At 37.6% G+C, this 72,089-nt stretch overlaps 1 protein-coding gene across 1 annotated transcript; it reads left to right on the top strand.

The window, feature by feature from the left end:
- Nucleotides 1-35,604: 35,604 nt before the first annotated feature.
- On the top strand, nucleotides 35,605-55,546 carry LOC110271474 (uncharacterized). The gene is made up of 3 exons (XM_021122404.2): nucleotides 35,605-36,301; nucleotides 55,271-55,311; nucleotides 55,457-55,546. Exons 1-3 carry the CDS (start codon nucleotides 35,605-35,607, stop codon nucleotides 55,544-55,546), a joined length of 828 nt encoding a protein of 275 aa, XP_020978063.2.
- The last annotated feature ends 16,543 nt before the right edge of the window (nucleotides 55,547-72,089 follow it).

Genomic DNA, 72,089 nt, shown 5'->3' with positions numbered 1-72,089 from the left:
CATGTAAATTGGAATTTGGTGCAGTAAAGTCACCAAGCATCCTCCTTGCATTATTGTTGTTGGGTTCGGCTGCCATCTCCTTTACTTGTTCGAAATTTTCAATAAAGTTGTCTCTGGATTGTTGTAATTTAGCTTCTCTTAGTTTCCTCTTCAGAGTCCTTTCAGGTTCTGGATCAGCTTCAACAAGAATACCTTTTTCCTTGTTCCTGCTCATAAGAAAGAGAAGAGAACAAGAAAAGAAGAGGAATTATCTATGTCACAGTAAAGAGATTCCTTATTGTTAGTAGAAAAAGAAAAGGAATAGGGGTGAAGAGAAATGAAGAATCCAAACACAAGGGTAAGGATAGGAGCAGTTATGTGAGATGAAGAGAAGTGTTAGTAAATAAATAAATAAAATAGAAGGAGATGAGAGAGAAAGAGGATTTTCGAAAATGATTTTTGAAAAAGAGTTAGTGATTTTCGAAAATTTTAAAATCAAAAATTAAAATAATTAGTTAATTAAAAAGAAATTTTGAAAAAGAGGGAGGTATTTTCGAAAATTAGAGAGAGAGAGAGAAAGAGAGAGTTAGTTAGGTGGTTTTGAAAAAGATAATAAACAAACAAAAAGTTAGTTAGTTGAAACAAATTTTGAAAAGATAAGAAGTTAGGAAGTTAGAAAAGATATTTTGAAATCAACTTTTTGAAAAAGATAAGATAAGAAGATATTTTTGAAAAGATATGATTTAAATTAGTTTTTGAAAAATATTTGATTTTTAAAATCACAATTAATGACTTGATTCACAAGAAATCACAAGATATGATTCTAGAACTTAAAGTTTGAATCTTTCTTAACAAGTAAGTAACAAATTTGAAATTTTTGAATCAAAACATTAATTGATGATGTTATTTTCGAAAATTATGAGATAAAATTAAGAAAAAGATTTTTGAAAAATATTTTTAAAATTTTCGAAAATAACTAAAAAAAATGAAAAAGATTTGATTTTTGAAAAAGATAAGATTTTTAAATTGAAAAGTTGATTTGACTCATAAAAACAACTAGATTTTAAAAATTTTTGAAAAAGTCAAATCTAATTTTCAAAATTTTAAGAGAGAAAAAGGGAAAGATATTTTTTTGATTTTTTTGAATTTTTATGATGAGAGAGAAAAACACTAAAAATGCTCAATGCATGAAAATTTTAGATCAAAACAATGAATGCATGCAAGAATACTATGAATGTCAAGATGAACACCAAGAACACTTTGAAGATCAAGATGAACATCAAGAACTTATTTTTGAAAATTTGTATATGCAAAAAAAACATGTAAGACACCAAACTTAGAAATATTTCATGTTTAGACTCTATGGATGCAAGAATGCATATGAAAATAAGAAAAGATGCAAAACAAGAAAACATCAAGATCAAACAAGAAGACATACTAAGAACAACTTGAAGATCATGAAGAACACTATGAATGCATGAATTTTCGAAAAATGCAAGATGAATATGCAATTGACACCAAACTTATAACATGACACATGACTCAAACAAGAAACATGAAAAAATATTTTTGATTTTTTTGATTTTATGATTTTTTTTTTGTATTTTCTTTTAATTTTTTTGAAAATCATTTTGAAAAAGAAAAATAAGGATTCCAAAATTTTTAATTTGAATTCCAGGAATTTTATGCTCTTTAGTCTAAAGCTCCAATCAAAGGGTCAGGCATGGCTTAATAGCCAGCCAAGCTTTAGTATGTAACTCAGACATGACAAGCCTGACATACCCTATCCAAAGGAATTAGGCATGGCTTTACAGCCAGCCAGGCTTCAACATGCTTCATGAAACACTAGAATTCATTCTTAAAAATTCTGAAGAAAAATATATTTTTGAAAACATTTTTATTTTAAAATTTTTCGAAAACAAAGGAGAAAATTTTTGAAAGATTTTTTTTTTTTTGAAAAATTTTTGAAAACTTTTTGAAAAGAAAACGAAATGAAAGTTACCCAATCTGAGCAACAAGATGAACCGTCAGTTGTCCAAACTCGAACAATCCCCGGCAACGGCGCCAAAAACTTGGTGCACGAAATTGTGATCTCTGGTAATGGCTCCAAAAACTTGGTGCTCTAGTCTCAATTCATAATTTGTCATAACTTCGATACAACTAACCAGCAAGTGCACTGGGTCGTCCAAGTAATAAACCTTACGTGAGTAAGGGTCGATCCCACGGAGATTGTTTGTATGAAGCAAGCTATGGTCACCTTGTAAATCTCAGTCAGGCGGATATAAAATAGTTATGGAGTTTTCGAAAATAAATACTAAAATAAGGATAGGAACACTTATGTATATCATTGGTGAGATTTCAGATAAGCGTATAGAGATGCTTTCGTTCCTCTGAACCTCTGCTTTCTTGCTGTCTTCATCCAATCAATCATACTCCTTTCCATGGCTGGCTTTATGCAAGGGCATCACCGTTGTCAATGGTTACTTCCCCTCCTCTTGTGAAAATGGTCCAAATGCTCTGTCACAGCACGGCTAATCATCTGAGGTTCTCGATCATGCTGGAATAGGATTCACCCTCCTTTTGCGTCTGTCACTACGCCCAGCACTCACGAGTTTGAAGCTCGTCACAGTCATTCAATCCCTGAATCCTACTCGGAATACCACAGACAAGGTTTAGACTTTCCAGATTCTCATGAATGCCACCATCAATCTAGCTTACACCACGAAGATTCTGATTAAGAGATCTAAGAGATAATTATTCAATCGAAGGTAGAACGGAAGTGGTTGTCAGGCACGCGTTCATGGGAATGATGATGATTGTCACATTCATCACATTCAGGTTGAAGTGCGAATGAATATCTTAGAAGCAGAATAAGTTGAGTTGAATAGAAAAACAGTAGTACTTTGCATTAATCTTTGAGGAACAGTAGAGCTCCACACCTTAATCTTTGGAGTGTAGAAACTCTACCGTTGAAAATACATAAGTGATAATGGAGTTCATTGGCCTCGGCCCCAGAGGGGAACCGGAGTAACCAAGACTTCTATGATTCGAAGATAAAACTCAGGATGTCTAATACAATAGTAGAAAGTCCTATTTATACTAAACTAGTCACTAGGGTTTACAAAAGTAAGTAATTGATGCATAAATCCACTTTCGGGGCCCACTTGGTGTGTGCTTGGGCTGAGCTTGAAGTCTACACGTGGAGAGGTAATTCTTGGAGTTGAACGCCAACTTTTGTGCCATTTTGGGCGTTGAACTCCACTTTGCAACTTGTTTCTGGCGATGGACGCCAGAATTGGGCAGAGAGCTGGCGTTGAACGCCAGTTTGCGTCATCTAAACTTGGGCAAAGTATAGACTATTATATATTTCTGGAAAGCCCTGGATTTCTACTTTCCAACGCAATTAGAAGCACGCCATTTTGAGTTTTGTAGCTCCAGAAAATCCACTTTGAGTGCAGGGAGGTCAGAATCCAACAGCATCAGCAGTCCTTCTTCAACCTCTGAATCTGATTTTTGCTCAAGTCCCTCAATTTCAGTAAGAAAATACCTGAAATCATAGAAAAACACACAAACTCATAGTAAAGTCCAGAAATGTGAATTTAACATAAAAACTAATGAAAACATCCCTAAAAGTAACCAGATTCTACTAAAAACATACTAAAAACAATGACAAAAAGCGTATAAATTATCCGCTCATCAATATTGTCCTTATTTTCTTGGTCACCATCCTCTTTTTAGTGCTTTTGTTGATTGCCTTCACCACCTTGATTTCAGGATTTGGGTATTGTATGATGGTTGGAGCATCCTCTTCATCAAGAGCTTCTTGAATTGGTGGTTCAATGAACTCACCCTCTATGCAACTCTTTGTTTCATTGGAGTGTGGGCTCCCTTGATTAACTTCCTCCCTTTTTCTTGACCTTTGAATGAACTCCTCTGTTTCTGAAGAGAGTGGAGTGGTCTCTCTTTGTGATCTCAGCTCTTCAATAAATTATTCTTTAGAATAGAGTTGTGCATTCTGTCTCAATTTTTCTTCATGGTCCCTTTTTGCTATTTTCTCCTCTTCGTTTGTCTTTATCATTTTTTCAAGGAGGAGTTCTATCCTAGCAAGTCTATCTTCTTCTCTACTTTTTTTGAGTTCTTCCATGATGATTTCCATCCTAGAAAGTCTATCTAAAGGAGGTTGGGTAGGTTGTAATGGTTGGTCGGGGTTGGCTTGTGAATGGAATTGGTTGTTTTGTTGTTGTGTGTTCTGAAAGTGGTATGACTCTTGTGGGTAGTGGATTGAGTTTTGTGGATGGTGAAATGAATTATATAGATTTGGGACAGAATTTTGTGCTGAGGTATACTCAAGTGATGAAGAATTTAGGCATGTAAAACTTGGAGGTGAGGTTGGATAATTGAGAGGTGATGGCTCTTGATGAATGGGGTATGAATGAGTGAAATCTCTTTGATTTTGATCTTTCCAGCCATAACTTGAGTAGTGATCAATTTCACCAAAACATGGACCATTTTGTGGCTTTGGAAAGTACCCCATTTCATGTTCTTGATACTCCCACCCACCATGAGCATAGTAAAGTGAATCATTCTGTGGTGGTGGAGAGTTTCCCATGAAATTTGATTGACTAAAATATGATGGATGCTCCTTTCTTTCCTGCAAAAAGCTCTGTCTCAAACAATAATCACCAAAAGAAATTGGAAACTCCATTGTAATAAATGAGGGATTCTTAGTGAGGCAATATCACAAACAGTTAGTTAGCAAAAGAAAATAAAGAAACAAAAGAAAACAAAGACAAAAGAAAAGTGTCTAATCTAGTAAATCAATCAACCGGTAGTTTGTTAATCACAATTAATCCCCGGCAACGGCGCCATAAACTTGATGCACGGAAACTTGTCTCTCAACAAATTTCCCTTCAACAACTATACCGAATTGTCGTCAAGTAATAACTCACAAAAGAGTGAGATCGAATCCCACAGAGATTAACGGATTAAGCAATCAATACTCAATTAATTATCCTAGTCAGACGAACCAGATTGAAGTGATAAGCAGCAGGAATTGTAAATTGACAGAAAAGAAAATAAAAGCAATAAAGTGCAGAAAAGTAAAATGGCGAGAAAAGTAAATGTAAGAACTAAAAATAAAATGAACATTGGAATCAAGAGATATTGCAATCCTCCAGATCAAGTTCATTCTCATCTCTTCCTCAATCAATGCATTCATTAATCTCCTTGGTAATCTTAAGTGATTGGATCCCAATTCCTTGGCAATCCAATCTCTCTAAGCTTGAATAATTTCCCAATTCCTTGATTTAATTGCTCATGGGAAGAGATGAAGTTTGGTCACTGATTATACCACACACATTCATAGATCAAAGTATTGGTAGGATTAAATGTCACAATATCCATCCAACCCCCAACCTAATCCAATGTGAGAGAACATTTCTAGCATGATTTCCTCATTCCTCTTCCAAGGTTCAGAGGAAATCCAAGTATGAGCAATTTCTCTTCCGAGACAATTACCCAATTGGATGAAGATCGAAAGCTCTCTAGTAAAATCAAGAGAAAAGAAAGAAGAAGAAGAATAAGAACTACAATTGATCCATTGAATCACAATAGAGCTCTCTAACCCAATGAAAAGAGTTAGTTGTTCATTGCTCTACCAAAATAGAATAGAAAGAAAGTGCATAAAAATAAAGATGAAGATTAAAACTGAAATTGAAACTTCAAAGTTCATAAATGAAAAGTACAAACTAAAATGAAACTACTCCTCAGGAAGAAAAGAAGAGAAAAGGAAGAAGAGTGTAGGAGGGGAGGGGTCCGAAGACCCACTCCCCTTGGAGTATGCCAATTCACAGAAGTTCGAATTGGTCTTCACTCTCTCCCCCTTCCTTCTATTTCCCCCTTTTCCAGAATTATTTCAAAGTAAAAATTAAGGCCTTTATATAGGCTCTCCTAAATTACAAAATGAAATGAAATTAAAAGCAAATTACAATTAAATGAAAATTCCTATTCTAGATGCTTTTTGTGGCCTTGATTGGTTGACACTTGTGGGCTTGCTTGCTTGAGGTTGGGTGGTCCATGAAAGAGAAGTGAATCAAGTTGAGGTCCAGGTGCTAATGTTAGTGCTACCGTTAGCCACACTAACACTACAAGTGTGGCGTTAGTGCTGAAGTTAGTGTGGCTAACGTCACAATTGCTACCCAGTTGGTGTTTTTGGGGCTTAAAAGATGCCTCTTGTTTGTACTTCAATTTCATGCCCACTATAGAGTATTATATATCGTTGGAAAGCTCTGAATGTCATCTTTCTAACGCAACTAGAATTATCTCAATTAGACCTCTGTAACTCAAGTTATGCTCCTTTGAGGTGGACAAGGTCGCTGGCATAGTTGCTGGCGTTATTGGCAAAAGTGAGTGTCAATAACGTCCGCGTTCAGGGGATTAGTATTGCCAGATTCTGGAGCTCAAACTTAATGTCCACCCCATACTATTATATAATGTTGGAAATCCCTGGATGTCTTCTTTCCAACGCTTTTGGAAGCATATTATTTGAAGCTCTACAGCTCGAGTTACACTTCTTGGAAGGTGAAGAGGTCAGCTGGCCTTACTACAGGTTGATACCAAGTTCATCTTTGCACTTTCGGGGCAGGTTTTCTCTCTCAAATTTAGTGTTCACCATGTAGTGCTATATATGCTTGGAAAGCTCTGGATTCCGACTTTCCAATGCCACTAGAATCACCTCATTTGGAGTTTTGTGGCTCAAGTTATTCTTGTTTGAAGAAGGCATGGTCAGGCTGCCGGGTGAGATTTCGTCCACGTTAGTGGCACTAACGTGGCCTTCTTTGCTTCACAAACGTTTGTGGCGTTCACTTTTTCCACTAACTTTCACAGCTGTCTCCTTTGTTCCACATTAATGCCCACGTTAATGGCACTAACGTGGCCACTAACGTGGGTGTTCTTGGCTTCGCAAACGTTAGTGGCGTTCACTTTTTCCACTAACTTTCATAGCTGCCTCCTTTCTTCTACGTTAATACCATTAACTTTCTCACTAACGTTGAGGCTTCTCCCCTTCTTCCACGTTAGTGCCCACGTTAGTGGCGCTAACGGGGCAACTAACGTGGGCTGAGATGACCTTCGAATACATTAGTGGTGTTAACTTTACCACTAGCGTTGCAAACTTTCCTTCCTTCCACGTTAATGGCCACGTTAGTGCCACTAACGTAGCCACTAACGTGGCTCTTCTCTGCTTCTTGTTACCTGAAATCAATCAAACAAAGTGCATCAAAGTCTTGCTCTTACTCATGAGATCATGCATCATCCATTTTATCATTCAATTCATGCATAATTCTCATGAAATCATTCAAAATTCACAATGCTTGCTTGAATCATGGTATGAATGCATTTTTAACCAAATACTTTCTTATTTCCTAAGAAAATGCATGAAACCAACCTAAAGCATACAAAAAATGGCTAGTAAAACTAGCCAAGATGCCCTGGCATCAAAACCCTCTGCAAGAAGATGGATGGACATTTAGAGCAGGCAAGGAAAAACAAAGAATCGCTAAGCAAGGAAGATGAAGACCAATTGGTGGATGTGAATGAGGAAGTAGAAGAACAAGATGAAGAGGCTTCCTTACCAAATGAAACCTCAATGGAGGAGGAGGTTGTGGAGGCATATGAGCTAAAGATTTCATATCCACAGAGGCCACTTGAGATGATAAAGGAACATGAATACTCACAACCCCCACAAATTTCTCTGAACCAAAGACTCTCAACACATGAGTCCATGATTGAAAGATATGAAGAGGAGATGAAGAAATCTTGGGAAGAACAACAAACCTCTTCCATAGAAGTGCTTTTAAATCAAATGTTGAGTGTAAAGGAAGAAGTGGAAGAGCAAGATGAAGAGGCCCCTATGTCAAGTGAAATTTCAGTGGAGTATGAGGGAATTGAGGTATTTGAACCTGTAAATTCATATCCACATGAGGTGACAGAAGAATTCAATGAGGGAAGTCCACATTCAAGTGAAGCAGAAAGTTGCATAGAGGAAGGGCTAAGTGAACCACCAATTCAAGAGGCTTTTGATGAAGAGAACACTCTAACCAACAAGAGCACCGAAGAGAGGATTGTGACCAAGCTACCATTGATCATACCCATGAAGAAGAAATGGTTAACCATAAGCAATCTAACCCCTGAACCACCAGCAAGAAAGCTCAATCAAGCAATTAACAAAAGGAAGCTTGCTGGAAAGAGGCCAAGAAAGGGGGCACTGACTGGCTCTTCTTTACCCTTGAGGTCATTCCTCTTAACAAACTGGAAGAAGAGGAAGAAAGTCATCAGCTACATGTCAGTAGTTTTCCTTTCCTAGTTATTTTAATAAAGGAGTAAGTAGATTTTTCTGTATTGCAAAGAGCTAAGTCTTGTGTTGCATACCAAAGTAATTAAGGGGTGAATGTTGGATGCTAAGTTTGGTGTTCCACCAAAAATTTTATTAAGAACACATTGCACCCTCAGCATGACTAGTATCGGCTCCAAACAATCAGAGAAACTACTTAATAATTGTTAAGTTTATTTTCTAGTTCTTTCCTTAGTTTTCTAGTTCATAGTTTATTCTCTTAATAAAAAGTACTTGATGTTTCATGCATGTATTTATTCTACTGCATATAGAAGTAGGCAAGGAACTAAGTTTGGTGTTCCCACACCAGTTCAGAGAACTACAAGCATACATGCATGCTAACTGTTTCTCAAGTGCTTGGGGAACAAGCAACTTTCAATATCTCTTGTAGAAAGTCATTCAATCTCTTGGAGGGAAAGATACATCATCATGTGGATGGACAAAGGAAGGACATAAAACCCAACAATGATGATGACACAGAGGAAACAAATGTACTCCAAGAGGTTCTATTATTATTTGACTAACTTTAGCTTAAATGTGCTAATGGAAAGTGCAAGTGTCCCCTGTTGATTAGTGTCTTATTAGATTTATTTACTGTCTGTTAGTTTGTTTGTTTTCATGCTGTTGTGGCTTGCTAGTCTAGATGATTTTATCATCTCATCTTGCTTGAATCATATGCTTTGTTCCTCATGCTTAAATAAAAGAAAAGAAAAAAATTTATTGTGAAACAGAGAAAGAGTAAAAGTCTGGTTTGATATGAGACAGAATAAGATTATGTGGTTGTATGTGCTGATTTATTAGTTGATTCATGAATAAGGCTGAATGTTGGCATGACTGTGTGATATGAACTTGAGTTACATTTTATGAGACTTGACAATTGAAAGAAGTCCAGAGTAAAAGAAAGAAAATGCAAGAAAAAGAAACAAAAAGAAATAAACAAGGCTGGGCACCAATGGCTTTAGATTTGGATATATGCCTGTGATGCTTTTGTACAAAGATAAGCTTGGATAACTAGGTTCTGAGGGGTGCTTCATCACCCGGCAACTTGGGTTAACTAACCTGGTATTGCCAACTGAAAGTCCACCATCAAGAGCTACTTTGAGACAAAGTATTTAGTGATCCAAAGAGGTGTTGGGCATCAATTTCCAAAGAACAAATAGAGATGAACAAAACAAGCTAAATTTCTGTGATGTGTGTGTCCTAAGGAGAGGCTTGAGCAAGTAAGCCCATAGGGGTATTTCAACACCTAGCATCTTAAACCAACTGGGGCAGGAATGCTGGCTGAAAGCTTACTCTAAAAAGCTGCCTTACCACATAGCATTAAGCCTTAGCAAACAATAAATCTCAGCCAAAAAAGAGAACAAGAAAAACTAAGGACCAAGCAATAACAAGTCTCATTTTTTGTGTAATTCAAGAGAGGCTCCAAAGGATTGTCTATACTTCAGCCACAAATAAAAATCACTAAGACACCATGCATGAAAACCCCATTAACCAGAATTGAGAATTCTCTAAATAAAGGCTTATACCTCTCTCTGTTTCCATCCATTTTCCTTATATTTTAATGCTTGCTTGGGGACAAGCAAGATTTAAGTTTGGTGTTGTGATGACAAGTCATCTTAGGCTAGTTTCACAAGCCTTTTTCATTAGTTGTTACTTGGTTTTCATGCATTCTTAGGCAATAAGTAAGTGTTCGGATGAGAAATTCATGGTTGTCTTGATTCAATCAAACATTGCTAATTTTATGTATTTTCATGAGATTTATGCAAGAATTGAGTGGTATTATGAAAGATGCAAAATCTTGTGACTATGCCAAGGCTTTGATGAGTTTGTTTGGTTGATGATAGGTAGAAAGAAGTAGAAAAAGTGCAAGGAAAAAGAGAATGAAAGGCCAACGTTGGAGCCAACGTTGGCCCATCAATGTTGAAGGCAACTTTCTGGAAGAAGAAAACATGGGTGCCAACGTTAGAGGCAACGTTGGTGAACCAACGTTACCTCCAACGTCATTGAAAATATTCAATTCTAGAGCTAAAGGATTTTTGGGCAACGCGTACGCGTGAAAGAAGAAAATTTTTATATCCACGCGCAAGCGTTAGTCACGCGCACGCGTCAAAAAATGAACGTTGAAGGTCCAACGTTGCCTCAAATGCCACCTCCAACGTTTGCGATGAGAAGCCCAGAATTTGGAGTTAGGAAACTGAAATCGATGCACACGCGTCTATGACACGTACGCGTGGACTGGAAAAATGGCAATGCACACGTAAGCGTGGTGTACGCGTGGTATACGCGCACACGTGGATGAGTGAACGTTGGGGCACCAACATTGAGTCAAACGTTGATAGCAAAAACCAGAACTCATTCTTTTATGCAACGTTTAGGCTCACGTTTTCACACAAATGTTGCCACCAACGTTAAGGCTAATTCCAATTCCAAAATAGCACCCTACAAGTTATGAATTAAATGGCCAGAGTCAACATCATCAAGAGTGATTCCTCCTTGCTTCAATCAAGGCCAAGGCCCACATCCAAATACACTTGAAGACTCAATTGAAGAGGAGAAGAAGCCTATAAATAGAAGAATGCTTGAAGAGAAAATGGGCGTCTCAGCAGAACAGTAGGCTGGGGTAGTAGGAGTAGGAGTAGGAGTAGGATAGAAGGCTCTGGTAGAGAGCTTAGCTTAGAATTTCTTTTCCTTTTCTGCACTTTTAAAATTCAGTTGTAATTGAATTCAGTTTGGTTTATGCAATTTCAATTTCTTACACTTCTCTTCTGCAATTTTCTCTTCTATAAGTTTACATGTTTATTGTCTATGAAATTTAATTTCCCTGCACCTCTGCTTCTCAGCCAATTTACTTTCTGCCAATTTTAGATTTCCTGCACTTGTTCTTTGAGCTATGATCCATTAAACCCCAATTCATTAGGGGAAGGAGCTCTATTTTAATTCATATGATTAAATGAACATCTTCTTCTTCTCAATTCATCTGGATAGCTAAGAAATAACTTCTATTTTGATTGAGATCCATTCACTCCGGAAGGGGGTTTGAATTTGTGAATTTCCATGTGAGCCTCGGAAGGGGAATCATGGAAATTAGAACTGAAGCTCTGTTTCTCACAGCTCTCTTGATCAACACCATTCGGGAGGAATTGAGATCTTGAGAGTTTGTGTGACTTATGGATGAGAGAAAATGCTTAACCTCTTCTCATGACAATTATATCAAGGAATTGGCAAGATTGATTGTGATTAGAGAGATTGGATTGCCAAGGAATTGGGATCCAACCAATTTCAATCTGCCATAGATCTATTCATATGATTGAAAAAGAAGTTGAGATCTATTTGATTCATTGTAGATTATGATATCTCCAATCCATGACAAATTTTTCTTTCTGTTAATTGTCCTTGAGTTCACTTTAAATACTTTGGTTTACTGCCTCTTTAATTTTCCTGCACCCAAAGCCCTTTACATTTTCTACAATTGATTTTTCATGCAATTTAAGTTTCTTGCCATTTAAGTTTCTGCCAATTTACTTTCAGCAATTTATGATTCTTGCAATTTACATTCTGTTTGATCAAATTTCACTCAATTCATCAATATTCGCTTAACTAGACATATCACCTCACTAAAGTTGCTTGATCCATCAATCCCTATGGGATCGACTCACTCCTGTGAGTTATTACTACTTGATGCGACCCGGTACACTTGCCGGTGAGTTTGTGTGGAATCGTATTTTCCCTCATCACCTTCCTAATAGCAGCTCTCACAGAAGGATAATCAGTACCAATAGCTATTGGCGGTCTTCCGGACATACAATTCACCAAAGAATTAAATAACCACACAAATAAAGCTTCCTCTTTGAAGCTAAGTAACCCACATCCAAGAAGTATAGATTTCTCATTATGGTTAACTTCGACAAAGGTAGCAAATGACATATCGTACTTATTTGTTAAGAATGTTGTATCAAAGCTGACAACATCTCCAAAGTACTCGTATGAGGCAATGCTCTGAGGATCAGCAAAAAATATCTGAATAATTTGACATTCTTCATCGTAATTAACATCATAGTAAAAACGGTTGTCTCGCTCCTTCATCAGTTTGAAATAGTTACCATCGCCTCCTTTCCCAATTAACCTCCTATCCAAATTAGTGAAATTCCTCACATCTTTTTCCCAAAATCTAAGGCTATCAGGCCTGCTGACATGGTTAAGCAGCTTCTAAAATATTTTACATACTCAAATGCCGGCTTGAGAATCAATTTGACAAGTCCTTTTAACCTGCATAGAAATAACCTTGTTTCACCTCAATAACCTCAAATTAATGTAATTCAGATCATGCTAGTGTTTGAGTTCAACTACACTAACAATTCAACTAACGCCGACATCAAAAATGGCAATCATCCTGGTTTTGCACCCTATAGTTCCTTTTGGATAGGTCTTCTTCATTTCATCAACTTTTGATTCGGTTCTGCCCTCCCAGTTGTAGACAAGCATAACACAGTATACAACCCTATGGGCATTCTTTATCGAACTCATATTCCTCCAATCAAAGCCAACCCTTCTCCCGTAGGTATCGTAGAATTCAATTACTGCATCCAGAGACTCAAATTCCATGCCAACAATGGAAACATCATCACCAATCTCTGATTCCATGATGGCACCTCAATTGATAACACACTTCCAAAAGTTCCCTGGAAGAAAATCACACAGGAGTAGACAAAGTTAACATTTAACAAAAAATGCCTAAACCAACAACACAAACAAAATCAAATAAAATACATTTAAATGCAACCAAAAGAATTTAACTCGAAAACCAAATGACTACTTTGAAAAATAACCATGTTCTGGCCCAGGTAATAATCGAAAATCTCTGACTCCAAACTAACCAATGATTAATAACTGACAAAAATATTTCAAAGCCACTATATTGGTTGCAACTACTTGATGAGTCCATAATTTCCGGTATATTTTGGTTTGATTTGAGTGGCTTTCATCATATAAACCCACATTTATTCACCTAAATAGCATGCTTTTGTGTTTTCTCCCTTAATTGAGCCTAATTGTAAAAACATGCATTTTTTACCTTAAATTAGTGATTTTAATCCCACTTTTATGCCATTCGATGCCATGACATGTTTGTTGAGTGATTTTAGGTCCTAAAGGCAAGTTTGGCAAGGCAAAAGTGAAAGGAAGCATGTACAAAGGGAGAAAACATGAAGAAAACAAAGGAGAAGCACACAGCCATGGGTGCGTACGCACAACCCCCTGTGCGTACGCACAAGTGCAATTTCAGCGATGTGTGCGTACGCACAGATCCCTGCACGTGCCTCCATTAAAAAGTCACGTGGACTTGCATTTTTTGGGGTTTTTTGGCCCATTTTTGAAGGCTGGAAGGCTGAAATCAAAGGCTATATGAAGGGGGCAACATCTCATATGAAGGCATTAGGTAGTGGAGCTCAATTTTAGATAGAAAACACATAGTAGGAGTAGGAGTAGCGTAGTATACAAATTGTCTCTTAGGGTTTTAATTAGGTTTTGATGTAGCATTTTATAGTTCAATTTTGGTCTTGGATTTTGCTATCTCATTGTAAGTATTTCTTTAATTTCTCTTTTATTACATTACTTGTTCTACACTTTCTTGCATTTTCATTTCTCTTGTCAATATATACATGGTTTTGAAATTTTGAGTTTGAGTTCATGAATTTGATGTTTGATGCTTATCATATGTTTGTTTGAGTTGCTTCTATTGATTTTGATCATTTGTGGTTTATAGCTTTCATCATTTTTCCAATTTTGCCATATTTTATGATTATGCCTATTAGGTGTTTGATGACATCCAAATTTTAATTATGGGGTAGATTTCCACTCCTTGGCTTGGGAAAATGAGTGTGTGGATTACTAGAGCCATAATGTCCAACATTTAGTGATAAATCTTAGGTTGTTAGTTGTTATTGTTTCCACTAACGCTAGCTTTTTACCAATTAATTTGGTAAGTTGGTTAGGATTTGTGGATTAATGACAATTATGCTCACTTGACCTATCCTTCGATGTTACGGGTTGACTTAGTGAGATTAATCCATCATAATTATCATAGTTGTGGTTATGGCAAGGAAGGGATTCCACAACTCATCCCAAGTCAAGGTTTCATTTATGTTTTAAACCACTTTTCTACCAATTTTGAGTATTACTTGTTTATATTACATACATAGTTCTTTTATTCCTTCATTACTTTATTAATTATAATTTTGTCTTGTTCTTTTATCTCTTTATTTGTTTATTTCAATCATTGAAACCCCTTACTTCTCACAACCAAAATTGTATGCACTCGTCGGCATTAGCTCCTAGGGAGAATGACCCGAGAGTCTAAATACTCTCGGTTTATATTTGCTTTGAATTGTGACAATCTTTAGAATAACAATTTGACTATAGGCCAATTTTTGGTTCGGAGCTATACTTGCAACGAAGATTTATTTGGAGAAAATCCTAACCTACAATTTGGTCGCTCGTCAAATTTTGGCGCCGTTGCTGGGGAGCTAGCATCATGAGTGTTATAGTTTTGGTTGTTAATATGTGAATAGTGTGAATAGATACTTTTTGGTTGTTTGTTTGCTTTTGTTGGTAATTAGGATTTTGTTTGTTTTGTTAATTAATGTCTTTTGTTTTTATTTCCTATTCTCTCTATGAGTTATCACCCTCTTGGTTTGGAGTTTGGTTGTGATCATTTTGTAGGGATTGATAACTTCAATTTTGGATTGCATTATAGGATTGGAGCATAAATTTTGGAAAGAACAACTTCCTCTATACTACAATGAGCCAAACCTTCCCCAATATGCACACCCAAATAAAGCATATGGTGGATTTCATAATGATTACATACCTCCACCACCATATGCCTATACCCCATACCCTCAACATAATCCTCAATCACCACATGTTTAAACACCACACCAATATCATCATCCAACTTCTTACATACCACCTCAAGACATTTACCAAAATGAACCACCTCCCACATATACAACCTTTCTCCCTAATTATGAACCTCAACTTTCACCCCAACGTGAAGCTTCCCCACCCTTGACCCAAGACCATCAAGACCTTCAAACTTTTCTACAAGAGAAAGAAGGATTCCGAAGGACACAAGGGCAATTCATGGCTACATAGCCGAGGCAGTAAACCACTTGCTCCTACTACACTCATCCGATCAAGGCATTCCTCTTGAGGAATGTGGAGGGTCAATTAAAGCTTGTAGTGAAGATGAAGGCATGGAGCCACAAGAAAAAGAAGAAGGGGTAGCGCAGGAAGTGAAACAAGAGGGAGAAAGTGGAGTATGTAAACCGGAGGAGAGAAAAGGAGAATTGAGGGAGATTGATCAAGATGAGGATTCCATCATTGATGATTTTTTGTCCTCCTTGGTCAATCCCCTTAATGATCCTAATGAGCCTCTCCCCATTGAGTTTAAGAAAGACATGGAGGTAGACTTCTCACAACCTCCTTGTTATGATGTGAGTGATGGAGAAGATGAGGAAAAGGTTGGTGAGGAAGGAGTTGTCAACCAAAAGCATATTAAGTGGGTGACAATTTCACCTATGGGCTTTATTGGCCCCCATCAATATGCTATCTTGGAGACGGACTACCAACTCAAGATCCTTTTTGGGTTGGTGAATGGTGGAGAAAGGAGTGTTGGTTGCCAAGTGGATCCAAGGTTCTTCAAGAAAACCAATTCAAGACTTGGAGTTCAAGCATGGTGTGAAGCACAATTGAGTGATTTTCGGAGAGTGTTGAGGTGCTACAAGGGTAATTTAAGAACTTGTCCATCCAGCTTGGAGCATAGAAATCAACAAGAAGGTGACCAGATGCCTAGAATATGGGATCCCGGAGGAGCCTCTAAGTGCAAGCTTGGATGGAGATTCAAGGAGGAGTGGAAACACAAGCCACCCTAACAAGAGTCTCCTCAATAAGTCCAACTTAAGGACTATAAACCAAAGTGCTAGGTGGGAGACATCCCACCATGGTAACATCTTTCTTACTCTCTCTCTTTGCTTATAGTCCTAGATTATTGCATGTTTACTTGTCTTAGTTAGCCTAGGATTAATTTAATTTTGAGTTTAGTAGGTTAATTTTAGTATGGATCATGATTTTGTGAAGTTTTGAATATTTTGGGGTTGAATTTTGGTTGAGCTAAGGCTTGGTGCCTTAGAATTTTGAAGAAAAATATTTGGGAAAAACAGGGCATGTGCGTGCGCACAACCCTGTGCGCACGCACACAACAACAGAATTTTGCTTTCTGTGCGTACGCACCCATCTGTGCATATGCACACAAGCCTTTATGCCCCCTGTTCACAGCGCCAGCACGCCTTGTGCGCGAACATTCCCCTGTGTTTTGTGCTTTGTGCGTGCGCATGCACCTGTGCGTACGCACGCACCCCTTTATTCGCACCCTTTGTGCGAGTGCACAGTGTTGTGCGTATGCACACGTCCATACACTCCCTCTGTTAGGAGCGTTGGCACAGCTTGTGCGCATGAACCCCTTTCCTTTTCACTCTTATGCGTGCGCACGGACCTGTGTGCGCACGCACACATGATCCATTTCAAAAAAAAAAATCCTCTGTGCGCGCGCACACTTCTACATCCTCGTTCTGTCCGGAGCACTCGCACACCTTGTGCGGGCGCACACATGCCTGTGCGTACGCACAAGTGCTGTTTGGGCAAAATTTTGTTTGCGCTTTTCTATAAGCCCTAACGCACTTCCACCCCCTCAATCCCTCCCCTACCTTGCTTTTTCCATCTTTTTCTACTTATTTTACTTAGTTTTCTTTGCATTTCATTTTTCATCTTAGTAATTAAATAAGTTGCAAGTGTTTGCCTGTTGTTTGATTGGGTTGCTTTTTGATTGAATTTCATCAATGCATTTATACCTTGCCTTAAATTACTATCACCTAATTGGATTTACACATTTACATTTTGTTGCATATTAGGTGAAACTTTTATGAATGCACATGGAATTTAATGAATTGAATTGAATTGCTTGTTCACTATAGATTTTTAGTTAATATGATCACATCACAAGGTCCTTGTTTCTTGTTAATGCTTTGCGTTTGTTTGAATTGGCTTAACTTGATTCTATCAAGTTTGTCACTTTTTGTAACAAACACCTTAACCATGTGATTATTTGATTATTCCTAAGGATGAATAAGCAATTTTCCTTTCATCATTGAATTGGTTATTGCTTGTTGTGCTATTTTATTAATTTTGCACTTTTACTTCCACAACTTCAATATCCAATATTTCCTAAATTCAATTCACACTTGTTGCAATTGTCTAAGCTTGCTTGTATTTAACTGATGCTCATTCATTGCTTGCATCTTAGGTCATTTGGTTGAGGAACTCATTCTTACTTTTTGATTGTGTGGATGCCATTTTAACCGATCATTGTGTGTATTCTAACCACGCACATAATTCGAATAAACACGTGGCTCATAATTTTTTATCATGCCACACTGCTATGCACACTTCCTCAATTAGATGCTTATTTACTCTCTCCTTTACCCTTTTTTGCTACTTGCCCTATGATCCCTGATTATACTTTATTCATTCTTTTTTAGGATAAGACATGAGGCAAGGAGCCAGGAGATGAGGAGGACACTGAGGATAGAGATGCCGAGCATGCATTGGACTTGGCAATTTCCACACAACCCAAGTCCCGCATCCGCCAGCGGAAGGTGGAGGAACTTTAGAGACATTCTCCCTGGATTGTGTTCGTGCAAGGAGAACCATGCAATGCCTAAGTGTGGGGGAGGATTCGTCATTTTGGGGTGTAAATTCTCTTTTCCGAACACTTTGCACTTTATTTTTGTTTCCTTTTATTATGTTTCTTGTAGATATTTAGAGTTATTTTTAACAGTTGCATTCCATTTTTTTCTAGTATATATATCTTAGCTTATGCATAGTTTATTGCTAGCTATGGCATGTTGCATTTTTGCATCCTTTTCTTAGTATATATTTTATAGATAGAAATTGTGATTGGATGATGTCAATAGTATAATGCCTAGTTTAATTTTGTCCTAATTGTTCATGTTAGTTTTTGGTTGTTGAAAATTAGGACTAGAACTAGGAAAATTTTTAAAAATTGCATCCATCACAATATACATACATATAGGAAATAAGTTTGGTGAAACAACAAAGAATTTGCAAGAAATTCCTTTTGGGGCATTCCATTGATTGAATTGAAAATTGTTTTTCAACTTGCTTGAAGCATCCTTTTTCATAGAACATAGAAAAAGAGCTAGAACAACATACCTTGCAAGATTTGAGCTCGAATAGATGGTTGCATATTCTCAACCATAAAGTTTGTTCATGTGTGATTATACTCCTTTTTATTGTAATCTTAGATTTGCATGAATCTATATGTCCTATTTTTGGTGTTTGATTGCATTTAGTATGATTGAGGCCATTCTTGTTATTGAACTCACTAACCCATATGGCCAACTCTTGCATTCACCTTTGTAACCCTTTTTGAGCCTTTAAATCCCCTTTTGTTGTAATTCTAAGTACATTATTCTCCCTAAAGCGAAAAACTATTAATGTCCTTGAATTATTCTTTGATCAGCTTGGGTGGAGTAGTGTGTGTAATCTAAGTGTGAGGGAAGATTGTTGAGAAACATTGGTGATGAGCTTATTTGGGATATTCATTGAGAAAATTTGGATAATAGGGTAATACTCATGCATTCGTTGTTCAAAACATATGCATCTTCTCTTGTTGACAAAAACAAGGAATTTTTTATACAAAAAAATCAATCAAATCAAGTTTTGTGCATAAGAGCATATGAAAAAAAAAGTGAATAAAGGATGCATATGTTTATGTTGTGGAAAGAAAATGCATGAGTAAATGTGAGATAGAAGATAAATGGGTAGTTAGGTGCTTTTGTTATGTGTATATGGGATGGTATAGGATTAGGTGGATACTTGAGCTAATCAAAGATCTAATTCACTAAGTTCACTTAACCATATTGATCTTACCATGACCCTAGCCCCATTACAACCATCCAAAGACCTCATGATATTTGTTTTTTATGCATCAAATATTAGTTGATTGTTAGATGACTTGCAAATCTTTGAAAATCATGATTAAAGGAGAATTGGGTGATTAAACCCTAAACACTGAGCGCATAGAGTGTAAACACATCCGGTGAGGGGTTCGATAGCTCAATTCTATGTTCTTATCTGCTATATTGTATCTTCTTGCAAGTTGCTTGGTTGTTAGTTTGAAAATCTCAATCCAAATCTTTGGATTTTGGTTATATTGCTATATTTTCTTACCTTAGCCCTAAGGTTTTATCTTGGATTGATAGGAATTCTCTTGTTTGTTTTTACCAAACTCAAGAGAAAATCATAGTATAGATAAAGATAGATAGCATTTTGCATAGTTGCATTGAATAAGTTGCTTGCCCTTTTATCCTTTTCCTTTGTATGTGTTTAGCATGAGGACATGCTATTGTTTAAGTGTGGGAGAATTGATGAGTCCATATTTTCCGGTATATTTTGGTTTGATTTGAGTGGATTTCATCATATAAACCCACATTTATTCACCTAAATAGCATGCTTTTGTGTTTTCTCCCTTAATTGAGCCTAATTATGAAAACATGCATTTTTGAACTTAAATTAGTGATTTTAATCCCACTTTTATGCCATTCGATGTCATGACATGTTTGTTGAGTGATTTTAGGTCCTAAAGGCAAGTTTGGCAAGGCAAAAGTGGAAGAAAGCATGTACGAAGGAAGAAAACATGAAGAAAACAAAAGAGAAGCACACAGCCATGTGTGCGTATGCACAACCCCCTGTGCGTACGCACAGGTCCCTGCGCGTGCCTCCATTAAAAAGTCCCGTGGACTCGCGTTTTGGTGGTTTTTTGGCCCATTTTTTAAGACTGGGACGCTGAAATCAAAGGCTATATGAAGGGGGCAACATCTCATATGAAGGCATTAGGTAGTGGAGCTCAATTTTAGATAGAAAACACATAGTAGGAGTAGGAGTAGTGTAGTATACAAATTCTCTCTTAGGGTTTTAATTAGGTTTTGATGTAGCATTTTATAGTTCAATTTTGGTCATGGAGTTTGCTATCTCATTGTAAGTATTTCTTTAATTTCTCTTTTATTACATTACTTGTTCTACACTTTCTTGCATTTTCATTTCTCTTGTCAATATATACATGGTTTTGCAATTTTGAGTTTGAGTTCATAAATTTGATGTTTGATGCTTATCATATGTTTGTTTGAGTTGCTTCTATTGATTTTGAACATTTGTGGTTTATAGCTTTCATCATTTTCCCAATTTTGCTATATTTTATTATTATGCCTATTAGGTGTTTGATGAAATGCCAATTTTAATTATGGGGTAGATTTCCACTCCTTGGCTTGGGAAAATGAGTGTCTGAATTACTAGAGCCATAATGTCCAACATTTAGTGATAATTATTGGGTTGTTAGTTGTTATTGTTTCCGCTAACGCTAGCTTTTTACCAATTAATTTGGTAAGTTAGTTAGGATTTATGGAGTAATGACAATTATGCTCACTTGACCTATCCATAGATGTTAAGGGTTGACTTAGTGAGATTAATCCATCACAATTATCATAGGTGTGGTTATGGCAAGGAAGGAATTCCACAACTCATCCCAAGTCAAGGTTTCATTTATGTTTTAAACCACTTTTCCACCAATTTTGAGTATTACTTGTTTCTATTACATACGTAGTTCTTTTATTCCTTCATTACTTTATTAATTACAATTTTGTCTTATTCTATTATCTATTTATTTGTTTATTCAATCATTGAAACCCCTTGCTTCTCACAACCAAAATTGTATGCACTCGTCGGTATTAGTTCCTATGGAGAACGACCCGGGAGTCTAAAAACTCTCGGTTTATATTTTCTTTGAATTTTGACAATCTTTAGAATAACAATTTGACTATTGGCCAATTGTTGGTTCGGAGCTATACTTGCAACGAAGATCTATTTGGAGAAAATGCTAACCTACAATTTGGTTGCTCGTCACTACCCTAAGCAATTTCCACAAGCCACTTCTTAATTGGTTTAATTTAATACTGAAACTAAAAAAACAAGTCTAATCTCTCAACACGGGACGTGTGACATTAGTCTAATCTCTCACACGGGCCATATCACAGTCTTCTCCCATTTGATATCTTACACGGGGCATATAACAGCCATCTAACCAATCACACAGACTGTGCAATTATGCGTTAGCATCTTATACCCTTTTTCCTAGCATTTTCTAGTTATTTTTAGTTAGATTTTATTAAGTTTTATTATATTTTAGTGCAAAAATCCTCTTTGGATGATACTTTGAGTTGTTTTGGTATTTCTATTATTTTTGGTGAAATTCGGACAAATTTGGCATAGTTTTGCGAAAAAACAAAGGAAGAAAGTAGATGTTGTCAATCTTGACCTCCTTGCATTCCAATGAGCATAACTTGAACTGAATAGGTCCAAATGATGTAGTTTTAACGGTGTTGGAAAGCCAACTTTCAAAGCTTTCCAACAATATATAATAGTCTATACTTTTTTTCTAGAATCACTGTCAAATTTGGCGCTAAACGTTGAGCCTGGCGTTTAGCGCTCAACAGGGGAGACAGAATCTGAATGTTGACACTTTCCTTTGGGCGTTTAATGTCCAAACTGGTGTTAAACACTAGCAGCTATCCGAAATCACCCTTCTTTGGGCCTTCCAAGTGAATTTATCACCTATTAGTTATATTTTATTTTCTTTGTGTAATTTTTAATTACAAATAATATCTTTTAGGTTTAGAATTTATTATTTTATTTTATTTTTGTTTCAAATTAGGTTAATATTTAAAGGAAAAGATCACTTAGGTTTAGGATCTTCTTCCTTCTGCACTTTTCAGAACCCTGTTTTTTCTGTAAGTTATAAGCAACTAAACCGCCTTGGTTAAGGTTAGGAGCTCTGTTTATTTCTATGGATTAGAACAATTATTCTTCTATTTTAACTAATGCTTGATTCAATTCTAAGGATTGTTTTTTATCTTAATCTTATGAACTGGATGAAACGAGAGTATGACCCTTTTCTACATGAGTTCATGTGATTTTCGAGAGAGTTATCTTGCTTGAATTACAGCTTGGAAACAAATTCCTCTTAAATTGCTAATTGCATGAACTAACTTGAATATGTGACATATAATCCTGTTAGTCTTGGGCAATTAGGGTTTTTGTGGTACTAAACTAGTTTTCTGAACTTCACCCTCTAATCGGAGTTAAGTGACCATAAAAGTGGCGATTAATGAAGGTTAGAGGAGGCTAAATCACTAAGAGATTAGGGTTTAGACATTTACAGTTTGCCATAGAATGAATCATTCATTCTTAAAATAGTTGGTAAGAGCTTTTAATCCGAAAAAAGTAAACATCTCCGAGACCTTAACCGTTTTTTCACACTGCTTTCACACCAAACTGCTTATTGCTTTTTTTATTTTCTTGTCTATTATTTCATGTGAATTGCAACTCACCAAACCCCTTTTGATTCATCTGACTAAGTCCAACCAGACAACCATTGCTTGCTCAGCCCGACAATCCTCGTAAGATCGACCCTCACTCACCTGAGGTATTACTTGAATGACCCGGTGCACTTGCCAGTTAAGCTGTGCGAATTTGAATTCCTGCACCAAGTTTTTGGCGTTGTTGCCGGGGATTGTTTGTGACTGACAACTACTAGTTGTTTTGTTGCTTAAATTAGGTATTTTTATTAGTTTTTTTTATTTACTTCTCCTTTTAATTTTTTATTTTTGGTTTTATTTATTTTTCTTTCTTTTCGAGTTTTTTCCTAATTTTTTTCTTTTAATTTCTGATTTTAAGTTTGAAATCTCTTTAGTGTTCTTTCTTTCTTTTAATTTTAAAATTTTAAGGTCTTTTCTTTTCGTTTTAGTTTTCAAAAATCTTAAGTTCTCTTTTTATCCTTATTTTCTAATTTTCTTAGTGTATTTCTTACTTTATTTTATTTTATTTTCTTAAGTTTTATAGGATATCTCACCAAGAGCTCTCTATACTTCGACATAGAAACTTCCACTTTCTTTGGTTCACCGGGAGCTCTCACAGGGATATTTTATTATGGATCTAAATGGGAATACACAATTCAGGAGAATCTTGGCCTCTTACACAACCCCCACTCCTAATTTCTATGGAAGCAGTATGAGTGTACCTCATATTGGAGCAGCTGACTTTGAGCTCAATCCACAGCTGATCATCCTAGTGTAGCAAAATTGCCGGTTTTAGGGTCTTCCACACGTAGACCCTAATATGTTCATCTCTAACTTTCTACAAATCTATGATACTGTGAAGACCAATGGAGTGGATCCTGAAGTCTACAGGCTAATACTTTTCCCATTTGCTATGAGGGATCAAGCAAAGGATTGGCTAGACACCCAACCCAAGGAGAGTTTGAACACTTGGAATAAAGTTGTCAGCAAGTTCCTGAACAAGTTCTTTCCCCCTACGGAGATTGACTAAGATAAGGACAGAGGTTCAGACCTTCATGCAGGAAGAGAACGAGTCCTTCTATGATGCTTGGGAGAGATACAAGCTGATGCTCAGGAAATGCCTCCATGATATGTTCTCAGATTAGGTCAAGATAGACATCTTCTATGAAGGTCTCTTTGAGAAGGCCAAGAGGTCATTGAATCACTCTGCAGGTGGTTTTTTGCACATGAAAAAGATACCCGAAGAGGCGGATGAGATTATTGAGATGGTTGCCAATAACTAGTACTTATACTCATCTAAGAGGACTCCAGTTAGGAAAAGAGCTCAGGAAATGGAGACTGTAGATTCACTTCGTGCTCAGAACAAGCTTATACGTCAACAAATAAGTTTTCTCACTCAACAATTGGGTGGCACACAGAACCCAGTTGCAAAAATTTAGAGCTCCTCTCCAAATCTTCCTTATAGTATGCGTGGTAGCCCTCCTAAAGATGAAACTTGCAACTATGACCACTATGCACATGAGGAGATCAATTACATGAGGAATCCCTCCAGAAACCCCTATAATACTCCTTATTCTCAGCATTTTAATCAAGAGTGGAGGAATTACTCAAGCTTTGGGTGGAGAGAGCAACCTTAGAGACAGCAACCGAATTATGCCAACAATGCTCAGGGTGATTTTAATCAGAATCCAGTCAACAACTTTCCTTCTCAACCTCTACATCCTCAGGGTACCTCTGACTTGGCATCCATTATTGCAGAACTCTACAAAAGCGAACAAAGTTTTATGCAGGAATTCAGGGTCTCACTCAGGGACTTGGAGATGCAAATAAAACAGAAGGACCAACGAATATCTAAGCAACTTGCACTAATTAATATGGTCCTCAATAGCAGAAAGGAGTGCAAGACCATCACCTTGATAAGTGATCAAGTGGCAAGTACAGAGGCACAAATTACTAAGAAGCAGATTGAAAAAGAAACACAAGAGAACAAAATTGCAGTGGCAAAGGATGTTCCCCCCTAGCACCCTGATAATCCCTTTCCGATCACTCTGGACACTCATCCTGCACTACCTAAGGCCCTAGAGTATAGAGCCAAATTGCCATACTCTCAGAAACTTCAGAGACCTCCTAACACTCTTCCAAGTAATACAAAACTAAATCCAAGAGAAGAGTGCAAAGCTCTTGATTTAAAGGTTAGGAATTGTCGTGTCGGTATAGAATTTCACACAAAATGAATGAATTCTCGTTGCAAGTATAGTTCTACACCAACAAACAATCCTCCCAATCAAAAATTTGAGTTGTCAGAAGTAACAAACCCCAAATAAGAATTAACCAAAGTATTTAGACTCCGGGTCATCTCTCTAGGAAACAATGGAGTGCTCAATTATTGGCTATGGAGGGGTAAAGGGGGGGTTTTGGTTCATGAGATGGCAAGAAAGTAAATTAAGTAAGTAAGTAAAGAGAGCAAAATAAAGAACTCTTGGCTAAGACTTAGGTAATTGAGATTACCATCTTTGTCAACAAATCAAATATTGATAATTATAAGAGGCCAACCTATTAAGTCTACTTCCCAAAATCTTTAAGTACGTAACATTTACTCCTAAGCTTGAAGTACGTCAAATAGGTTTGATCACATCAACCCTTAAGTCCTAACCTACCTACTAATTAACTTAGTAGTGGGTTAGCGTCAATGGGTATCAAATTGATCACCATGGGTTCTCAATTCACCAATTCCATCATACCCAATAACTCAAGTTTACCCAATTCCCTTGGCTTAGACCAATAGTTGACAAAACTACTCAAAAACTAAAGAGAACATTTCATCAAACACATAGAGTGCAATAAAAGTAAATATCATAAACTGCAAGAATAATAAAATCGACCAACTACTAATTGTAAGAAAAGTAAGATCACAACTCAATTCATCAATTAAAGAAACATCAACATCAAAATTGCGTTAAAATTAATCCAAATCTAACATGAGTTCATCATCACAAAAGAGAGCAAAATGAGAAATTAACATCAAAATTAAGAGAATCAAGATGTAGAGATGAGAAATTATAAAAGAAACAAGATGAAATCAAGTAATTAAACATGAATCCAAGATAATCTAACCTAATCCTAACCTAATTCTAGAGAGAAGGGGGAGCTTCTCTCTCTAGAAAACTAACTAAAGGCTCATGTTGGCTAAACTAATTGCTCCTCCTTTGCTTGGACTCCAATTATGCATGAAATACACTCAGAAACAAGTTGGATTTGGGCCTAGGCAGCTCAGAAATTGCTCCAGCGTTTTGCCTTTAAGTGGGCCATGTAAGAGTACCAGCGCGTGCACGCCATGTGCGCATGTGCGCATGCGCGTCGATTGGTAAATTCTCCATCCGCGCGGAAGTAGCATGTACGCGTGCGCGTCTATGGACGAGACCAATTTTGCGCGTGCGCGCCTTGTGCATGTGCGCATCCTTTGGTGCATTCCCAATCTTTGTTTCTTCATGCATTCTCCCATTTGTATGCTTTTCTACTCATTTTTTCCATCCAATACTTGCCTTATAAACCTGAAATCACTCAACACACATATCAAGGCATCGAATGGAAATAAAGTGAATCAAAATTACCAATTTAAGGCCTAAAAAGAATGTTTTTACACTTAAGCAAAATTCAAGGGAGAATTACAAAACCATGCTATTTCATTGAATAAATGTGAGAAAAGGTGGTAAAATCCCCCAAAATAAGCACAAGATAAATCACGAAATCGGGGTTTATCAAATCTCCCCATACTTAAACTAAGCATGTCCTCATGCTAAAATCAAGAAGAAGCAAAGGGTATTAACATTTATTCAATGCAACTAACTAAATGCAATCTATTTACATGATGCAATGGCTTAGTCAAAATAAATCAATTTTCAAGAATACACATGCAAGCACAAGGGCTAAGGTATTAGCAATTAAAGCAAACCACAATTAGATTTAATCATTTGAAAGAGTTCATAAACTTGCAAGAAAAGATGATTATGGGTGGAAACATGTAATTGAGCGATTGAACCCTCGTCGGATGTGTATCCGCTCTATGCACTCAAGTGTATGGGGTTGATTCACTCAATTCTTTCCTAATCATGCTTTCCAAGATTTGTTTTCCATCTAACAATCAACAATTACTTTATGCATGCATACAAATATCAAGAGGACTTTCCATAGGTTGTAATGGGACTAGGGTCAAGGTAGGATACATATGGTCAAGTGAGCTTGAAATTTGAATCTTTGATTAACTTAAACTTCCCACCTAACATATGACAACCTAAACAATTCTAAACAAACCTAGCTATCCATTGTTCACTTTTCACGCATTCATGCATTTTCTTTTTTATTACCACACATATGCATTGAATTTATGAAACCTTAAACTTTGGGACCCTTTTTGTTCCCTTTTTGTTGTAAAAATTAAATTTTTTTTATAATATTTACAAGAACATCAATGCATATGGTTTACATATGATTAATGCATGAGCATATACCCAATTCCTAAAAATTTTTCAATAAAAATATAAACACACTTTTATCTCTACCCAATATACCCAACCTTCCCAAAATCAAGTAATGAACACTCTCACTAGCCTAAGCTAATCAAAGATCCAAACAAGGGACATTTATTGTTTTTCACTTAAGCTTGTAGTGTGCTATAATTATGAACAATTGGGTTAAGCATAGGCTCAAAATTGGCTAACAATGGAAGATAAAAGGTAGGTTATTTTGGGTAAGTGAGCTATTTGAACAATGGCCTCAATCATATAAATGCATGTATACACAAAATAATGGACATAAAGAATCAAACAAATCAAAGATTACAATCATAGGAAGAGAATAATGCACACAAGAATGAAAGTAAGTGGTTATAGGATGTAACCACACAATTAGGCTCAAATCTCACATGCTTGTGTTCTTTGCTCAAAACATGATCCACAAGTGTATAATTCAAGCAAGTTCCAAAAAAAAATTTTTCAACCAATTGGGTGGTACCCTAAAAATGAATTTCTTGGAAGTTTTCATCATATTGACTAAGCTTATTCCAGTGCAATGTTGTGATTTAGAAAATTTAAAAATTTTCCTAGTTTACCCCTTTTTCAATCAAAACACAATTCTTATATAAAAGGGTTAACTAGATTTTTAGCAATCCCAAAACACTTTTCTAATCACAATCAAAAACTAAGATGCAAAACATATATATATACTAAAAGTGTGCAACTACCAAAATAAAAGTATCCACAATAGCAAATATGTACAGTAATCCCAAAAGGATCTAAAACATAAAGTGCAGCAGAAAATAGAAATAGATGTCCGAAAGTTCACCACATAAATGTAAACACCGGTCACGAGCGGTGACCTCCCCACACTTTAGAATCAAGCATCGCCCTCGATGCTACTGCTGAAGCTTGGGATGGGGTCAACAATCGCATCGGGCTGTGGCTCAGGCTCAGGCTGTGGGACTAGGACTGGCTGTGGCTCTGGATGTGTCTGTGGATCCTCAGGAGGCTGCTGGACCTCAGTGGTGGCCTGTGTCTCTGGAAGTGCATCCTGATGAGTCGGCTCCTCAGCCAGCTCCTCCTCCTAATCCTGCTCGTCGGAAGCGGAAGAGTTTGGGAGCGGTGGTAGCTCGATGCCCTGTGATACAAATACCTGGTCGATGCGGTCGAGACATCGCATGACACGACGCTCGAAGTGCTCCATGAAGTGAAGGAGGTGCTGCACCAACAGATAAGTCGGCTCAGGTGCTAGTGGTGGTGGTGGTAAGGATGCTGCGGCTGCTGAGGAAGAGGTGGGTCCTGCTGCCGTGGAGGATGAGGGTCTAGCTGCCTCAACCACCTCTCTCGCTCGAGAACGGAGGCTGGTCGGGGGCTTCTCGTGCACCCATCCACCCCATGGAATGGTAACCTCCTTGTCGTCGTCCTCTTGGGGTGGTGGTGTCATATCATCATCCTCCCATGGAACATCAGCTAGCTCAACTAAACTGGTGACCAGTGTAGGAAACGGTAGCAAGCCGCGAATGTGAGCTATCCACATGCTATGCCTGATCAGTCGGGGGAAATACACCTCTTTCCCCTCCATGACACACCCAATCAGAACTAGCATATCCATCGGAATCTCTGAGAAGTGAGTGGTAGGCAAGACATAGTGGGCAAATATCTGCTGCCAGGTCCTAGCCTCCTTAGATAGATATATGGATAGTATCCCCTTGGGCTTCTTGTTGTTTGAATACATCACCCAGGGGGCGTCCGGTGTGGAAATCACGCGCTTAAGCGCCTCATAGTCAAAAGTCATGGAGAGGAGAGCTACCTCTGCCTGATGGTAGGCACAAGTGTCAGGAGTACCAACTCTGCAAAGCAGTGCATCCCCGATGGCAGCCTCAGTGACCATAATCTCTCTACCCCTTAAGTGCACTGAATCCAAGTTCGCTCGGAAGAAGTTACAGTAAAACTCCTTAACCTATGATATGTTAATCCTTCCCAAGTCCCTATCAACGAAATCTAATCCCAACTCTGAGATGCAGGTGTTTATGGCACGCCTCACTTCATTGGGAAGGTTCAGCTTCTTCTCAATATTCAGATTTTTCTTCTTATAACTGGAGAAGCGTAGCTCGCAGTAGAGGTTTGGGAATTTGATCGGGTCAGTGGGTGGTAGCAGCTGACTTTTCTTATCCTCTTTGTTTAGCAGATTCTTGGCATAGTTAGCATATGGTGCGGGGGTAGAGGTCTTAGAGCGCTTTCTCTTTTTAGAAGTAGTGGATATGGCTTTTCCTTTGTCTAACATCCTGAAAAATAGAGATGATACAATATAAGCAGATAGCCAAATAGATACAAAGCACTCAAAGCAAAGCATATTCATGAAGTGAAGAAAGAAAAGAGGTTTCTTGGAATGCAAGCAAAAGAATTCAAAATTCAAATTAAACTTCAAACCAAGAATTTAAACTACATTTGCACATTGCTTGTTTATCAAGCCTAAGAAACACCATATCCAAAAGAATGATCAAAAGAGTTAAGTTGAAAACCAAAAGAAGTTAGTTGGTTAAACAGATTAAAGTTAGAAATTAATTTGAAAATCAGTGATATGGTGGTTACTAGCTCAATTCAAGAGGAATGCACAAAATAGGAATGTAAGCACGTTCACAATCTTGAAATGCATCAAGTCATTGATGATGAAATATGGTATAGCTAGAAAACAACTAATATGAAACAAACCATCACTCAATGCAAGGATCGTTAGAGTTATGTGAATTGGTGTTGGTGAGAGCAAAACCTTGAGAAACAAGTAATTTAAGTACACTTAACACCAATTCCAACAATGCATGCAAGTCACAAGGATTGAGATGAGATTTGAAAAATTCATGTGCCATGTGACCAAGGGCATAGAGGGATTGAATCACAATGGCCACATAGGTAGAAGAAACCATCAATCTTGTAAAAGCGAGCAAGTTGGGCTTAACTCTAAATGAAAACCGAGTTTATGGTCAATCCGAAAATTTACTTAATCATGCAATGCATATAACAAATTAGCATTGCAAGCAAGTAAAGAACATTAGGAGCATAGCCAAAAACCTGTAAACATGCCCATGAGGATTTTTCAAAACCCTTTAGGTAACAAAATTCTAATTGACACAGAAATCATCAACTAGAGCTTGTTACACCACTTAAAGAATTGCTAATTCATGGAACATGGTTAGGAAAAATCTGGCAGTATTTCAGCAGTAAATTGGCTATTTTCCAAGTTCAAACAGCAAATTAGGTTCCATATGAATTCATCAACAATCGAAACATAAAACCATATATATGAATTCATATGAATGCAACAAACAGCCAATAGTTCAGCAGAAACGTAAATTAAATAGCTCAAAGAATAGCAGCAGTTCCTTTCATTAATCAAACACAAGCAAGCAGCATCACAGATTAAATGAACACAGAATAATCCAAGAAAACAGAGCAATTTCACACAGCAGCAAATATTCAGTTAATCCTAAATCCACTACTCAGCTCAGATTCGCTAACCACCTAAGTAAACTAAACTAACTAACTAAGCTAACTAATTGATGAAATTAACATAAAGAAGTAAAAGGGAAGCAGAACAGGGGAGGGTATGGAACCTGGGACGCAGAAACTGAATGGGGCAAATGAAGGGAAGGTAAAGTGGCCAGAGCAAACGGCGGTCTGGTGGCACCGTGGAGCTTGCACCGGCGATAATGAGGGTTGCGGCGGTGCTTGTGGCGGAGCAGGGGCTGGCTGCGAGAGAGGGCAGAGACAGAGCGAGTTGAGTGAGAGAGAGGGAGTGAGGAAGAGGGGGCTGGGCGCGCGCGGTGACGCCAGTGGTATGCCGGAGTGCTCACCAGAGTGCTCGTTGTAGAGAGGATGGTGGTGGTTATGGGTGAAAGGGAGAAGGAGAAGAGACGTTAGGTGAGGGACGAAGGCAGTTGCGTGAATGCGCTAGGGCTTCGCGTCCCTGGGGTAAGTAAAAATTTGAATCCACGCGTGCGCGCACCATGCGCATCTGCATGGGTGGAGGTAATTAAGGATTGGCACGGAAGCGCCATACGCGCCTACGCATAGATGGGAGAATTAGGGATCAGCGCGGATGCGTACGGTGCGCGTCCATGCGGGTATGCTGGGTCAGAGGCACAAAAGAGGCCCAGAGTTGGCATAACTCTCGGGTCCTTTGGCTTGGGTGATGCTAAGACGCATCGACGCGCGCACACACTGTGCGCGTTCGCGTGCATGGCTTGAGTTTATTGAATGGGCGCGGAGACGCCAAGTACGCCAGCGCGTGGGTGAGAAAATAAGGAGTGGCGCGGACGCATAAAACGTGCGTCCGCGTGGGTTGAGGCACAGAGTTGGCCCATTAGTGGCACAACTCTCTGGTCCTTGGCCTAGAAAGCTAAAATGTGCAGCCGACGCGCGCGCACTATGCGCTTGCGCGTGGCTTGGTTTTTTTTTCTTTTAATAATGAGCATCAAAAAGAGCTCATAACCTTCCTATCCTCCTCTAAAATTTTAAAACTAGCTAAGATGCAAAATTAAACACATTTTTGAAATATTGGAGATTTTTCAAACAAATTGAGGAAACTTGCAATCCAAGCAAAAACTCAAATTCAGAGAATTATCCCTAATTAAAGCATAGAATGTAATAGCACCTTAGCAAGCAAGAAAAATATATCAAGAAGTAAAGAAATTATATACAATGGAAATCGATTCATTCATTCATTATATCTACAAGAGAATGGAAAGGGTTTACCATGGTGGGGTGTCTCCCACCAAGCACTTTTTAGTTTAAATCCTTAAGTTGGACATTGGGAGGCTTCTTGTTAAGGTGGCTTATGCTTGTATCCATCCTTGAACCTACAAGAGTGCTTGTCCTTCAATCGGTCGTCAGAAGTTCCAACCTTCTTCACTAAGCTTAAGTGAGGTCCCCTCCAAGACATGAGCTCCCAAAATTGACTCTCATAGGGTAATCCAGGATCCCATATCTTGTCCTCGCACCCATCTTCTAGTTGATTGCCCTGACTTTGTCCGGGCAACGAGAAAGCAGAATTCTCATGAAAGCACCAAACTACTCTCCTGGACCCATTTAATTGAGCATTACACCAATTCATGTTCCTCAATTTTGAGCTTCTAACCATAATAAATCTAGACTTACAACGCCAACCACTAAACATCCTCCTCTTTCGCTTAATTCCACAAAGCGCCCTAAGTTGGCCATCCATCTCAAGCAGACCATGCTCAAATGGGATAATAAAGCTGAGAGTTAGAAGTTTTATCCACTCAAGCGAAGGATTGGATGGCGAACAAGGTGGAGGAGTTCCCAAAGGTCTTGATAAAGCATGCTCTACTCCCGTCCATCTTCTTCTAGAGGCTTCCACCACTTGGCAAGGTTCTTCAAGTTTCTCCTCATGCCAAGCTTCTTCAAGTTCGCATTCTTCTTCACCAATTTCTTGTATCTCTTCTCCATCACTCTCGTCATAGATGGGAGGTCTAGTGAAGTCTACCTCCTTATCAAGTTTAAGCATTTTGGGGAAGGACTCTTCAAAATCGAAGGGATCATATGTTGATGCGAAATCATCATAGATAGGAGGGCTTGTTGCTTGGAACACTTCTTCCATTTCTTCACTTAGAATAGGTCTTGAAGGTGGCACATCCTTCTCAACATTACATTCTAACCCACTGGGATAAGACTCAACAAGATCGTCAAGGAGATTGATCGGTGTAGGCAAAAAATCACTGGTAATGGAGTCCACTTCTTGATCGATTTCCTTCAACTCTCTGTTTACTTCTGCAACTTTACTCTCCTCTTTAACATCCTTTATGTGCTCAACATATCCCAAACATCCATTCACTACTTCCTTTTGTTTGCTAATCTCTACCTTCTCCTCTTGTTGCACTTCTTGCTTAGGTGAGATGTTAGTTGATTCACGGCATCTACCATGCTAGCTATCCTTGCTCTTAGCTCCTTAAACTTAGTTTCATCCTCCTCTTGTCGCCTTAAGATACGAGATTCAAGGTCTCTCAGTTCTAATATGAAGGCTTCGTCAGAAGGTGGTAGTGGAAGATAGGGTTTATTGGTTGAGGGAAGATTGTTGTAATTGGAAGGTGGTTCATATTGGTGGAATTCCTGAGGTGGTGTATGTGGAATTTGTGGTTCTTGGGAGTATTGATATTGGGATGGTGGTGGTTCTATATATGATTCAAATGGTGGTTGATATGGTGTGTATGAGTTATGGTCATATGGAGTTGAATGGTGGTGTGAGGCTTGTGAGTATGGTGTAGGCTACATTGAGGAGTGGGATCACATGTGTATGATGATTGTGATTGACAACCACAATGAGGGTCATCACACACATTGGATTGATACACATTAGGATCAGGATTATACCCATAAGAATTCGTAGGAGGTTGTTGCCATGAAGGTGGTTCATAAGCTTGAGGTTCCTCCCATCTTTGATTTCCAAATCCTTGATGCATATCCTTATTGGGGCTTCCATTTCCTACAATATAGTTTGAACTACACTCATAGCCAAAAGGATGAGGATTCATAGTGAAAGAGAAAATAAAAACAAAAATTAATGAGAAACAAAGAAGATAAAATCTTAAACTAGCAAAAACTAGTAAACAACCCAAAATTCAAGCTATTCATAATATATACAATAACCAATAACATAGCACAATTATGTCCCCGGCAACGGCACCATTTTGATTTAAAGGTTATGAATTGTCGTGTCGGTATAGAATTTCACACAAAATGAATGAATTCTCGTTGCAAGTATAGTTCTACACCAACAAACAATCCTCCCAATAAAAAATTTGAGTTGTCACAAGTAACAAACCCCAAATAAGAATTAACCGAAGTATTTAGACTCCGGGTCGTCTCTCTAGGAAATAATGGAGTGCTCAATTATTGGCTATGGAGGGGTAAAGGGGGGTTTTGGTTCATGAGATGGCAAGAAAGTAAATTAAGTAAGTAAGTAAAGAGAGCAAAATAAAGAACTCTTGGGTAAGACTTAGGTAATTGAGATCACCATCCTTGTCAACAAATCGAATATTGATAATTATGAGAGGCCAACCTATTAAGTCTACTTCCCAAAAGCTTTAAGTACATAACATTTACTCCTAAGCTTGAAGTAAGTCAAATAGGTTTGATCACATCAACCCTTAAGTCCTAACCTACCTACTAATTAACTTAGTAGTGGGTTAGCATCAATGGGTATCAAATTGATTACCATGGGTTCTCAATTCACCAATTCCATCATACCCAATAACTCAAGTTTACCCAATTCCCTTGGCTTAGACCAAGAGTTGACAAAACTACTCAAAAACTAAAGAGAACATTTCATCAAACACATAGAGTGCAATAAAAGTAAATATCATAAACTGCAAGAATAATAAAATCGACCAACTACTAATTGCAAGAAAAGTAAGATCACAACTCAATTCATCAAATAAAGAAACATCAACATCAAAATTGCATTAAAATAAATCCAAATCTAACATGAGTTCATCATCATAAAAGAGAGCAAAATGAGAAATTAACATCAAAATTAAGAGAATCAAGATGTAGAGATGAGAAATTGTAAAAGAAACAAGATGAAATCAAGTAATTAAACATGAATCCAAGATAATCTAACCTAATCCTAACCTAATTCTAGAGAGAAGAGGGAGCTTCTCTCTCTAGAAAACTAACTAAAGGCTCATGTTGGCTAAAATAATTGCTCCCCCTTTGCTTGGACTCCAATTTTGCATGAAATACACTCAGAAATCACCCCCAGCGTTTTGCCTTGTAGTGGGCCATGTAAGAGTACCGGCGCGTGCGCGTCGATTGGTAAATTCTCCATCCGCGCGGAAGCGGCATGTACGCGTGCGCGTCTATAGACGAGACCACTTTTGCGCGTGTGCGCCTTGTGCACGTGCGCATCCTTTGGTGCATTCCCAATCTTTGTTTCTTCATGCATTCTCCCCTTTGCATGCTTTTCTACTCATTTCTTCCATCCAATACTTGCCTTATAAACCTGAAATCACTCAACACACATATCAAGACATCGAATGGAATTAAAGTGAATCAAAATTACCAATTTAAGGCCTAAAAAGCATGTTTTTACACTTAAGCAAAATTCAAGGGAGAATTACAAAACCATGCTATTTCATTGAATAAATGTGGGAAAAGGTGGTAAAATCCCCCAAAATAAGCACAAGATAAATCACGAAATCGGGGTTTATCAGCTCTCACCATGACCAAGGAGGCCGAATCTAAGGAGATGTATGTTGCTGAGAAATTGAAGGAAGAAAACGATCAAGAAGATATTGGAGGGACATTGCTACACGCCCCATTGGTAGCACAGGAGCTTGAAGTACCACACCCTCAAAAGCTACAAGAAGAGACCAAGCATGAGCAATTCACTCAGTTCTTGGAAATCTTCAAAAAGTTTCACATTAATATTTCTTTTGCTGAGTTGTTGGAGAAGATGCCTCCCTATATGGCCTTCATGAAAAGCCTACTCTCTGAGAAGAAGGTCTTGAAGGGAGATAAAACTGTAGTCTTGACCAAGGAGGGTAATGCATTGATTCAGAGGAAGCTACCTAAGAAGATGCCAAACCCTGGAAACTTCCTAATTCCCTGTACCATTGGGAATATTATTTTTGAGAAAGCATTGTGTGATCTTGGTTCAAGCATAAATCTGATGTCATTCTCTATAATGAAGAAGTTGGGGATCCAAGAGGCGCAGCCTATAAGAATAGCACTAGAAATGGCTGACAAGTCTCGGAAGCAAGCATATGGGCTATTGGAGAACGTACAAGTCAAGGTTGGAGAGCTCTTCCTCCCTGCAAATTTTGTGATTCTTGACATGGGAGAGGATATAGATGAATCCATCATCCTAGGAAGGTCATTCCTAGCCACAGGAAGAGCCCTCATAGATGTTGAAAGAGGTGTGATGAGAGGAACTTTTGCGTGGTCTAGAAATTTGCGGATAAATCCTCGTTGCAAGTATAGTTTCTAAACCTTCAAAAGTCCTTTCATACAAACTTTTTGGTTGTCACAAGTAACAAACCCCTTTGAAATTGATAACCGAGTATTTAAACCTCGGGTCGTCTTCTCAAGGAATTGCAGGGAGGTGTTCTTATTATTGGTTATGAGTCTTGTAAATTGGGGTTTTGGATTAAGGTAAAAAGTTAGTTGAATGACAAGTAAAATAAAATAATAATAACTATAAAATAAACTTTTGGAAAGGTATGAGAAATTGGAAGTCCAGACTTAGTTATCCTTATCAATAATAATGAAAGTTGAATCTTAATTCCACTTAGTTAACCTTTACTAAAGCAAAGGAAAGTCAAGGGATAAATTGGTTTGATCTTCGAATCCTATTTATTTTCTAAGAAAAGATTGGGATTATTGAAGTTCAACTCAATTGGCAAGATAACAATTATCAATTATGCTGTTGAATTGGATAACTCATGAGTTACTGATTTCTTAACCAAAACCAAAAGGGGAAAAGTAAATCTACTGGAATAAGAATGCCTTCAGATGGGAAGCAATAATCATGTAAATAAAAGAAAGCAATATTAAACTGAAATACCTCAAATTGCATTAACAAAAGAACTTAAATCTGACATGGATGTTCATAAATTAAATTAGAAAAATAAATAAAAGAACATTGAACCTGGATTGAGAGTCACTCTTAAAACTAAGAGAAATCCTAAATCCTAATCCTAAGAGAGAGGAGAGAACCTCTCTCTCTAAAAACTATATCTACTCCTAAAATTGTGAATATGAAATCTTGTTCATGTATGGATGCATTCCCCCACTTTATAGCCTTCAATCTGTGTTTTCTGGGCCGAGAACTGGGTTGGAGACAGCCCAGAATTCGCTGGTTGCGAATTCAAACTCGCTGAATTTTCGTCACTGCGATGCGGCCGCATGGATCACGCGGTCGCGTCGCCTGGCGTCAAAGCAAGTATGGCATATTATATATCAAATCGAAGCCCCAGACGTTAGCTTTCCAACGCAACTACAACCGTGTCGTTTGGACTTCTGTAGCTAAAGTTATAGCCGTTTGAGTGCGAAGAGGTCGGACTGGACAGCTTAGCAATTTCTCCAACTTCTTGTACTCCTTCCACTTTTGCATGCTTCTTTTCCATCCTCCAAGCCATTTCTGCCCTGTAATCTCTGAAAACACTTAACACACATATCAAGGCATCTAATGGTAATAAGAGAGGATTAAACATAGGGAACTTAAGGCCAAAGAAGCATGTTTTCAATCAAAGTACATAATCAGGAAGGAAAATGTAAAACATGCAAATAGTATGAATAAGTGGGTAAAGAGTTGATAAAATCCACTCAATTGAGCACAAGATAAACTATAAAATAGTGGTTTATCAACCTCTCCACACTTAAACATTAGCATGTCCTCATGCTAAGCTCAAGAGAAGCTATAAAGATGAAGAGGAATGTAAGAAAGTATGAAATGCAACCTATCTAAATGAATGCAACTACATGCAAAATGATTCTACCTACTTAGTTAAAAGTAAACAAATCCTTCAAGAAGAAATATGAACTGAATTTCACTAATTCAAATCATGAAAATGAAGTACAAATAGACTTGCAAGAAGAAAATAGCTCATGAAAGCAGGGAACAAGGAATTGAGCATCGAACCCTCACTGGTAGTGTATACACTCTAATCACTCAAGTGTTTTAGGTTCGATTCTCTCAATTCTCCACTAACCTTGCTTTCTAAGGCTTGCTCTTCATCTAACAATTAACATAAATTTAATGCACAGATACACATATCAAGAGGTCTTTTAAGGGTTGTAATGGGGTTAGGGTCAAGGTAGGATTGTATTTGGTCAAGTGGACTAAAATCTGAATCCTTAATTAACTTAAACTTTCCACCTAACTTTAGACAATCCATGTAATCATAATACCACCCTTAACTATCCATTAACCATGTTTCCACATATTCATGCATCCTAATTTTAAGTACAGTACATATGCATTGCTTTCACCACTTACTTTGGGGCATTTTGTCCCCTTTTTCTTATTTGTTCTTTTTCTTTTCTTTTTCTCACTTCTTTTTTTTTTTACATTTTTTTTCTCAATGCATATGATTAAATTATTGAATGCATGACTATATTCTCAACTTTCTTTCACATTTTTAGAAAATTCTAACATACTCAATTCTCCAACCAAATGTTTTCAAAACCCACTTTTCCCACACTTAAATCATAAGCATCTCACTAGTCTAAGCTTACCAAGGATTCAAATTAAGGACATTATTGTTTTTCGCTTAGAGTTAATGATGTGCTAAATAAAAAGAACAAAGGGGTAAAATAGGCTCAAAATTGGTTTGCAAGGGATAATGAAAGGTAAGGCCATATGGGTATGTAAGCTCAGTGAAACAAAGGCCTCAATCATGTAAGTGTATGCATACATCAAATAATGGAAATATAGAATTAAGCAAGACAAAGATCACAAATTTAGAGAGAAAAATACACACTAAAACAGAATATTGGTTGATAAAATGCAACTAATTCAAATAGGTTCAAAAATCTCACAGGTTTTGTGTGTTCGAGCTCTAAACCATGTTCCTAGTATAATATTTCTTCAAACAAGTGTAACATTAATTTTTATTTAAATTAGTGAAATGCTCTTAAAAGGTTTCTTGAAAAAGAAAATATTACTTCAACCAAGTAGTAACTAAATACATAAAATCAAACAAATATGCAGTCAAATATGCAGATGCAACAATAAACAAATAAAGAAAATAAAACAATGGTGTTGAAAGGAAGAATATGGCTAACCCATGGAGATCGGTATCGACCTCCCCACACTTAAAGATTGCACCGTCCTCGGTGCATGCTAAGATGTGCAAGTGGGTGGGTTGTTCCAACTGATGCTTTTCTTCAAGGATTGTGCAGATGGACTTGTTTGTCTCCCCTTATAGAAGTTTCTCCCTTTTTCCGTCTTCGGTGGCCAGCCTGAAAGAAGAGAAAAAGAAAAAGAGTAACCCAAAAATAAAGATAAGAAAATAAATAAAATATGGGTGTTAATGCCAAATAATAGAGGTCTCATTTACATGGAAGCTTCAACATGCAAGTGAGAAAACAGTAGAAGTACATGGCAAATCAAGAGTGCAAAAATTTGCAACAATAGGGAAGAGAGTGTGGGTAAGGAGAGATAACATAAATTCATGTCAATGTAAAAGTAATACAGGTATAAAAGGTTGGCATTGATAATATTACCTATCCAGAATAAAACAAGTCACTAAGCACCCAAAATAATTCAAGAGAAGATGCAACAGTTAAATAAAAAAAATTTAACACCAAAGGAAAAATAATGAATTTAGAAAAGAAAATAAAAATATGCACAAAATGAAAATGTAATGAATGAAATATGTAAGTAAAATAAATAAAAGATAAGAAGAATGAGAAGGGAAATAAGGGAAGAAGAAGTAAGTAAGAAATGAAGAAGAAAGAAGAAAAGATAGAAGAAATTAGAATTAGAGAAGAAAAGATAAGAAAATTGGCACTAATCTAGATAGGTTGTGGGACGGTGGTGATGCGGTCGCGTGGGTGACGCGGTCGCGTGGTGCGCAATAAGGTCAGACAACGCAGACGCGTGGAGCACGCGATCACGTGACTTGATTTGTGCTAGTGGCGCGAGTGCAGCCTCGCGGTCGCACAACTCTCTATTCGAAACTTGGTATTGCCAAAATCCAGGGTGACGCGGTCGCGTGGTCGACGCGATCGCGCGGGTGGCCTTATTTCCAATATTACATGGACGCGTGGGTGACGCGTTCGCGTGGCAGAGCTTGTGCTGCCAGCACGGGTCCAGCCCAATTCCAGCTCAACTTTCGGCCATACACCCTTGTTACGTCGATTTACAGGGCCACGCAGTCGCATGGGTGACGTGAACGCGTGGGGAAGCTATTTTGCAAATGACGCGGCCGCATCAGCGACGCGGTCGCGTGGGACGATTTGTGCCATTGGCACGCCTCCAGCCCTGCTCCTGCGTAACTCTCTGTTCAATTTCTTTTCCTCCTAACGCACTGGTGACGTGGACGCGTCAGCGACGTTGCCGCGTCATGTGCGTGCTTTTTTTTTTAAACTAAAATGAGAATACAGAATGCAGTGTTAATATGAATGTGATGCAAAACTCCAGGTTCAATAAAATAAAATAAAACTTAAAAACAAATAAAACTAAATAAAAATGAAAAAGGAACGATCATACCATGGTGGGTTGTCTCCCACCTAGCACTTTTAGTTAAAGTCCTTAAGTTGGACATTTGATGAGCTTCCTGTTATGGTGGCTTGTGTTTGAACTCATCCAGGAATCTCCACCAATGTTTGTAATTCCAATAGCCTCCGGATCCCAAACTAGGCATGTAAAGCCTTTTAGCAGCTTCAAACAGATTCTTAGGCTCCCGGGGTGTTGGATGTCAGAACAGATTCCAGGATCCCAAATCTTACTTTTAAACCCGTCTTCAAGTTGATTATCATGATTCCATCCGGGTGGTTCAGCTTTAGAATTCTCACTGAAGCGGCCAAACAACTTCCTAGACCCATTCAGTTGAGCTCTACACCAACCTTTGCGTTTAAATTTAAAGCTTCCAACCATAATGAACCTTGTAGGACAATTCTTACCACTGACCATCTTCCTCTTACTCTTTATGCCCCAAAGAGCTCTAAGTTGACCATCCGTCTTTGATGAGAGAACTTTCGCGTGGTCTAGAAATTGCGGATAAATCCTCGTTGCAAGTATAGTTTCTAAACCTTCAAAAGTCCTTTCATACAAACGTTTTGGTTGTCACAAGTAACAAACCCCTTTAAAATTGATAACCGAGTATTTAAACATCGGGTCGTCTTTTCAAGGAATTGCAGGGAGGTGTTCTTATTATTGGTTATGAGTCTTGTAAATTAGGGGTTTTAGAAAGTAAGGGAGCAGTATGTTGCACAAGAAGAATAAGATAAATAAATAACTATAAAATAAACTCTTGGCAAAGTATAAGAACTAGAAGTCCTATCCTTATCAATTGTGATGAGAATTGGATTTTAATCCCACTTGGTCAGCCTTTACTAAATAAAGGAAAATTAAGTGGGCTGATTGGCTTGATTCTCAAATCCTAGTCAATTCCTGTGGAGAGACTAGCTTTAGAGCAATCCTAGTTCAATCAGAATCTGCCAATTTCAACCACTGTTTTAATTGACAGCTCAAGAGTCTCCAATTATTTAACCAAAACCAAAAGGGAAGAAAGTCTACTTGAATGAAAATAATTTGGATAAACACAGAGCATTAATAAATTAAAGAGAGCAATCATAAGTCTGAAATACCTCAAATTATATTAAATAAAATATTCAAATCATAACATGGAAAAGTTCATAAATTAAATTGGCAAAATAAATAAAAATAAAGAACCTGGGATTGAGAGTCACTCCTAAAACTAAGAGAAGCCTAAATCCTAATCCTAAGAGAGAGGAGAGAACCTCTCTCTCTAAAAACTACATCTAAAACATGAAAAGTGAATTATGAGAGCCTCTTCCTGAATGGATGCATTCTCCCACTTTATAGCCTCTAATCTGTATTTTCTGGGCCGCAAACTGGGTCAGAAACAGTCCAGAATTTGCTGGTTTCGAATTTTAATGCGCTGATTTCCGTCACTGCGACGCGGCCGCATGGATCACACAGTCGCGTCACCTAGCGTCAGAGGAACTATAGCATATTATATATCAAATCGAAGCCCCGGACATTAGCTTTCCAACGCAACTAGAACCGCGTCGTTTGGACCTCTGTAGCTAAAGTTATAGCCGTTTGAGTGCAGAGAGGTCAGGCTGGACAGCTTAGCAATTTCTCCAACTTCTTGCATTCCTTCCACTTTTGCATGCTTTCTTCCCATCCTCTAAGCCATTCCTGCCTTATAATATCTGAAAACACTTAACACACATATCAAGGCATCTAATGGTAATAAGAGAGGATTAATAATAAGCAAATATAAGATCAAAGAAGCATGTTTTCAATTAAAGCACATAATTAGGAAGGAAATATAAAATCATGCAAATAGTATGAATAAGTGGGTAAAGAGTTAATAAAAACCACTCAATTGAGTACAAGATAAACCATGAAATAGTGGTTTATCAACCTCCCCACACTTAAACACTAGCATGTCCTCATGCTAAGCTCAAGAGAAGCTATAAAGATGAAGAGGAATGGTATGAAATGCAACCTATGAATGCAACTACATGCTAAATGCTTTTACTTACTTGGTTAAGAGTAAATAAGTTCTCCAAGACAAATACAAACCAATTTCCACTAATTCAAATCATACAATAAAAATCAGGTAAACTTGTAAGAAGACAGCTCATGAAAGCAGGGAACATAGAATCAAGCATTGAACCCTCACTGGTAGTGTATATCACTCTAATCTCTCAAGTGTATAGGGTCAATCACTCTAATCTTCTCTAGTTATGCTTTCTAAACTTTGTTCTTCATCTAACCAATCAACAAAAATTTAATGTACCAATGCAAACATCATGAGGTCTTTTCAAGGTTGTAATGGGGCTAAGGTAAGGGTAAGGGTATATGTATGGCCAAGTGAGCTATAATATGAATCTTCAATTAACCTAAGCTCTCACCTAATATACATATACTCTATATACTTTTAAAGTCATGCCTAGCTACCCATAATTCCCACTTTTGTATGATTCTCATACTCATGTACCAAATTTTTCTTTAATTTTTATCACATGTGCATTGATCTTTTATTAAACTTAATATTGGGGTAATTTTGTCCCCTTGCTTACTTATTTATTGAATATTTTTGGATTTTTCTCTTTTTTCTCCTTTTTTTTTATATAGAGAAACAAACATAACTTATCAATGCACATGGATTTTCTATTATTTTTCTATTTTGGTTTTTCATGAGTAGGTTCCCAAATTCCTGATATTCAAATAAATTAGAAACATTATACTTTTCCTTTATTAACCCATGTTCCCACAGTTTCCCCTTACTTAATTAACACACTATCTTAAGCTAACTAAAGATTCAATTGGGATATTTAATTATTTTTCTGCTTTAAGGCTAGTAATATGTAAAATACAGAACAAGAGGGGTTTAAAAGGCTCAAAGTGGCTGACAAGGGTGATTTAAAGGGTAGGCTTATTTGGGATAAGTGAGCTAAAATCAAATAATGGCCTCAATCATATGCAAACATGTAAATACACTAAATAATGGACATATAGGTTGGAACAAAATATAGATTACAATCATAGAGAAGGGAACACACAGGAATAAAATATTTATGGTTAAATAATGTAACCATGTAAATAAGCTCAAAGTCTCACAGGTTGTGTGTTCTTTGACTCAAAAACCATGTTCCAAATACAACTTCAAACAAATTTAACACATGAAAATTTTAAAAAAAAATTTATTTATTATTTATTTAAATTAGTGAAAATTTTCAAAAATAGGATCTTAAGAAGAAACTTATTATTTTAACCAAGCAGTAACTAAATGCAAAAATTAAATAAACATACAATTAAACATGCAAATGCAACAACTAATTTAATAAAGAAAATTTAAACATTGGTGTTGACACAGAAAGGTACTAACCCATGGAGATCGGTATCGATCTCCCCACACTTAAAGATTGCACCGTCCTCGGTGCATGCTGAGATTTGCAGGTGGACGGGTTGTTTCAACTGTTGCTTTTCTCTAAGGATTGTGCAGATGGACTTGTCTGTCTCCCCATGTACGTCTTCCGGTTCCCTTCCGGGTGGCCATCCTGAAAGAAAAAGGGAAGAAGAGTAACCCAGAAATAAAGATAGGAAAATAAATAAAACATGGGTTGATGCCAAATAATAAGGGTCTCAATTACATGGTAGCTACAAAACGCAAGTGAGAAAACAATAGAAGCACATGGCATACCAGTGGTGCGAAAATTTGCAACAATGGAGAAGAGAATGGGGAAGGAGAGATAATATAAATTCATATCAATGCAAGAGTAATATAGATATAAAAGATTGGCATTGATTTAAATAATATTACTCAATAAGAATGAAACAAGTCACTAAGCACCAAGAAAATACCAGAAAAGATGTAACAGTTGAATAAGAACATTTGAACACCAATAAAAAATTTTTGAAAAATAAAAATATGCAATGAATGAAAGTATGCAAATAAATGAAATAAAATAGAATGGAAGTGAAAGAAAATAAGAAAGGAAGAAGAAAGAAATAAGAAAAGAGAAGAAAAATAAGGATTAGGGAAGAAAAGATAAGAAAATTGGCTGATCTGGATATTCTGTGCGACGCTGGCGACGCGGTCGAATGGGTAATGCGGTCGCGTGGTGCGCGATAAGGTTGGGTGACGCGGATGCGTGGGGCACGCAATCGCGTGACTCGATTTGTGCTAGTGGCGCGAGTGCAGCCTTGCGGTCGCACAACTCTCTGTTCGAAACTTGGTATTGCCAAAATCCAGGGTGACGCGGTCGCGTGGTCGACGCGATCGCGTGAGTGGCCATCATGGGGATATGACGCGGACGCGTGAGGGGCACGCGTTCGCGTGGTGAGGCTTGGGCTTCCAGCACGATTCCATCCCAACTCCAGCTCAACTTTCGGCCATGCACCCTTTTTACGCCGATTTCAGGTCACGCGGCCGCGTGGGTGACGTGGTCGCGTGGGAGGCCATTATTCCCAGGTGACGCGGTCGCGTCAGCGACGCGGTCGCGTCAGCGACGCGGTCGCGTGGGGTGATTTGTGCCATTGGCACGCCTCCAGCGCTGCTCCTGCGAAACTCTCTGTTCGTTTTTATTTTCTCCCATCTCCTTGCGACGCGGACGCGTCGCTGATGCGATCGCGTCGCGTGCTCGCTTTTTTTTTTGTAATTTGAAAAATGTAGAATGCAGTGTTAATATGAATGTGATGCAAAACTCCAGGTTCAATATGACAAAATAAAATAAAATTCAAAAACAAACAAAACTAAATAAAATTAAAATTGAGAAAGGAATGATTATACCATGGTGGGTTGTCTCCCACCTAGCACTTTTAGTTAGAGTCCTTAAGTTGGACATTTGATGAGCTTCCTGTTATGGTGGCTTATGCTTGTATTCATCCAGGAATCTCCACCAATGTTTGTATCTCCAGTAACCTCCGGGGTCCCAAACTAAGCATGTAAAGCCCTTAAGAAGCTTCAAACCGATTCTTAGGCTCCCGGGGTGACAAATGTCATAGCAGATTCCAGGATCCCAAATCTTGCTTTTACACCCAATTGTTTGTTGATCATCATGATTCCATCTGGGTGGCAAGCAATCTGAATTCTCACTGAAGTGTCCAAACAACTTCCTAGACCCATTCAATTGAGCTTTATACCAACCTTTGCGTTTAAACTTAAAGCTTCCAACCATAATGAACCTTGCAGGACAATTCTTACCATTGACCATCTTCCTCTTACTCTTAATGTCACAAAGAGCTCTAAGTTGACCATCCGTCTCCAGTAGCCCATATTCAAGTGGAATTAGAAAGCTATGGGATATGAGTTTTACCCACTTGAATGTTGTGAAGGATGATGGCAACTTAGGGGGAGGTGTTTTTAATGAAATTGCAAGCTCCACGCTCTTGTGCTCTTCTCTGATAATTACCACCTCTTTGCAAGCTTCTTCAAATTCAACCTCTTCCTCTTGGTAGCTCTCTTTCAATTCAATCTCCTCTTCATTGCTTTCTAAGGGCATGGAAGGTTGTGCTTCTTCTTCTTGAGTCTCCATCTCTTGATCAACCTCTTCCAAGTCTTCAACTATGATATGCTTTAGAGATTGTACACCCTCCATAGCATCAATTACAACCGTCTTGGAAGGAGGCTCTATGTCTTGACTTTCCCATGGGGGTTCTGCATCTCCTAAGTCTTCAACCACTTCTTCTTCTTCAATAATTCTGGCTTCCTCTACTTGTTTCAGTACAAATTCATGCTCCGTACTGTTCACTGGAGTTTCTAGTATCTCCTTCATACTACGTTCTTCATTAGATTGTCCACATGAAGCCATGGGGGTTCCTTGAGTGTCCGAACGTCGGGAAGCTAATTGACTCATTAGGAGTTGCCCCAATTGATGAAGGGTTGCCTGACATCGATCCACTGTTTCCTTGAGACGATCCTTTGCCTCTTGATGCACTCGGCTTTCATGAATAGGATCATAGTGCTCTTGGATTGATGGATATGGAGATGGTGAATATTGAAGTGGTGAATATTGAAGTGGTGGTTCTTGTGAGTAATTGGGTTGGAATTGGGGTGGTTCTATATATGGTTCATATGGCTCATAAGGTGGTTGGTATGGTGGTTGAGGGTTAGGGTCATATGGAGGTGAATGGCGGAAAGGGGCTTGTGAGTATGGTGGTCCCAAGTTGTGTTGGGAAGGTTCATAGGCATATGATGGTGGTTGTTGATAGTCCATTGGAGGTGGTTGCTGCCATAAGGGTTGATTAAATCCTTGTGGCTCCTCCCATCTTTGATTTTTCCAACCTTGATGCCTGTTCTCATTGTAATTTTTTCTTCCTGCAACATAATTGTAACCAGACTCATAGCCAAAGGGGTGAGAGTTCATAGTGGAAAATAAAAATTAAAAACAAAAATAAAAATAAATTTTAAATTAAAAGGTTATTTAAATTTTGAATTTGAAAATTAAATTTTAAAATTTGAATTTTTAAATTTTTGAAATTTGAAGTTTTTGAAATTCGAAAATTGAAAAATTTTTAAATTTGAATTTTGAAAAATTTTTAAATTTGAATTTTTGAAATTTGATTTTTGAAATAAGATAAGATAAAAATTTTAAAAATAAAAATCAATAACCTCTTAATTTACGAAAAAGCAAAAATAAAACAAAAATAAAAATAAATAAACAAGCAAAAGAAAAATATTTACAATAACCAATAATAAGGCACACGTTTGCAATTCCCCGGCAACGGAGCCATTTTAATGAGAGAACTTTCGCGTGGTCTAGAAATTGCGGATAAAACCTCGTTGCAAGTATAGTTTCTAAACCTTCAAAAGTCCTTTCATACAAACGTTTTGGTTGTCACAAGTAACAAACCCCTTTAAAATTGATAACCGAGTATTTAAACCTCGGGTCGTCTTCTCAAGGAATTGCAGGGAGGTGTTCTTATTATTGGTTATGAGTCTTGTAAATTAGGGGTTTTAGAAAGTAAGGGAGCAGTATGTTGCACAAGAAGAATAAGATAAATAAATAACTATAAAATAAACTCTTGGCAAAGTATAAGAACTGGAAGTCCTATCCTTATCAATTGTGATGAGAATTGGATTTTAATCCCACTTGGTCAGCCTTTACTAAACAAAGGAAAATTAAGTGGGCTGATTGGCTTGATTCTCAAGTCCTAGTCAACTCCTGTGGAGAGACTAGCTTTAGAGCAATCCTAGTTCAATCAGAATCTGCCAATTTCAACCACTGTTTTAATTGACAGCTCAAGAGTCTCCAATTATTTAACCAAAACCAAAAGGGAAGAAAGTCTACTTGAATGAAAATAATTTGGATAAACACAGAGCATTAATAAATTAAAGAGAGCAATCATAAGTCTGAAATACCTCAAATTATATTAAATAAAATATTCAAATCATAACATGGAAAAGTTCATAAATTAAATTGAAAAAATAAATAAAAATAAAGAACTTGGGATTGAGAGTCACTCCTAAAACTAAGAGAAGTCCTAAATCATAATCCTAAGAGAGAGGAGAGAACCTCTCTCTCTAAAAACTACATCTAAAACATGAAAAGTGAATTATGAGAGCCTCTTCCTAAATGGATGCATTCCCCCACTTTATAGCCTCTAATCTGTGTTTTCTGGGCCGCAAACTGGGTCAGAAACAGTCCAGAATTCGCTGGTTTCGAATTTTAATGCGCTGATTTCTGTCACTGCGACGCGGCCGCATGGATCACGTGGTCGCGTCACCTAGCTTTAGAGGAACTATAGCATATTATATATCAAATCGAAGCCCCAAACGTTAGCTTTCCAACGCAACTGAAACCGCGAAGTTTGGACTTCTGTAGCTAAAGTTATAGCCGTTTGAGTGCAGAGAGGTCAGGATGGACAGCTTAGCAATTTCTCCAACTTCTTGCATTCCTTCCACTTTTGCATGCTTTCTTCCCATCCTCCAAGCCATTCTGATGCGCATAAACTTGTTATGCCACGATTTAGGAAATTGCACGATCGGCAAAATTCCTTCCGGCAAGTGCACCGGTTATCGTCAAGTAAAAACTCACAATAGAGTGAGGTCGAATCCCACAAGGATTGGTTGAATGAGCAATTCGGATTAGAAGTATGTTTAGTTGAGCGGAATCAAGAATTAGATGAGAATTGCGGAATATAAAATTGGCGGGAAACGTAAATGACAAGAAATTGAAATGGCGGAATCTTAAATTGCATGAATTAAAGAGCAGAAGCTAAATTGCTGAAATTAAAAGGGAATGGGGGTGATTGCATGAATTGAGTTACAGAATGTAAAGAGAAAGTGGAAATCAGAAATGGGGAATTCATTGGGTTATAGGAGATATTGAGATCTCCGAATCAAACATGTTTATCTCTTCCTCAACCAATGCGTTCATTGAATTTTGCTTGGCAATCTTATATGATTGGATCCCAATTCCTTGGCTCACCAATTCTCTCTAAAAACAAACAAATTCCCAATCCCTTGGTTTAAATGTTCATAAGAAGAGATGATGCTCGATCACTGATTTTACCACACAGTTTCATGAACCACAATTTGGTAGGATTACATGTCACAATATCCATCCAAACCCCAATCCAATTCACTGTGAGAAAGCTTCTCTAGCATGAATCCTCCATTCCTTTCCCAAGGTTCCGAAGGATTCCAATTATGGGTAGTTTCTTTCCCAAGACAACTACCCAATGGAATTAGATCGAGAAGCTTTCTAACAAAATTCAAGAGAAAAGATTGAAGAAGAAGATAAACTATTATTGATTCATTGAATTACAATAGAGCTCCCTAACCCAATGAAAAGGGGTTTAGTGAGTCATAGCTCTGAATTCAATTACAAAGATATGAAAACTAGCCAAATGAAAAGGTAAAAGTCCTTCCTAACTTAAATTCTATCCTATTTATACACTTTCTATATTGAGCTTCTGTTGTGTTTCTTGGGCTTTGAGGCCTCTCCCTGCTTTCCTTTTGCCTTGGGTTTATGATCCATAATCTTGATGAGGCTGCTGATCCAAATTCTGTAACATTCATTGAGCCAACTTAGTGATAATCAAATAATGACACATGACTCAATAAATTGAAATTTCAGACTCATCAATCCTTCAGGCCCAATCCCATAAACCATGATATTCAATTGGGTTTCATACCAGAGTAAGTTTAAGTTAATGTTTGTGCTCAAATACTAACTTAAACCGCAATATTTTTGGCCCAGAAACCTTTTCCAAGAGTGGCGTTTAAGTTGCAGTTTAAGCTTAAACTGTAGCTTAAACGCCAGACACTTCCAGTGATGCCTTTTGTGGAAGCACGTTTAAGCTTCAGTTTAAGGTTAAACTGAAGCTTAAACGTGGAAATGGAAGAAGGCAGCCCTGGAGGGTAACTTAGTCGAACACGTTTAAGCTTCAGTTTAAGGTTAAACTGAAGCTTAAACGTGGAGATAGAAAAGGCAGCCCTGGAGGTCGAACACGTTTAAGCTCCAGTTTAAGGTTAAACTGGAGCTTAAACGTGGAAATGGAAGAAGGCATCCTGGAGGTCGAACACGTTTAAGCTCCAGTTTAAGGTTAAACTGGAGCTTAAACGTGGAAGCTGAGAAAGGTAGCCCTGGAGGTGTCGAACACGTTTAAGCTCCAGTTTAAGGTTAAACTGGAGCTTAAACGTGGAAATGGAGAAAGCAACCCTGGAGGAGAAAACTTGGTCGAACACGTTTAAGCTCCAGTTTAAGGTTAAACTGGAGCTTAAACGTGGAAATGGCTCCCTGGTGCACTTCCCATTTCTGGCGTTTAACCTCCAGTTTAAGGTTAAACTGGAGGTTAAACGTGGAAATGCTTCCTGAGTGGCATTCTCATTCTGGCGTTTAACCTCCAGTTTAAGGTTAAACTGGAGGTTAAACGTGGAAATGCTTCTTTGGTGAAACTTTCATTCTGGCGTTTAACCTCCAGTTTAAGGTTAAACTGGAGGTTAAACTTCAGTTTCAGCATTTCTTAGCCTTCATGATTCTGGCGTTTAAGCTCCAGTTTAGGCTTAAACTGGAACTTAAACTCCACATGTGATATTCAAGCTTCCTTTATTGACTTTGTTGCTTCCTTGCCTAGCCTCTTCTTCCCTGAAATCATCCAAACAATTGCATCAATGTCTTGCAAAATTTCATGAGAAATCTTCCATTCATAGCATTCAAGTAATATAACTAAAAACTCATGGAATTTGCATCAAAATCATACTGTTTGGATGGTTCATTGCTTTGTTATTCATTTAACCATTCTTGGTTACTTTAAGCTCAAGAAAATGCATAAAACAACTAAAACTAACAGAAAAATGCTAGTGAAACTAGCCTAAGATGCCTTGGCATCACATTCCTGCCTTATAATATCTGAAAACACTTAACACACATATCAAGGCATCTAATGGTAATAAGAGAGGATTAATAATAAGCAAATATAAGATCAAAGAAGCATGTTTTCAATTAAAGCACATAATTAGGAAGGAAATATAAAACCATGCAAATAGTATGAATAAGTGGGTAAAGAGTTAATAAAAACCACTCAATTGAGCACAAGATAAACCATGAAATAGTGGTTTATCAGTCTCCAGTAGCCCATATTCAAGTGGAATTAGAAAGCTAAGGGATATGAATTTTACCCACTTGAATGTTGTGAAGGATGATGGCAACTTAGGGAGGTATTTTTAATGAAATTGCAAGCTCCACTCCCTTGTGCTCTTCTCTGATAATTACCACCTCTTTGCAAGATTCTTCAATTTCAACCTCTTCCTCTTGGTAGCTTTCTTCCAATTCAATCTCCTCTTCATTGCTTTCCAATGGCATGGGAGGTTGTGCTTCTTCTTCTTGAATCTCCATCTCTTGATCTACCTCTTCCAAGTCTTCAACTGTGATATGCCTTGGAGTTTGTACACCCTACTCAGTATCAATTTCAAACGTCTTGAAAGGGGGTTCTATGACTGGACTTTCCCTTGGAGGTTCTGCATCTCCTAAGTCTTCAACCACTTCTTCCTTTGCAACAATTATGGCTTCCTCCACTGGTTCTAATACAAAGCCATGTTTTTCATTGTCCACCGAAGTTTCTAGTGTCTCCTTCATGCTTTGCTATTCTTTTGATTCTCCACATGTAGCCATGGGAGTTCCTTGAGTGTTCAGATATTGGGAAGCTATTTTATTTACTAACTCGCCGAAGGCGGCCGCAAAATTTTGCACACTCTTATTCATCCTTTCTTGCCTTTGAAGAATAACACGAAGTCTGTGATCCATTGGAGGTTGGGGTGGATATGAGGATTCATTGGTTGGGAGAGAGGGTTCATAATAGGAAGGTGGTTCATCTTGATAATGATATGGAGATGGTGAATATTGAGGTGGTGGTTCATGAGAGTAGTTGTGTTGGAAAGGTGGTGGTTCTGTGTATGGTTCATTTGGCTCATAAGGTGGTTGGTATGGTGGATGTCGGTTAGGGTCATATGGAGGTGAATGGTGGAAAGGGGCTGGTGAGTATGGTGGTCCAAAGTCATGTTGAGGAAAGGGTTCATAGGCATATGGTGGTGGTTGTTGATAGTCCATTGGAGGTGGTTGTTGCCATGAGGGTTGATCAAATTCTTGTGGCTCCTCCCATCTTTGATTGTTCCAACCTTGATGCCTATTCTCCTTGAAATTTCCTCTTCCTGCAATATAATTGTAACCAGACTCATAGCCAAAGGGGTGAGAGTTCATAGTAGTAAATAAAAATTAAAAAATAAAATAAATTTAATTTAAAAGGTTATTTAAATTTTTAAATTGAAAATTAAATTTTGAAATTTGAATTTTAAATTTTTGAAATTTGAATTTTTGAAATTTAAAATTTGAAAATTTTTAAATTTGAATTTTAAAAATTTTTTAAATTTGAATTTTGAAATTTGATTTTTGAAATAAGATAAGATAAGATAAAAATTTTAAAATAAAAACCAATAACCTCTTAACTTAAGAAAAAGCAAAAATAAAAACAAATAAACAAGCAAAAATAAAATATTTACAATAACCAATAATAAGGCACATGTTTGCAATTTCCCGGCAACGGCGCCATTTTGATGAGAGAAACTTTTGCGTGGTCTAGAAATTTGCGGATAAATCCTCGTTGCAAGTATAGTTTCTAAACCTTCAAAAGTCCTTTTATACAAGCTTTTTGGTTGTCACAAGTAACAAACCCCTTTGAAATTGATAACCGAGTATTTAAACATCGGGTCGTCTTCTCAAGGAATTGTAGGGAGGTGTTCTTATTATTGGTTATGAGTCTTGTAAATTGGGGTTTTGGATTAAGGTAAAAAGTTAGTTGAATGACAAGTAAAATAAAATAATAATAACTATAAAATAAACTTTTGGCAAGGTATGAGAAATTGGAAGTCCAGACTTAGTTATCCTTATCAATAATAATGAAAGTTGAATCTTAATTCTACTTAGTTGACCTTTACTAAAGGAAAGGAAAGTCAAGGGATAAATTGGTTTGATCTTCGAATCCTATTTATTTCTTAAGTAAAGATTGGGATTATTGAAGTTCAACTCAATTGGCAAGATAACAATTATCAATTATGCTATTGAATTGGATAACTCCTGAGTTACTGATTTCTTAACCAAAACCAAAAGGGGAAAAGTAAATCTACTGGAATAAGAATGCCTTCAGATGGGAAGCAATAATCATGTAAATAAAAGAAAGCAATATTAAACTGAAATACCTCAAATTGCATTAACAAAAGAACTTAAATCTGACATGGATGTTCATAAATTAAATTGTAAAAATAAATAAAAGAACATTGAACCTGGATTGAGAGTCACTCTTAAAACTAAGAGAAATCCTAAATCCTAATCCTAAGAGAGAGGAGAGAACCTCTCTCTCTAAAAACTACATCTACTCCTAAAATTGTGAATATGAAAGCTTGTTCATGTATGGATGCATTCCCCTACTTTACAGTTTGCCAAATAATGAATCATTCATTATTAAAATAGTTGGTAAGATCTTTTAATCCAAAAAAGTAAACATCTCTGAGACCTTAACTGTTTTCTCACACTGCTTTCACACCAAACTGTTTACTACTTTCTTTATTTTCTTGTCTATTGTTTCATGCAAATTGCAACTCACCAAACCCCTTTTTGATTCTCCTGACTAAGTCTAACCAGACAACCATTGTTTGCTTAGTCTGACAATCCTTGTGGGATTGACCCTTACTCACCTGAGGTATTATTACTTGGATGACCCGGTGTACTTGCCGATTAAGCTGTGGGATTCGAATTCCTGTACCATGTGACAGCCATCTAATCTCTTGCATGGTCTGTCTCAAAGCGGGTCACTTTATCACATGGGCATGAGACAGCCATCTGATCTCTCGCACAAGACGTGTCAAAGCGAGCCACTTTCTCACACGGATCGTGTGACAACCATTTGACCTCTCACATAAGCCGTGTCAAAGAGAACCACTTTCTCACACGGCCCGTGTGAAAGCCCACGGAACCCCCGGGTGTCCAGTCCAATGGAATTAACATCAAACATGAATTATGAATTAAATTGATAAAATCCTAAATTAAACACGAATTAAATGGAAAGCCAAAAATTGGCTAGGTAAAACTGCTCCCTGTTTCCCCCACCAAACTCCGTTAACAATCAAACTAAAACTCCAAAATCGTCAAATTCACAAGTATTGATATAATCATCCAGTCAAATCTCAAATCCCAAAATTGAGTTCAACCAGGTAAAACATCAAGTAGCATAAAATAGCAGAGGGTTGAAGACTACATGCCTTAAACGCAGTAACGTAATCGCCAGGGGAGTCAACTATCACACCTCGATTTTGTTGTGGCACCGCGATTTTGTTGTGACACCGCAAATTCGTTGTGGCATTATGGAGGATAAACAGTGCACATAGTTGGGATTTTCGTAGCGAAGGAAAAGAGAGGAAATATGTTACATCATCAAATGTGTTCAACTTTTATTTATATTTTTGAGATAGAAGACATACGATAATAAAAGTTACAAGCTTATTTAGTGAAGAGGGAATATATTTTTTAACTCATGTATTTGTTTGAAATGAGAACAAGTTTGTAGCTTGCTTTGAACTAATAGTATATTCAATGTAACTGTTGGTGGGTCCCCAACCAAGTAGGGCCCACAAGTTTAAAAAATGAAAAACAAATGAAAATAAAAGAAAGTGGCATAAAGCCACGAGGAAGAGAGAGAGAAAATGTGAGGCTTCATTCTGTTGAATGAAAGAAACACAGTAGCGTCGCGGCGTTGGAGAAGAAGAATTTGGGGGGAAAAGGACAAGCCAACTTTGATCCGATTGAACTGGTAAACTTGCTCCATTTTTATGAAATTTTAGTATGTTATTTCTAGTGTAGATATGAACATTAGGATATAACTTGCTAGTTGTATTGCCTTCTCTTTTGCCTGATTTGAGATACCTACTTTGTGGAGGATTTATGTTGATTCCATCAGTTTTGATAATGTATTTTGTTGATTGTTGAGATGTCCTAGTGTCACTAGGAAGACTGTCTATGTACCCATTATTCTGATAGTGGAAGATTTTACTGGACTAGGTCCCGTGGATTTTTTGTCCCTCTTTTGGGGGTTTTTCCATGTTAAAATTTTGGTGTCTGGTTATTTAATTTCTGCCATTATATTTGCTGCTTGGAGTATCTTTAGTATTACCTATTTAATTGGACAGGTTGTGGAAAAATTATTTTTGGTGCTTCTGCTGTTAGACAGGTTCTTGTTTGAACCTTTGTTGAGTTTTTCCAACAAAGTGGTATCTAGAGCTCTGGTTGTTTATCTCTGTGCTGATTAAATGGAGAAAAATATTCATGGACCGAATATCGTCAAATTGAATTCCCAAAATTATTCAATTTGGAAGACCCTTATGGAAGATATGTTGTATAGCAAGGACTTGTATGATCCTGTAGAGGGAGATAAATCCAAAGGTACTAAATCCGATGCTGAATAGAAGAAGCTAAATTGAAAGATAGTTGCTTTAATTAGGCAATGGCTTGATCTTAGCATGTATCCACATGTTGACACCGAAACGAATGCCGAGAAGATGTGGAATAAATTGAAGGAGTTATATGAGAGGAAGAATGTGCAAAATAAAGCATTCTTGATTAGGAAGCTTGTCAATATGAAGTATACTGAAGGTAAATTAATGCCAGAGCACTTGAGTATTTTTCAGGAGACGGTGAACCTACTGACAAATAATAAAATCACTTTGAATGATGAGTTGAAAGCCTTGTTGTTGTTGAGCTCTTTGCCTGATAATTGGGAAGTTCTGGTGGTGACACTGACTAACTCAGCTCCGAATGGAAAGTTGACGTTAGCAATGGTTAAAGAGAGCATGTTGAATGAAGAAGCCAGAAGAAAAGAGCGAGGTTTAACTAATGCCTCCTCCCAATATGAAGCACTTGTTTCAGAGTCAGGGGGAGAAGTCAAAGTAGAAAACCTCACAGTTTCGACAAGTCAGAGAGTCGAAGCAAGTCAAGAGGAAAGTACAAGCCAAGAAAGGAGTTCATTTGTCACCATTGTGGCAAGCCGGGGCATATCAAGAGGTATTGTAGGTTCTTGAAAAGAAAACAATCAAGGGGAAGAAACAAAGACAAAGGTAAAGATAGTGATATAGAAAGTGCTGCTATTGTTTATGAAGATGTTCTTATCATATATGATGAAAATTATGTGAATCTTGTTGACAAGCGGATTTTTGCTAGTAAAAAATTCACAATAAATTCTCGTTGCTAGTATAGTTTCTAAACCAACAAAGAATCCTTTCGTACAAAAAAACTCGTTTGTCACTAAAGCAAACCCAGTAAAAATAATAACCGAAGTATTTAAACCTCAGGTCGTCTCTCAAGGAATTGCAGGGAGGTGTGTTACTATTGGTTATGAGATGGTATCCTTTTCGGTTTTTGAAATAAGGAATAAGGAAATAAAATGGCAAGAAAGTAAATTAATAACTAGAAAAGCTCTTGGCAAGGTATGAGAACTAGACGTCCTATCCTAGTTATCCTTATCAATTGTGATGAGAATTTTCCATTTCTCCCACTTAGTTAACCTCTAACTATGAAGGAAAGTCAAGTAGACTAATCAATTTGATTCCTCAAGTCCTAGTCAACTCCTAAGGAAAGACTAGCTTTAGAGGGATCCAAATTAAACCAACCAGCAACTTTCAATTAACAATCAACAAAGGAGTTTGATATCTCAAGAGTCTCTAATTACTCAACCAAAGCCAAGAATATAAGAATATAACTTAAAACCCTCCCAAGCATTTTATCAAATACTTGGAAGGCATAACATAAAAACATAGAGAACTAATAAGAGATAATAAAATCTAAACAACTAATTCGCAAGCATCAATAATAATAAATAAAGGAAGAAGCAATAAACTTGAAATACCTCAAATTGCATTAATTATAAAATCAAATCTAACATGAATGATTCATAAACCAAATTGAGGAATAAATAAATCAACAAGGAAAATAGATCAACTAAGGTTATAGAAAAAATAAGAGTAGAAGAGAACTTAATTAAAGCAAAGTAGAATTATTAAATTAAGAAAAGCTAAACCTAAAATCCTAAAACCTAGAGAGAGGGGAGAGCCTCTCTCTCTCTAGAAAACTACATCTAAAACCTAAATTGTGAATAATGAAAAGTGTATGAATGAATGTTGTGATTCCCCCACTCTGCAGCCTCTAATCTGTGTTTTCTGGGCCGAAAACTGGGCCAAAAACATCCCAGAAATCGCCCTCAGCAGTTTCTGATATGTCCAATACGTGCCTCTGTCATGCGTACGCGTCGTCCATGCGTACGCGTGGATTGAATTTTCGCACGGTCACGCGTACGTGTGATCCACGCGTGCGCATCGCCTAACAGTATGGCAACAATGACAAATTATATATCATTTCGAATCCCTGGATGTTAGCTTTCTAACGCAACTGAAACCGCCTCATTTCGACCTCTTTAGCTCAAGTTATGATCGATTGAGTGCAAAGAGGTCAAGGCTAACAGCTTTGCAATTCCTTCAATTTCTTGTATTCCTTCCACTTTTGCATGCTTCCTTTCCATCCTCTAAGCCATTCCTATCCTATAAACCCTGAAATCACTTAACACACATATCACGGCATCGAATGGTAATAAGAGGCGATTAAACATAGCAAATTTAAGGCCAGAGAAGCATGATTTCAATCATAGCACAAAATTGGGAAGGAAAATGTAAAACATGCGAATTATATGAATAAGTGTGAGTTTAGTGGATAAAATCCACTCAATTTAGTACAAAATATACCACAAAATAGTGGTGCATCAAATCTCTCCACACTTAAACATTAGCATGTCCTCATGCTAAACTCAAGAGAAGCTATAAGAGAGTGACGAGGAATGGTAAAACTTATGAAATGAAACATATCCATATGAATGCACCTAAATACAAAAATACTTCTACCTACTTGGTTAAAAGTAAACAAATTCTCCAAGACAAACATAAATCAGATTCCACTAATTCAAATCACAAAATAAAGTACAAGTAAACTTACAGAAGAAAATAACTCATGAAAGCCGGGAATAAAGAATCGAGCATCGAACCCTCACCGAAAGTGTATACACTCTAATCGCTCAGGTGTTTAAGGTTCGATTCTCTCAATTCTCTACTAACCTTGCTTTCTAAGGCTTGCTCTTCTTCTACCAATCAACAAATAATTTGATGCACAAATACACATATCAAGAGGTCTTTCAAGGGTTGTGATGGGGTTAGGGTCGAGGTAGGATTGTATTTGGCCAAGTGGACAAAAATCTAAATCCTTAATTAACCTAAACTTCTCACCTAACTTAGGACAATCCATGTAATCATAGTATAAAGCCTAACTGCCCATTAACTATGTTTTGCCACATATTCACAAGAATATACAACACCCAATTCTCAAACCAAATATTGGCAAATCCAACATCCCCACACTTAAATCATGAATACTCTCACTAGTCTAAGCTAACCAAAGATTCAAAGTAAGGACATTATTATTTTCCGCTTAGAATTAGTGATGAACTAAAGTAAAGAATAAATGGGGTTAAAAGGCTCAACATTGGTTTACAAAGGATAATGAAAAGGTTAAGGCGATATGGGTATGTAAGCTCAGTGAAACAAGGCCTCAATCATATAAGTGCATACATACATCAAACAATGGAAATATAGAATTAAGCAAGACAAAGATCACAATTTTAGAGAGAACAACACACACCAAGAATAAAATATTGGTTGATAAAATGCAACCAATCGAATAGGCTCAAAATCTCACTGGTTTTGTGTGTTCGAGCTCTAAACAATGTTCCAATATAATATTTCTTCAAACAAGTTCAATAAAAAATTTAATTCAAATTAGTGAAATGCTATAAAAGGGGTCTTGGAAAAAAACTTATCATTCCAACCAAGTTGTGGTAGACGAACATGCACAAAATCAAACAATCATGCAATCAAACATGCAAATGCAACAACTAATTTAACAAGGAAAATTAAACATTGGTGTTGAAATAGGAAATAACTAACCCACGGAAGTCGGTATCGACCTCCCCACACTTAAAGATTGCACCGTCCTCGGTGCATCCTAAGATGTGCAAGTGGTAACGACCCAATTTTCAATACGCCTAGGACATACCGGAAACTGAGCGCTACCAATTTGTCATCCTAATTATTATCTATTATTTATTATATGAGCCTGATTCATTGTTAAAAGCGTAGTTAGTTTGTGAGGTACTTTTTTTTTTGAAAACGTTTGGATTAATAAACAGAATCATTTATAATCAATTCACAAATAATAACAGATAAAATAGTTATAAACAACCACACATAAATACATCACAAGTAGTTGAAAACATTCGGTGATTCAGCCTTTATTAGAGTATAGACTTTTAGTTAGAACACCCCTAGATATAGCTAGATAATAACTATATACATATATATACATACAACATCTCAAGCCCTGACCTGTTCAAGAAGTCCCTAAGCTGGCATCCAGGCTAGCCTAGACTCTATACTCACCTAGTTCCTCTAAACTACTAAAGCGAGGGAAAGTACGTTCTAAGTCTTCAAAACTCAAGTCAAGTGGAACATCATCAAAAGGTAGAACATCATTTGTTACTCCTCTGCACGATCAGACATTGCCATATGACGTCTCTCTGGTACCTCATCAAGTAGCCACACAACAGGAGTCTCGTACACAGGATTTAGGTTAAATTTCACGTACAAACAAGGTGCAGACATTGGCTGGTCTCACAGTATATACATATAAACAGAGAACGAGATTCACCCTAGATTCAGAAGACTACCTAGAGCAGAACCCTTTTTGGGAACGATCATCAGCGGACTACGGAAGGGTACTCATGCTTCCATCTGAAGGGGAAAGGGAGGGAGAAGGGGTAAGAACTGGGGAGTTCTTAGTAGGACTGGGGTTATTAGTTAAGTTCATTAATTCTGTGTTGTTTACCAGATAAATAGCAGAATACAGAAAAACAGTAAATAGAAGTTACAGATAAATAGAGAAGATAAAAAAAACAAATAGCATAACACAAACAGAAGAATACAAGAAAATAACACAGACATATAGAATAGAATACAAACAAGGAAAGCATACATTCATACAACAATCGTAACAGAGGAAATGCACAACCAAGTATGAAGCATGTCTAGCCCTAGTGCAGGTAATGAGCTCATTTGTCGGTTACATACCCGCTCCCGATGTTACCCAGAGTCCTCTGACCAGGTAAGGCTTCCCTGTTGGCAATGCCCCTCGCAAGAGTCCTTTGACTTGCATGGCGGATCTAGTTAACTTATATCTGCCCAACACACACACTGTAAGAGTCCTTTGACTTACAGGAGTATATGCTAGTTGTGTTTTCTCAATACCTCTGTAAGAGTTCTCTGACTTACAGAATAGCATTATAGCTAAGTATCCCAAGGACACGCTCTTAGTGGTCGTACCACCATCTATCTGACTGACTCTCTGCAGCAGATTCTTACATAATCATTCTCATTATCATCGTTCATTATCATTCTGATTATTCGTCATCACTTTCACATTCTTATGCAGTACCTCTTTCTTTCTTTGTTCAATCATACTATACAAACTTTACAGCTTTTACTTTTACAACATCTTAACTCAAACCATTTCTCTTTATCAGATTACTGTTTTCTCTTTGTCTTTCTACTCTGATCTGATTACTCTTTTCTCTTGATCTCTTTACTCTACTCTGGTTATTCTATTCTCTGTACCTCTTTATTCTGCTTTGATTACCCTTCTCTCTGTATCTCTTCACTCTGCTCTGGTTACTCTTTTCTTTGCTTAACGTATGTATCTAAAGCTTATGTAAATTTCGGTATGAATAGTTAGCCTGTCCCAAGTATAGATTCATTAAGTCTATACTGAAACAGTTTAACTTTTCATATAATACCTAACCCTAGTCGCAACTCAAGGACTAACTATGTTGCCCTAGTTTATTCGCTAGTCTCTGTCTATTTTTCTGTCATTAAAACTTTACAGAATTTTCTTTGGTTTTTATCTTTTCTTTAACTTCTTATCTTTCCTTTATCTTTTCCTCACTATCATGTTATTACCACTCTCTAAGTGTTTTATGAAGGTAATTATGAGATTCTGCGCTTAAAGTTGTCTTTCTAAAGCTTTTACAGAAAACTGCCTTTTTCGCATTATTTTATTATTTTTATTAAAATATTATTTTTAATTAAATATTATTATTTAATATTTTATTATTATTTATTATTTTATTAATATATTTTTGAAAATTACCCTACTTTAACTTTTAACCTTTAAAATTCACTTTTTACCACCCGTAACTTTTAATATTTCTACTTTAACCACCCTAACTTTTGGAAATTACCAAATAACCCCTCAAACACCAAAATAATTACAAACTTGCCCTTTTTAAGATCTAAAAGGTGTTTTTCAATATTTTTTATCAGACTCAAAGTGTTCTTCATGTTCTTCATAAATTCTTCAGATTCTTTCTCTGTTTTTACCCGTTTTTCACTCTTTTCAGCAACTGATTTTTACCATAATTCATAATAAATTTGCAGCCACTAAAATCCCATCTTTTCCACATGATTTCAACACAAATTGAACCCCAATTTAAGCTCTAGGTTTCGTTTTTCCAGCAGCTCCAAGAACACAAACTCAAAGCTTGAATTTCATCAAATTTACACCAAAATCTCAACAAGAGTCACTCATATAAATCATCAATTTCAAGCACAGCCAAACCATATCATAATTACAAAACTCAAACATAATCAATCAAGATTGAATTCGTCAAACCCTACTTGGTTTTGCTGCTCCTAATTTGGTCATGTCCTTAGGTGGTCCTTAAGCACTTTTTCCTCCTAAATCACATCAAGAACAACTTTAAATCCACAAACCCTCAACTGACCAAATCTCTCTCAGCACATTAGGAAGGGATATATCACCTTATACTTTCTGGAAATTAATGTTTCTTGGCCCTCAAGTCAAGTTAAGCATGATTCCTAAGGAAGAACATCAAGAAAATACATGTTTAAGCATGTTTCCTTGAAAACCGAATTGAAAGGGAAAAGGAACAGCCAGCTCACCTTATTTCCATCCTTGATAAGTTACATGGTTATGTAGAGGAAGAAGAGAGGATCATTTTGGTGAAATCAGAGTTTTGATTTGAGTTTTAGTTCAAAAGAAATCAAGCTTTGAAGATTTATGAACCAAGAACTTTCTCTCCTTTTTCTCTTGATGATTTTCGGCCACAATGAGAAAATGAGGCAGCCTTGGGGGTTTTGGGGGGTGTAGGGTGAGTTGTGATTGGTTGGCTTGGAGGTGGATTAAAATACTACTAAAATATCTCAGGTGTATAACTACTAAAACTAGATGTATCGGAACACTTGTAAAATCATCTCTAAAAATTCTTTTCTGAGCTAATAGCATAAATGACACTAGTAACATATTTAATATAAGAATAGAACATGTATGATGAGGCCTTTGTATTGCTAAAGTCATCAGAGAGTGCTAGTGCTAATGAAGGAAAGTATGCAAATGCAGTATGTAAAAGAGAATGAAAGAGAATAAGGATGAGAAGAAAGTAAGAAAAGAAGAAGAAGGAGTAAGAGAGGAGGGAAGAAAGAAGAAAAATAGAAAACAGGAAATGGAGTTGACGCGCGTGCCTGCATCACGCGTATGCGTGAAAACTGAGTTGGCCATGCGACGCGTACGCGTCGCCCACGCGTACAGGTGGATGGTCTGAAAGCGAAAGGACGCGCACGCGTCAGGGACGCGTACGCGTGGGGTGATTTTGTGCTTCTAGCACAGTTCCAGCGCGAGGGTAGCACAACTCTCGGGTCAAACACCCATTTACGTCGATTGCCATATCCACGAGTGATGTACGTGTACGCGTGGGTCGAATTGTGCGCAGAGCACACCAGCCGCACGATTCCATCACAACTTTCTATTCGTTGGATGAGATAGCAAAATTTGGAATCGACGCCCACGCGTGACCTACGCACACGCGTGGGTTGCCCCTTTTTTTATATATATGTAGAATGCAGGTGATGATGCAGAGATTATGAATGAACACTAATAAAAATAAGATAAAATAAAACTAAGAATAAAAAGAGACGATTATACCACGGTGGGTTGTCTCCCACCTAGCACTTTTAGTTAAAGTCCTTAAGTTGGACATTTGGTGAGCTCCTTGTCATGGTGGCTTGTCCTTGAACTCGTCTTGAAACTTCCACCAATGCTTGGACTTCCAATAGGCTCTAACATCCCCAAGTGAATTCACCAAGCCTTGATGAAGTTCTTCACAAGCCTTGAGCTCCCAAAGTTGATCCTCTTGTATGCCGAGATCCCAAATCTTATTTCTACACCCGTCTTCTAGTTGAGCATCATGATTCCAGCCGAGTGGTTCAGCCTTGGAATTCTCATTTAAGTGCCCAAACATCCTCCTAGACCTATTTAATTGAGAATTATACCAACCCTTGCAGTTAGGCCTTGAGCTTCCAACCATAACAAACCTAGGATAGTGTTGCCAACCGCTAACCATCTCCCTTTTACTCTTAAAACCGCAGATAGCTCTAAGTTGTCCATCCATTTTAAGCAAACCATATTCAAGTGGGAAGGTACAGTTGAAGGATAAGAATTTTACCCACTTGAATGTTGTGTTGGATGGTAGTGGCTTCGGGGGAGGTATCTCCAGTGGTAGCCTTGCCAATGTATGCTTCACTCTCTTGGGCTCCTCTCTGATTGTCTCCACCTCTTGACAAGCTCCTGCAACAGTAACCTCTTCCTCTAGTTCAATGGGAGAGGGTTCAATTGAAGGTGGAAACTCATTAATTGTTGAACCCATCTTATGATCAACCACTTCCAAGTCTTCAACCATGATATGCCTTGTAGGTTGTACACCCTCCTCAACATCAAATTCAAACGTCTTGGAAGGAGGCTCTATGACTTGAGTTTCCCATGGAGGTTCCGCATCTCCTAAGTCTTCAACCACTTCCTCTTGTTTAATAATTTCAGCTTTCTCCACTTGCTCTAGTACAAAATCCAGCTCCTCCGTGATGACTTTCACCTCTTGACAACTTTCTTCAATTTCCCCTAATTCTTCAACCGCTCCTTCATCTTCAAGGGTCTCTCCTACCTCCACTTTTTGGGCCTCGTCTTGCTTCTTTTTAAGTATGAATTTGTGAAACCGATCCATTACGTCCCTAAGACGATCCTTTCTCTCTTGTTCCATGTCACTAGCATAATTGGGATCGTGTTGCTCTTGGATTGATGTATGTGGGTGCTCTTCCATGGAGGGTGGTGATGGGATGGAGAGAATATTATGTGGTTGAGAAGGAAGTGCACCAGAGCTTGAGGGTTGAATATTGGGAATAAAGGATGATTCCACACGAGATATAAGAGCTTGGACAGTAGAGGTGAGACCGGTGAGAGCAGAGGTAAGTGTGGTCTGAAGCTCCTGTTGCCCTTGGCGAAGAACACTAAAGGTATCATCTATGGGAGCTTGGGATGGATAGGAGGGTTCATTTGTTGGGAGAAAAGGCTCATAATGGGTAGGTGGTTCTTCTTGGTAAGGGTATAGAGATGGTGAATATTGAGATGGTGGTTCTTGGTATGATTCATATGGTTCGTATGGTGGTTGGTGTGGTGGATAAGGGTTAGGGTCATATGGAGGTGAATGGTGGAAAGGGGCTTGTGAGTATGGTGGTTCGAAGCTATGTTGAGGAGGGGGTTCATAGGCATATGGTGGGGCTTGTTGGTAACTACAAGGGGGTCCAACATATCCATTGTCTTGGTATGTACCTTGGAATGGCTCTTGCTCATAGTAAGTTGAAGGAGGTTGTTGCCAAGAGGGTTGATCAAATCCTTGTGGCTCCTCCCATCTTTGATTGTCCCATCCTTGATCCAAGCTCTCAATGTAATCTCCTCTTCCTACAACATGATTGTAACTAAACTCATAGCCAAAGGGGTGAGAATTCATAGTAGCGAGAGAAATAAAAACTAATAAAAATTAATGAAAATAAACTCTTAAAACTAGAAACACTAACAAAGAAACGAAAAGCAAAATTATTCACAATAACCAACAACAAGGCACACGTTTGCAATTCCCCAACAATGGCGCCATTTTGACGAGTGAATTTTTGCTAGTAAAGAATTCACAATAAATTCTCATTGCTAGTATAGTTTCTAAACTAACAAAGAATCCTTTCGTACAAAAAAACTTGTTTGTCCCTAAAGCAAACCCAATAAAAATAATAATTGAAGTATTTAAACCTCGGGTCGTCTCTCAAGGAATTGCAGGGAGGTGTGTTGCTATTGGTTATGAGATGGTATCCTTTTGGGTTTTTGAAATAAGGAACAAGAAAATAAAATAGCAAGAAAGTAAAGTAATAATTAGAAAAGCTCTTGGCAAGGTATGAGAACTAGATGTCCTATCCTAGTTATCCTTATCAATTGTGATGAGAATTGTCCATTGCTCCCACTTAGTTAACCTCTAACTATGAAGGAAAGTCAAGTGGACTAATCAATTTGATTCCTCAAGTCCTAGTCAACTTCTAAGGAAAGACTAGCTTTAGAGGGATCCAAATTAAACCAACCAGCAACTTTCAATTAACAATCAACAAAGGAGTTTGATAACTCAAGAGTCTCCAATTACTCAACCAAAGCCAAGAATATAAGAATCTAACTTAAAACTCTCCCAAGCATTTTATCAAACACTTGGAAGGCATAACATAAAAACATAGAGAACTAATAAGAGATAATAAAATCTAAACAACCAATTCGCAAGCATCAATAATAATAAATAAAGGAAGAAGCAATAAACTTGAAATACCTCAAATTGCATTAATTATAAAATCAAATCTAACATGAAGGATTCATAAACCAATTTGAGGAATAAATAAATCAACAAGAAAAATAGATCAACTAAGGTTCTAGAACAAATAAGAGTAGAAGAGAAATTAATTAAAGCAAAGTAGAATTCTCAAATTAAGAAAAGCTAAACCTAAAATCCTAAAACCTAGAGAGAGGGGAGAGCCTTTCTCTCTAGAAAACTACATCTAAAATCTAAATTGTGAATAATGAGAAGTGTATGAATGAATGTTGTGATTCCCTCACTCTGTAGCCTCTAATCTGTGTTTTCTGGGCCAAAAATTGGGCCAAAAACATCCCAGAAATTGCCTCATTTGGACCTCTTTAGCTCAAGTTATGATCAATTGAGTGCAAAGAGGTCAAGGCTGACAGCTTTGCAATTCCTTCAATTTCTTGTATTCCTTCAACTTTTGCATGCTTCCTTTCCATCCTCTAAGCCATTCCTGCCCTATAAACCCTGAAATCACTTAACAGACATATCACGGCATCGAATGGTAATAAGAGAGGATTAAACATAGCAAATTTAAGGCCAAAGAAGCATGTTTTCAATCATAGCACAAAATTGGGAAGGAAAATGTAAAACATGCAAATTATATGAATAAGTGTGAGTTTAGTGGATAAAATCCACTCAATTTAGTACAAAATATACCACGAAATAGTGGTGCATCACTTGTCTGTGATGATTCCACTTGGATTATGGACTCTGGTGCATCATGTCATGTCACTCCAAAATGTGAATTTTTTACTTCCTATACTACTGAAAATTTTGGCAAGATTAAATTGGGAGATAAAAGAGTGTGTGATATCATTGGTATGGGTGATATGTGGCTTAAAACCAACATGGGATGCAAGTTGCAGTTGAAGAACGTTAGGCATGCGCCAGATATGCGGTTCAATCTCATTTCAGTGAAGGCATTGGATCGAGAGGGGTATTGCACTTCCTTTGGTAGTGGAAAATGCAAGATTACCAAAGGGGCTCTCATTGTTTCTAGAGAAGATAATAGTCTCACTACTCTCTACAAGTTGCAAGCAAAGTTGTGCAAGGAAGATATGAATGTAGCTGATGATTCTTCTTCTAATTTGTGGCACATACGCCTTGGTCACTTGAGCGAGAAAGGACTAAGCGTCTTAGCCAAGAAGCACTCACTTCGAGTGAAAGGTACAACTTTAAATATTTGCACTCATTATTTTGTTGGAAAGCATGCTAGAGTATCATTTCATAATTCTGGACCTCATAGGAGATCACATGTTCTAGATTTAGTTCACACTGATGTTTGCACTATGGATGCTAAGACACTAGGTGGTGCATCATATTTTGTTATTTTTATTGATGATTATTCTCGAAAAGTGTGGGCTTTTGTTTTGAAATCTAAAGACCACGTGCTCGGAATCTTCAAACACTTTCATGCAAGTGTTGAAAGAGAAACATGAAGGAAATTGAAATGTGTTCGAGCAGAAAATGGTGGTGAATACAGGGGTCTGTTTGAAGAGTATTGTAAAGGGCATGGGATCAAGCTTGAGAAGACAGTTCCTAAGACTCCTCAATATAATGGAGTTGCAGAGAGAATGAATCGTACTATCAATGATAGAGTCAGATGTATACTCTCTCATACAAAGTTGCTTAAATCCTTTTGGGGTGAAGCGATGAGGACTGCAGTAGATCTGATCAACCTTTCTCCTTCAGTTCCACTAAATGGTGATGTTCCAAAGAAAGTTTGGAGATGGAAAGATGTCTCCTATAGTCACTTGTGAGTGTTTGGCTGCAGGGCTTTTGTTCACATTCCAAGAAATGAAAGGTCTAAACTTGATGGAAAGTCAAAGCAGTATATCTTCATGGGTTATGGTCACGAAGACTTTGGTTACAGATTATGGGATCTGGTGAGCAAGAAGATAATTAGAAGCTGAGATGTGATTTTTCTTGAAGACCAAACTATTGAAGATCTTGAGAAGACAGATAAGCTAACAATAACTGTTAGACGTTCTACTAATGATGAACCTGGTCCTTCCACTAAACCTCCTATTGATAGGGGAGATGTACAAGTTGATAATGATAGTGATGATTTGCATGATGAACCTACACCTCAACCTGAGGTGCCAGATATTGAAGTTCCACCTGAACCACCAGTTGAGCCTGAATTGAGAAGATCTACTAGAGAGCATCATCCTTCTCAAAAATACTCTCCTCATGAGTATGTGATGAACATTGAGATTGGGTAGCCAGAAAGCTACCAAGAAGCTATGTCTGATGAGCATAAGGAAGATTGGTTGAAGGCCATGTAAGAAGAAATGAAATCCTTGCATGAGAATCATACTTTTGAATTGGTGAAGTTACCGAAGGGTAAGAAAGCATTCAAGAATAAATGGGTGTTCAAATTGAAAGAGGATGAAAATGTCTCACGACTAATGTACAAAGCTCGATTGGTTGTGAAAGGCTTTGAGCAAAAGAAAGGTATTGATTTTGAGGAGATTTTCTCTCCAGTTGTGAAGATGTCCTCTACTCGAGTTGTGCTTGGGTTGGCGGCTAGCTTGAATTTAGAGGTTGAGCAACTTGATGTGATCGAAGACTGCATTCCTTCACAGTGACATAGATAAAAAAATTTATATGGAGCAACCAGAGGGTTTCAAGGTTAAAGGAAAGGAGCATCTTGTATGCAAGTTGAAGAAGAGTTTATATGGGTTGAAGCAAGCGCCAAGATAGTGGTACACGAAGTTTGATTCCTTCATGGAAGGTCACGGGTATAGTAAGACTTCTTCTGATAATTATGTATATGTTAAGAAATTCTCTGATGGTGATTTTATAATTCTCTTGCTTTATGTTGATGACATGTTGATTGTTGGTCATGTCACTAAGAAGATTGAAAGTCTTAAGAAAGACTTGAACAGATCCTTTGCTATGAAGGATTTGGGTCCTGCAAAGAAAATCCTTGGCATGAGTATCACTCGTGATAGGAAGAATGGGAAACTATGGTTGTCGTAGCAGAAGTACATTGAGAAGGTTTTAGAGAGGTTTAACATGAGTAATTCCAAACCTATTAGTACTCCACTTGCTAGTCATTTCAAGCTGAGTTTGCAGCAATGCCCTACAAGTGAGAAAGAGAAAGTAGAAATGAAAAAGATTCCATATGCATCTGCAATTAGCAGTTTGATGTATGCTATGGTCTGCACCAGGCCGGATATTGCTCATGTAGTTAAAGTTGTTTGTCGGTTTCTCTCTAATCCTAGCAAGGAACACTGGCAAGCAGTGAAGTGGATTCTCAGATACTTTAATGGCACTTCTAGAATTTGTTTATTGGTGTGCAGAAATCGTGACGGTTCCATTCCTAGGTAACGGCGCTGAAAACTTTATACGCATGTTCATAATCTTAATTCTTTGTCACAACTTCGCACAACTAACCAGCAAGTGCACTGGGTCGTCCAAGTACTAAACCTTACGTGAGTAAGGGTCGATCCCACAGAGATTGACGGCTTGAAGCAAGCTATGGTCACCTTGTAAATCTCAGTCAGGCAGATTCAAATGGTTTTATGAATTGATAAGTAAAAGATAAATAAAATATAACTAGGATAGAGATACTTATGTAATTCATTGGTGAGAATTTCAGATAAGCGTATAGAGATGCTTTCGTTCCTCTGAACCTCTGCTTTCCTACTGTCTTCATCCAATCATTCCTACTCCTTTCCATGGCAAGCTTTATGTAGGGAATCACCGTTGTCAATGGCTACATCCCATCCTCTCTGTGAAAATAGTCCAATGCGCTGTCACTTCATGGCTAATCATCTGTCGGTTCTCGATCATACTGGAATAGGATTTACTATCCTTTTGTGTCTGTCACTATGCCCAGCACTCGCGAGTTTGAAGCTCGTCACAGCCATCCCTTCCCAGTTCCTACTCGGAATACCACAGACAAGGTTTAGACTTTCCGGATCTCAAGAATGGCCGTCCATGGGTTCTAACTTATACCACGAAGATTCTAATATCTCGGACCCGGTCCTCTGTATTAGATATCTAAGAGATACTCATTCTAGCTTGTTTGCATGTAAAACGGAAGTGTTTGTCAGGCACGCGTTCATAGGTGAGAATGATGATGAGCGTCACATAATCATCACATTCATCATGTTCTTGGGTGCGAATGGATATCTTAGAGAAGGAATAAGCTTGAATTGAATAGAAAAATAGTAGTACTTCGTATTAATTCATGAGGAACAGCAGAGCTCCACACCTTAATCTATGGAGTGTAGAAACTCTACCGTTGAAAATACATAAGTGATAAGGTCCAGGCATGGCCGAATGGCCAGCCCCCAAAACGTGATCAAAGGATCAAAAGATAATCCAAAGATGTCAATACAATAGTAAAAAGTCCTATTTATGCTAAACTAGTTACTAGGGTTTACAGAAATGAGTAAATGATGCAAAAATCCACTTCCGGGGCCCACTTGGTGTGTGCTTGGGCTGAGCATTAAGCTTTACACGTGTAGAGGCTTCTCTTGGAGTTGAACGCCAGTTTGTAACCTGTTTCTGACGTTTAACTCCACTTTGCAACCTGTTTCTGGCGTTTAACTCCAGAATGCAGCATGGAACTGGCGTTGAACGCCAGTTTGCAACATCTAAACTCGGAAAAAGTATGGACTATTTTATATTTCTGGAAATCCCTGGATGTCTACTTTCCAACGCAATTGAGAGCGCGCCATTTGGAGTTTTGTAGCTCGAGAAATTCCACTTTGAGTGCAGGAAGGTCAGAATCGAACAGCATCTGCAGTCCTTCTTCAACCTCTGAATCTGATTTTTGCTCAAGTCCCTCAATTTCAGCCAGAAAATACCTGAAATCACAGAAAAACACACAAACTCATAGTAAAGTCCAAAAATGTGATTTTTATTTAAAAAATAATAAAAATATACAAAAAACTAACTAAATCATACTAAAAACTATGTAAAAACAATGTCAAAAAGCGTATAAACTATCCGCTCATCACAACACCAAACTTAAATTGTTGCTTGTCCCCAAGCAACTGAAAATCAAATAGGATAAAAAGAAGAGAATATACTATAAATTCCAAAATATCAATGAAACTTAGCTCCAATCAGATGAGCGGGACTTGTAGCTTTTTGCCTCTTGAATAGTTTTGGCATCCCGCTTTATCCATTGAGGTTCAGAATAATTGGCATCTATAGGAACTCAGAGTTCAGATAGTGTTATTGATTCTCCTAGTTCAGTATGTTGATTCTTGAACACAGCTACTTTATGAGTCTTGGCCGTGGCCCTAAGCACTTTGTTTTCCAGTATTACCACCGGATACATAAATGCCACAGACACATAACTGGGTGAACCTTTTCAGATTGTAACTCAGCTTTGTTAAAGTCCCCAATTAGAGGTGTCTAGGGTTCTTAAGCACACTCTTATTTTTGCTTTGGACCTTGACTTTAACCGTTTAGTCTCAAGTTTTCACTTGACACCTTCATGCCACAAGCACATGGTTAGGGACAGCTTGGTTTAGCCGCTTAGGCCAGGATTTTGTTCCTTTAGGCCCTCCTATCCACTGATGCTCAAAGCCTTGGATCCTTTTTATTACCCTTGCCTTTTGATTTTAAGGGCTATTGGCTTTTTGCTCTTGCCTTTTGGTTTAAAGAGCTTTTGGCTTTTTCTGCTTGCTTTTTCTTTTTCTTTCTTTCATTTCTTTTTTTCGCCAATTTTCTTTTCTTTTTTTTTTTCTGCAAGCTTTTGTATTCACTGCTTTTTCTTGCTTCAAGAATCATTTTTATGATTTTTCAGATTATCAAATAACATGTCTCCTTTTTCCTTATTCTTTCAAGAGCCAACATATTTAACATTCATAAACAACAACTTCAAAAGACATATGCACTGTTCAAGCATTCATTCAGAAAACAAAAAGTATTGTCACCACATCAAAATAATTAAACTAGTTTCAAGGATGAATTCGAAACCCTGTACTTCTTGTTCTTTTGTAATTAAAACATTTTTCATTTAAGAGAGGTGATGGAGTCATAGGACATTCATAGCTTTAAGACATAGACACTTAAACACTAATGATCATATAGTAAAGACACAAACATAATTAAACATGAAGCATGGAAACCGAAAACAGAAAATAAATAGACAAGGA

The sequence above is a fragment of the Arachis ipaensis genome, chromosome B4 (genome assembly GCF_059453495.1).
Source record: "Arachis ipaensis isolate K30076 ecotype BB chromosome B4, ASM5945349v1, whole genome shotgun sequence".
NCBI classification, from domain to species: Eukaryota; Viridiplantae; Streptophyta; class Magnoliopsida; order Fabales; family Fabaceae; genus Arachis; species Arachis ipaensis.
This window is presented reverse-complemented; position numbering and strand designations above follow the sequence as displayed.

Coding starts and splice junctions, on each gene's coding strand:
- LOC110271474 (XM_021122404.2), top strand. CDS start 35,605: ATGACCAAGGAGGCCGAATCTAAGGAGATGTATGTTGCTGAGAAATTG. Junction 36,302..55,270: donor CCTCATAGATGTTGAAAGAG/GTGTGATGAGAG, acceptor TTAATTGGACAG/GTTGTGGAAAAATTATTTTT. Junction 55,312..55,456: donor GTGCTTCTGCTGTTAGACAG/GTTCTTGTTTGA, acceptor TCAATTTGGAAG/ACCCTTATGGAAGATATGTT.